This window comes from Ipomoea triloba, chromosome 7, assembly GCF_003576645.1.
Source record: "Ipomoea triloba cultivar NCNSP0323 chromosome 7, ASM357664v1".
Classification (NCBI taxonomy): Eukaryota; Viridiplantae; Streptophyta; class Magnoliopsida; order Solanales; family Convolvulaceae; genus Ipomoea; species Ipomoea triloba.
In genome coordinates, this window is record NC_044922.1 from 10,994,981 (window position 1) to 11,056,090 (window position 61,110).

General features: G+C 37.9%; 5 protein-coding genes across 5 annotated transcripts; 3 read left to right on the forward strand and 2 right to left on the reverse strand.

Annotated features, from left to right (window-relative positions):
- Positions 1-7,575: 7,575 nt before the first annotated feature.
- Positions 7,576-8,496, forward strand: LOC116024109. The gene is made up of 2 exons (XM_031265011.1): positions 7,576-7,858; positions 8,213-8,496. Exons 1-2 carry the CDS (start codon positions 7,576-7,578, stop codon positions 8,494-8,496), a joined length of 567 nt encoding a protein of 188 aa, XP_031120871.1.
- Positions 8,497-14,472: 5,976 nt separating this feature from the next.
- On the forward strand, positions 14,473-27,147 carry LOC116025302. The gene is made up of 10 exons (XM_031266498.1): positions 14,473-14,988; positions 16,900-17,020; positions 18,363-18,448; positions 19,190-19,607; positions 19,696-19,796; positions 24,859-24,925; positions 25,439-25,666; positions 25,875-26,333; positions 26,462-26,534; positions 26,712-27,147. The coding sequence occupies exons 1-10, from the start codon at positions 14,555-14,557 to the stop codon at positions 26,948-26,950; spliced, it is 2,226 nt and encodes a 741-aa protein (XP_031122358.1). The 5' UTR covers positions 14,473-14,554; the 3' UTR covers positions 26,951-27,147.
- LOC116025303 (uncharacterized protein At4g08330, chloroplastic-like) lies at positions 26,948-27,936 on the reverse strand. The gene is made up of 2 exons (XM_031266500.1): positions 27,803-27,936; positions 26,948-27,686 (listed from the first exon to the last, which is right to left on the reverse strand). The coding sequence occupies exons 1-2, from the start codon at positions 27,835-27,837 to the stop codon at positions 27,338-27,340; spliced, it is 384 nt and encodes a 127-aa protein (XP_031122360.1). The 5' UTR covers positions 27,838-27,936; the 3' UTR covers positions 26,948-27,337.
- Positions 27,937-30,029: 2,093 nt separating this feature from the next.
- Positions 30,030-34,071, forward strand: LOC116024110. The gene is made up of 5 exons (XM_031265012.1): positions 30,030-30,870; positions 30,985-31,826; positions 31,913-31,921; positions 32,015-32,404; positions 32,608-34,071. The coding sequence occupies exons 1-5, from the start codon at positions 30,030-30,032 to the stop codon at positions 34,069-34,071; spliced, it is 3,546 nt and encodes a 1,181-aa protein (XP_031120872.1).
- Positions 34,072-34,308: 237 nt separating this feature from the next.
- Positions 34,309-46,524, reverse strand: LOC116025150 (CBS domain-containing protein CBSCBSPB3). Its single transcript, XM_031266263.1, has 14 exons — positions 46,008-46,524; positions 45,606-45,774; positions 45,171-45,303; positions 42,090-42,263; positions 41,874-41,952; positions 41,656-41,769; positions 41,121-41,187; positions 39,275-39,380; positions 39,129-39,187; positions 38,560-38,666; positions 38,278-38,414; positions 37,650-37,732; positions 36,218-36,307; positions 34,309-34,844 (listed from the first exon to the last, which is right to left on the reverse strand). The coding sequence occupies exons 1-14, from the start codon at positions 46,166-46,168 to the stop codon at positions 34,668-34,670; spliced, it is 1,656 nt and encodes a 551-aa protein (XP_031122123.1). The 5' UTR covers positions 46,169-46,524; the 3' UTR covers positions 34,309-34,667.
- Positions 46,525-61,110: the final 14,586 nt, after the last annotated feature.

Consider the following 61,110-nt stretch of genomic DNA (forward strand, 5'->3'; position numbering starts at 1 on the left):
GGCAACAAGCTACTGCTCAACAGGTTATACAAGAGCCGGGGCCAAGGTCATTGCGACACTTGACACCTATTCAACTTGCAACAGTGGATAACTATAAAGGGAAGCAGCTTTCTGTTGGCCGTCACTTTGAGGATAATGTTTTAAGAGAATTTGGTTGTTTGGAAGAGGTAAATGGACTTCTTAGGCACCCACAGCTCCGCTATCTGTTTCAGTGGAGAGGACCCACCTATGCGCCTGTCACCTATGAGTTCTTGGCAACTTTGGAAATCAGAAGAAAAGTAAACGATGCAAGGCAGTCTATTTCATTCACTCTTTTCGGCAACCACTACAGTATGTTTGTCAACACTTTAGGTGTTACACTCGGTTTTCATGATGCAGCAAGCGTATCCATGCCATATTTCAGAGATTTCAAGGAAGATTTTGATACTGACGAAGTTGCTAGACAGTATTGGAGAAGAATCACCAACAATGCCCCGTATAACACTTCAAACTTGAAAGCAAAGCTCATCACCAGGAATGCTCTGAAGGCTATCAGATTAGCCTTTGCTATAAATCTCTCAGGAAGAACCACAAATCGCAACAAGGTATACAAGCAGGATCTATTCTACATGTGGGGCATGGAGAATGATGTTCGCATCAACATGGGCGTTCAAGCTAAAATGTGGCTCCAGACCCAGCAAAAGCCTAAGGTTCAGACTGTGTTCATTGGACCTTTCGTTACTAAACTGTGCATTGGGTTGGGCCTACTGAACCGGTTGATGGGAGAGAGATCCGATGGTTGTACAGTCTCTTTTACCGTGGGTGAGTTCTTTGCTACAGAACTAAGGTTTGGAGGTGATGATGCACCTGATCTAGAGGCTTCTGATGATGACAATGAGGACGAGGAAGAGAATGAGGAGGAGGATGCTGCACAGGAGCAAGGCCCTACTCCAATGGATTGGGCCGCGTCACAGAATTTTCATAGATAGCTCCATGAGGAAAAAATGAACTATTGGCGTGAGGAGCATACTTGGCAACAAGGCCACTTCACATCCATCTCTTTGAGACAGGATGTTCACACCGAGGACCTCAACCGCATGAGACAAGCGGTGGAGAATAATGATAGAAGAATTGCCGCTCTTGAAGCTAGATTCGACAGGCAATTCCATCCCTTCGGTGATGAGTGATACCTTCCTTCGATTTTTCTCGGTCCTGACTGATTGACACTAGATTCTGAGTTCTGTGACTATTGGTTACCATGGTTGCTAGCCCCATCTGAACATTAGGATCCCTATGCGCGGGGTTCCGACTTTTATTTTCTTATTATTTCTTTACTATGCTTTATTTATCTCTATCGCTTTATGTTATTTACCTTCCAAATGCTTTACTTTTTTCTACATTTCTATTCAGATAATTCTACTTATATTTTTTATGCTTTATTATCTAAGTTTTTGCTATTTTTATTGCTTTTATATTTCTATCAGTTTATAATAATTGAACAGTACTCCGAAAACCCTTTTTGTATGTTATGTCTCCATTTCTTATAGAGCATCTATAACGGGAGCAGGCCTATGCTGGAAGCTAAAGTGTGGAAAGAGGGATGCATACTTAGTTTATCCTCTTATCCCTTTTCTAATTTTAAGCCCCGTTTTGATCTTTAAAGTGTGGAAATATTTTCTTTATAGCTTTGTGTATGAGTATATTAGAGCTTACCATGATTAATAGGATCGTTTGATGCATACCCTTTATCCCAGAGCAATTTCCAAAGTGTGGAAAGGGATTTTTATTTGTCTATCCTTAGAATCCCTGTTTCGTTCTTTTACCCTGTACGTATGGAAACATCGAGGACGATGTTTACTTTAAAGTGTGGAAAGGACGCACTTCGTGCTTTACATGCTTACATGCTTAGTATTAGAAGTTGAAGCTCTTGGGAATGATAAGCGGGTGCATTTGCAGTTTTGAAAAGAGAGTTATTATTTGTGTTATCTAGGGAGAATTTTGACTAGATGCCCAAAAATTTTTACTCTCGAAATATCTTTGAGGAAGTTATTTTTCGCACCCATGAGAGTGTTTAGAGCCAAATATGTTTATATTCTTGCCTGCTTGCATGATGTTTACCTCTTATTTACGTAGGACCTTAGTCAAGGATCTCTCGAAGTGGGAGTGTGCAGTCTTTAATTTGAGAAAGATAAAACTAACGAGGCCCGGAATTGAACTAACCTTGGTAGGGCATGGGGCAAAAGGTGAGCCTAATGGTGAGCTTCATGAGAAAACAAAACCCTTGAATATTAAATAGAAAAAGGCATGAGGGGTTGACACGAGGTGTGACACCCCGGGTTGGTCAACCCTACAACCAGGAGCATCACCGCCACACCTAGGTCGAACCCGGCTAACCTTTAGCGGTTCCTCCCTAGGTGCATAGGCTAATTTTCCTGACTTACACATGCTTCCCATACACCTGTAACAACTCATAACTATCTGACTCGACAACAGAGGTATAAGTTAAACATTCCAAACATATACATACATATATATATATATATATATATATAGGTTCATAGGAGTGATAACGACATCCTTAGAACCCCAAAACATACTTTAGATACATATATATACAACCACAATGCCCAAGTTTGGCAATTCATCTACTAAGACTGCTGCAGAATATGTACACAAAAAGAGAGTTTTAGACTATCCCGACTTGACCTCCACCACCTATCAGATCATACGATACACTGGGATCTCAAACTCTCCCCAAACTAGATGCCATTCGCCCTCAAACCACTTAAGGTGATCCAAGGAGCGATCGGTGACAATGACCATAGACCATTCTCCCTCGGGAGGAGTGGGATCCCAGAGATATGGGTAATGTACAATGAACTCTAGGGGGTCGCTACCCGGTAAAACTTCTATTGGGTAGTAGCCCCACCAAGCCAGATGAGCATCTACCAGAGACACAAGAGAGCTGGATGGTGAGAAGGAATCGTCAGGAGCTAGTAGAGTGTGGCCGGGTACGTAGGGGTCCTCCCCTATCATATGCTGTACATAGACTCCATATCCAAAAACTGAGCCATTATAGTTCGGTGAAGTTACCGAACTATACGACTCATTGCTGGATGACATCTGTTAAAGGGTAACAATGAAGCACCCGTTAGCACGACAGCTAAGTAAGAACCCATAAGCTTCTCATTCATAGGTAAAGATGTTTTAACTTACCAATGGACTATAGCATAGAATGTCCTATTAAATGACATGCTTTCATTTTTGTAAATTACCAAAATGTAAACAAATAAGCATAAAGTTCATCATATTCACATTACACACGCGAATTCCCACAACCATACCTGACAACTTCACGATATACCATTTCTCAACGTCAAACGTCTAGTTTCTTGGAACTAGTATCGCACATCTCATCATAGCATTACACATCTCATCATAGACATCACACATCTCATCATAGACATTGATTCAACCATTATTTATGAAAACTCGACTTAGTTTCATTTCAAAGTATGAGGCCTTATAGGAAATGTTGAATATTCCTTGTCGGTTGACCGAATGAACCTGGAACTTGGGCTTGCGGTCATTACCCAAATTCTCTTCTCGGTCCCTTGGACGAAGGTTCATTAGAATGACCCCTAGTGTGGCCCCGCCTAGGTCCATTAAAATGACACCAACCCGGAGACGACAGAGTCAATACGCTTAAGTGTGCACACCCCCACAGTCTAGCCATACATGAGTGACGTAGAGACTCGGCGAATAGACTTCGCCAAAGTACGAATACAACCGTACATATATCAATGACGACCTTCGGTAATTATAGCCCGAGGTAAAAAGACAACAAGGTCCTCGTAACTTCTTGAAACTAAAGTTTTATTCATTTTAAACATTCACTATTCTTGTTCCGACAATACACTCAACTTTCCTACTTATACACTCATTAACATATGTATTCATCACGTGGTACATAATTCCACATATCACGACAACAACCAACATGGCATGATTACACTATCAAATTCTTTTCTATACTCACAACGCACTTATTACTTATTCATGTTCACAACACATAGTTCACATACACTACCTATACTCATATATATATATATATATCCTATACATACGGTACATAATATAATATATATCCATAGCATGTAATTGATAATATAATATATATCCATAGCATGTAATTGATAATATAATATATAATATAGATATATAATAGGTATAGGGTACATGATATAATGTATATGAATAATACCTATATTTTTCAACAATATATATATGTTACGGTATATATATATAGTATATATATAATATGTATTTTACTACTACCTATATACATATATTATATCACACACACATACGTAATATATTTATATACCCCACAACACACATAACATATATATATATATATATATATATATATATATATATATATATCACACCACACACCCACACTCACGTAATATATATATATATATATATATTCCCTACATACATAATATATATATATATCACGCTGCACACACATACAATATATATATTTATATATATTACTCCTAATTTTTATGTACAACATGTCCAATACGCAAAAAGTTCATAAATTACATACAACTTCATGGATTGGAAATTAATTCACCAATTACCTACTTTGAGTAGCTATAATTCCAACTTGAGGGGTAACTTACCTCAATCTCACTACAAACACAAGAAATTCGAAGATTGAAGCTCGGGATTCAACCTTTGCTCTTAAAATCCTAACATAAAACACAATAATACAATTATGGTTCAACAAAATTCTACCCAAAACTATGAACTAGGAGTAAAAACATAACTTTTAACCGATTAAATATAAATTTTATCGAACAAATCGCGATCAAAGCTTGAAATTTTGTTTCTCTCTCTCTCTCCCTCCCCCTCTCTCTCTCTCTCTGTCTCTCTCTCTCTCTCTCTCTCTCTTTCTCTCACGAAATGGAATTGCAGTGAAGGGGAATGAAGAAATGAACTTCATTTCTTCATCCTTATCATATATACATATATACGTAATATTACATACATAATAATAATAATAATAATAATAATAATAATAATAATAATAGTTATAAAATATGGATGATTATCCACAATTGTAAATATAATAATAATATATATGGATACTTATCCATCCAAATCTATATAATAATAATATTTCTAATAATAATAATAAAATATGGATGAATCTTATCTCATAAGCTTGGTACCAAAAATATTAATATTAATATTTTTGCACAAAATAATCCTTTGAGATAAAAATTTTACAATAGGTTAATTTCAAACAACATCTGGACCCCTTTTAAAACAATAACTTGATTCGAAATACGTTGGTCCAGAGTTCGCGAAACAACCTTTGTTTTGAAAGGTACATAATTATAACGAAATATTTTTTGAAAATGTTTGGATTTAATAATAAATCCGAGATAATCTTAATAAAAAGAAATTTTGGGTTTAAAATTTCGGGGTATTACACGAGGAGAAGTCGAAAAGGCAAAAGGCCAATCACCAAAGAGTTTAAAATTGAGGGAAGCCAATTCGTTGGGTTGTGTCCAAACCATAGTCTTCGGTAAGCAAAAAGCTTTATATAGAGTCGGTTGTTCACATAAAAAGATCCCAAGAATTGAGAAAATAGAGTTGAGGTGAGCCACTTTGCTAGGATTCGAGTACCCATTGCACTGACCTTCGAAAAAGCATGGATCTCCATGTGAAGTCGGGTGGCTCGATGACGTTATCCTAGGAAGTGAGAAGAAAGAGGGACCGCGCTAAGCCAAAAGCGGTGAGTGGTCCATGCCCCTACCCTCATTTACATTTACGTTGGGCTTTGGCGTATAAGGATGGAAAGTTGATTAGCTAGTGCACACCGTTCCCACTAGTGGGATCGGCTAGAGGCCCTATTTAAATAGAAGGTGAACCAAAACTTTGGAAATGCATGCTTGCGTATGGTGTGAGAAGTGTGATCCCTTGTTTTATTTGTTTATCTACGAAAGGTTTTTATTTCCCGAAAATATTTCTTGAGTTGCTGACATCTGACCAAAATCCTTTATAGATAACACAAATGATTTCCCCCGTTTCAACAGTCTTAGACACCCATTATTTTGACTTGCCAAAAGCTTTGTTTTGCATGATAGAGTATCTCGGAGACTTATATGCTTAGAGAGTAAAATGTCTTGCTTGAGGACAAGCAAGAAACAAAGTGTGGAAAATTTGATAAGACTCCGAGATACCCTTATTTCAGGCACATTTTAGGGTGTTTTATATCGTCTATAGCATCCTTATTTGGTAAATTATGTGCGTAAATGCTTGAAAATCACTAACTGATGCACAAAAGCCATTTTTAGCTTAAAAGAAGTAAAACAGGAGCCCCGGGAGCAAATAGGACCAAAAGATGAGCTTAAAGAGCAAACCAGGCAAGAGCGGAGCCCCGGAGGACCAATCTGGAAGGCCACACGCGTGTGAGCAAGCGTGAAAACTTTCCAGAAGCTTCCCACGCACTCTCACACGTGTGTGAGAGGCGTGGAGACGGTGATGCGCGAATTTCAGCTAGGGTTGTCATTTCGGAGACTATTTAAACCCCTTTGATGAAATTTCAGAGAGGATTCCAGAATTTTAGTTTTTCCTTTTCTTAGTTTTTCCTTTGGAGAACTTTCTCCATTTTTCTTAGTTTTTAGATTAGAACAATCTCCATTGTAGAAGACAACAAGCTTGGATTGAAGATCTTCTTCTTTCTAGGTGATCTCTATTTCATCTCTATAATTTTAGCTATCTTGTTCTTGGATTAAATTAGTTTTTGCTTGCATTTCATATCATGAGTAGCTAATTTAGTCTAGGGATTTGGATTGTGTGATTGAATATTGTTTGTGTGATGATTTTATCTCTATATCTTGGATCTATGAGTTTGTGTTGATGGATTATCTATTCTTGTCTTTTGATTGTTGTTTTGATGAGATCTTGTTTGGATTTGGCCAATCTAGATGAGAGATTGAGCTCTTGACTCTTTCATGTCTTTGATTAGAGTTAGGATTTGAAGCTTTACACAATCAAAGTTCCTATGGACTTCTTAAGAATAGTAGGATAGTGTGTAGCTTAAGTGTTTGATAAAATTCCTCTTAGAACTTTGGATGCTTGAAGGCATTCCTAAGTCAAAGAAGCCTTAGTACACAAGGTGGAAAAGGACTAAGATAACACACTCTTGAATAGACAATATCCTAGCAATCCTAATCCATAACCTTAGACACTCACTATGGAATATTCATGAACACTATCCAATCCCTACCCCTTTTACTTATTTACAAAATCACTTTTATTTTACTACTCTCTTGCACTCAAACCAACCAATGAACTACTCTCACTCACAAATCACCATTTACCACACTCGAGTCTTATGCATGATACAATCAAGTAAACTCCCGAATGTTTGACACACCTCCACGTCCCTCCTTCGAGACCGACACTCGGGGAGTCACAGACTTTCCGTTTTATCATACAAATATCTTTTGACATTTCACCCTATGCACGCAAGAGCTATCAGTACAGCAGATGATAGGTACCGACCCATATATGCCGGGTTATGCTCCGCTCGCTCCAGCTAGCTCTCCAGTTGCAGATAGTTTTCCTTTTGTCCAGGATGGCCCAGATGTTCAAGCCTCCTATAGTTTTTATCCCCTTGAGGTGTTGACCGGAAGTGATCCATTAGAGTTTATCGTGTATTACCCCTACCCTTGGAACCCTACTTCACCAGAGTATTGGGACGAATGGTCCATGGTTAACACCACCTCTCGCTTCCTAGACCATTTCACATGGTTTGAAGGAGAGTGGCATTTAGTTTGGGGCGAGTTCACAGGTCCGGTGTACCGCGGGATAGAGTAGGTATTATGTCTTGGGAGATGCTTTGGGGAAGATTCTTTTGTGTAAATGCCTTTTGTAGCTGATGGGCAAACTTATGTATATAAATGTAGATTTATATATATTATTTTATGATGGGTGGTTGTTGTTGTTAAGTAAAAGTTTCCGTTTAGCCTGTGCACCTAGAGTGGGGTCTATCAAAAAAAGATAGAATTCGTTCTAGGTGTGGCGGTAACTCCTCCGGATGTACAGTAAGCCTAGCCGGTCCGGGGTGTTAAAGGTATCTCCGTTTCTGTTATTTTTTATTTTTTGTTTTTGTTTTTTTGATTGTTTTTTATTATTTTTATGTTAGATGGTGGCCATGATGTTCTGTCATTCTTGCACACTACAACGACTGCTAAACCACATATGTGCTCCGAGGTAGAAGATAATGTAGGATCTAGTTGTGGTAACGACAGTAATGAAGTTTCAAGACTATCCGGGAGTAAGAGATCAAGGGAAGAGAAAAAACGCAAGACTATAAGCATTCTACAAATGGTCATTCCTGGCGTAAAGGGGAAAGATTCAATGCTCATAGATGAAAACATTCGATGCTTGAGATCCCTGAAAGCCGAAGCCCAGTCATTGCGGCTTTGATAATCTTTATTGTGCTATAGTTTTGGAGTATTAGCATGGGATGGCTTGCCAAATGTCAATGAATAAGGGGATTAAGTACAGTATAATTGGGGACCAGTATGACAAAGTGTGGTTGCTGCATCCTTTCACAGCTGCTCAGGGAAGTCAATTTGTGCCCTTTATCATGCCATTGGAATCAGTAGTAGCATTGGATTTTTGAAGTCTTAGCGTCCTTCGTGTCATGTTTTTGAAGAGCTGCTTGAAGTATTAGATTCTCATATTTAAACAAAATAATGTGTTTATTTTTTGCATTTTTAATAAAATATATGTTGGATATTTATTTTGTGGAATTATGTGTTTGCTAAAATATTAGTGTTCATGTTGTGTGCACGGTTGGATTTATTGTGTGCCCAATGTGTGAGAGTTGTGTGGCTTTGATGTTTGAATTATGTGTTGTTCTTTTTATGGTTTGTTACTGGTTTTCCCTTCGTTATTTGAATTGTTTATTGGTGATAGTCAAAATGGTTAGGGCTAGATCGTCGGTGGCGTGTTCGTCCTGATCCCCCATTGATGATAACGATTTTGTTGAAGATCGTGCTCCTTCCTTAGAAAAGATGTGACAATTTCCTCCGACGAATCCCGCGGATACTGTTTTGACCACCGATGAGCGGGAAAGGTTTCTTGGTCTTAGAGTTAGATTTCAATGTATCGAACAATGTTTGACAGTTTAAATGTTCGTTGCATGCTTTCGTATTTACATATGGGTTTACTATACTATTTTGTCTTTTTTATCAACAGGTGAACTTGCTTTGTTATCACCATTTTTTAACCACAAAATCTCATATTAACATCAAAATTAAAACAATGACATATGCATATTTAATCACCATTTACTAATTCAATTTTCAACTTGTTACTATCTACATTATGCAATCCACCATTTAATATTTTAATTTTGTTTTCTACACTTTAATATTAAAAACTTAGAAATAAAAATACCGTTTATATTCGCGACTTTTGACCGTCCTACCTTGGGGCACACAACATATGCGGCTCGGGCACACAACAACAACCTCAATGGCACACGAAAATATTAAAACAGTATATGAATGCAGGCTTCTACGATTTATAATCAATTAACCTATGACTATACGACTTGGCAATTCTGCGCTCCGGATGCTTCGGAATTTGCTCCCTGTACTTCTGGGCACATGATTTTTTTTATCGTGGCACACATTGTATCAGTACATGGCATACAAATTGCGTAGATTGCATTTCAAGCTTTGAACAACTAGTGTTTCAGGATTAATTTATAGTTTGTTCTAGGCGTCTTCATATTTTTCCATGTTCATACGCATAATTATTCCACCAAATACAGCCATATTCGTGCACTTCATTGTGCTTTCTTTTTTTATTTCCTTCTCTTCAAAAATAAGTTTACTTCATGCCCGTAACAACCGAAAACAAAAACCATATAATTAAACATTATTTCTTGCTCATTGTCGTCCAACCTAGTATTATCATCATAATCCACCCTTATTCACCTTCTCCTATTAATGCAACTATGTAAAATTCATATTCACGTTTTCATTGTTATGCAATTGATTAAATTATACAATAATCTACCCTCTTTTTATAATTTCAATCTGTTCGTTACGTATTTATACTCTAATATACGCCAGTCACACAACCCATAAATACTAGGCACACGATTTATATAGCTCAGGCACACCACGATATATATAACCTTCTCTAATCTTTCACCACTACCAATATCAATGCATTTGGTTCTACCACTAACCACTGGTTCCCCTACTTTCTTCATAGAATTATTCATTTTTCAAACGTATTATAACTACTGCAATTTTCAGAACTTACCGTACCATTGCGGAGTGTCGTGCTTTTGTGCTAATTCGCTACTGTTTTCTCATTTTCCGTAAAGTCTTTAACTATGCGGACAGTAGCGTGTGTTTCCTTATTTGTGTATGAATCCAACTTCTTTTGGGTTAATTCAAATCATACTTTAATTAAAATTCTTGTTCATTCTCTTATTTACCCTTAATCTAAATTTGGAGTCTGTATCCATCACTTAATCCTATCTAATCTCAGCCATTTAATCTAATGATTTGGATGGTTATGATGGGTCCTTATAATCCTCTATAATTATGGGTCCTCATGTGAATAAGGGCCTATATATATATATATATATATATACGCGCACACACACACACATACACACACACACACACACACACACACACACACACACATATATACAATAATTTTAAATTGGCATTAGGGGACGGGGTCGGGAATTGGGGATCGGGGTCGAGGTGGGGAATTCCCTCCCTGTCCTCGACCCTGTCCCCGATGGGGAATGGAAATTCCCCCCATCCCTCGGGGGCGGGTTGAATTGCCATCCCTAGTTTAGACATACTCACTGAGCGCTTGAAATTGAATATATAAATTAAGCTTTTAAAACACGCACCTGAATCACTAATAGCACGCACCTTAAGGTGTAATATGTGCATACTTTTCCACTTAAGGTGCATCACTTTGAATTACAACTGCCAAGTCATAGGTGTGTGAATTTAAAACTTAAAGTGCGTTAACTTACTACTTTTGGTGCGTGCTTATAACACTTAGCTTGTATATTGTGATGTCTTTCTTTGGCTTGAAGGTACAATATGATTTTTACATCATTCACAGGAGTTGATAACCATAAGAAATGTATCACATTTGCTGTTGACTGTTGCTGAAAGAAGACATAGAGTCATATGTTTGGCTATTTGAAAAATTTAAAAAAGTAATGGGTTTTGAACCAAGGGTAATTGTTACTGATCAGGATCGGGTAATGAAATTCGCAATTCTAAGAGTTTTTAAAGAAACTAAGCATTGGTATTGCATGTGGCACATTATGTGCAAAGTTGGAGAAAAGGTTGGTCCTACATTGAGCAAAAATGAGGTGTTTAGGAACAAACTAAATTCCATTTGTGGACTTCTTATTTGGAACTTGTTGATTTTGAGATGCAATGGAAGCAGCTCATGGAAGAGTTTGACTTAGTTAATCATAATTGGTTTATGCAATGTTTGAGGTAAGAAAGTGTTGGATCCTAGTCTATTTTAGAAATGTTTTTATAAGTGGTTTACTTAGGACTACATCGCGTTCAGAAAGTGAGAACTACTCATTTAGTTGTTTTACCAGCCCACAGTCTAGCCTAGTTGAATTTCTGATGAGCTTTGACCATGCTTTGGATTCACAACGTCACATTAATGCAAAAAACAACAGTGATAATGAAGGTTACATTCTAGAGTTGAAGTCACCCTTGGCATTGGAAAACATGCTTTAATTATCTATACACATACTGTTTTCTATCAAATTCAGACTTAGGTATGTGCCTATTTCACTTGTAGGGTGTTGAGTGTTAGAGAAGATGCTGGATTATTAAACTACGAGATTAAGGATGCAGAAAATAGAAGATTTAGTGTGGTGCACAATGTGAATGAAGAAGAGGCTACATGTAGTTGCAAAATGTTTGAGATGGTTAGACTATTGTGTAGGCACATTTTTGTGGTCTTTAAAGACTTAAACCTTGAAAAGATACCTTTCAGGTATGTGGTTAATCGATGTACTAAGGATGTATCTTTAAAATCTACATTTGAAATTGACATGGAAACAAGGATGAAAAAAATGTGTTGTTGAACAAATTTTCGGTTGATATGATATACACTGTTGTATTAGTCTTGCAGAATCAAACGTGGATCAATTGACTGCATTTTTACAAGTGATAATGAACAAAAACAGCTGCTAATGTCAGGAAAGAGAAGTTATCCCCTAAGCATAGCACGAAGGCTATTATAGAATTCTTTTGTGGGTCAACAAAGATCTCAGATATTAATATATTTCCACCAAAGCATGCAAAAAAAAAAAAAAAAGGGAAAATGGCAAACGTATCAAAGGAAGCAAGGAGTTAGCAATGGAAAAAGAAAAGAATTCTAGAAAGAAGTGCAATACTTGTGGACTTAGGTGGAATCATCATGGAAGCAGGAATTGCCCACTTAAAAAGGGTAAAACAAAAAGGAATAAAAGATTATTTTTAAACTGTTTTTTCAGTTCAGAATGAAAATACTTATAAAATATATCACTTTAACTCTTAGGTGCGTACTTTTAAACTTTAAGGTGCGTACTTTTCATGTTTAAGGTGCTTCATTTTAATGCTTAATATTCATTAATTTGTATATTCACTAACTTGGCTAAAAAGTAAACAATTTGCCTGAAGGTGCGTCGCTTAATTGTTTAAGGTGTGTGGTATTAAGTCTTAAGGTGCGTTAATTTGTGTACTCAATGACTTGTAACAAAAAGAAAAAAGTCGCAACTGCAAAGCCTTAAGGTGCATCGATTTACTCTTCACGGCGCGCAAAATAACACTACAAGGTGCGTGGTCTGGAAGCGTAAGGTGCATTAATACACATTTAAACAAATACTATAAAAGTTCAAGTGCCAAAGTCTTTGGGTGCGTTAATTAATACTTAAAAAAGTGCTTGATTTTATTCAATAAGGTGCGCAGTTTCAAGTCTTAAGGTGCATTATTTTGTATATTCAATGACTTGTAGCTAAAAAAAAAAAGTTGGAAGTGCCAAAGTCTTTAGGTGCGTGGACTAATACTTTAAGATGCGTCGTGTAATTGTTTAAGGTGGGTGGTATTAAATCTTAAGGTGCGTTAATTTGTGTATTCAATGACATGTAACAAAAAGAAAAAAGTTTCAACTGCAGAAGGGATTTTAACTGAAATGTGACAAACCATAAAGTAGGAGACGAAAATAGGAAAAAAAAAATTTGACAAAAATAGGAAAAACGGGTTTGGAAAATGCAAGTGGCATCAGAAACGCATTTCCAAAACTTGAATGACCTTTTATTTTTTTTTTCAAATACGCTGATCGTACGCATTTGAGAAATGCGTATGATGTATAAAATACATCACATCATACACATTTCTCAAATGTTTATGATAAAATAATTATAAAAAAAACGTGTCTGGTCGCTTCTCCAGTGAAGGAGAAGGTGACCAAAATGGTTGTCATCTCCTTCGCCGGAGAAGGCAACTATTAAAAAAATAAAATTGTGGCGTTGTTTTCTCCTTCGCCGGAGAATGCGACCAGACGCGTTTTTTATTATTATCATACTCATTTGAGAAATGTGTATGATGTATTTTATACATCATACATATTTCTCAAATGCATATGATCTGCGTATTTGAAAAAAAAAAAAGGTCATTCGAGTTTGGGAAATGCGTTTCTGACACTACTCGCATTTCCTAAACTCGTTTTTCTTATTTTTATCAATTCTTTTTTTCTATTTTTGCCTCCTACTTTACGATTTGTCACATTTCAGTCAAAAACCCTAAAAATGACTTCTCTCGCCTCTATCTCGGAAAATTATTGTGTGGACCATGGTCCACATAGATGTATGGATCATGAATATAAGGTACATTTTTATTATGCTAAAAGTACATTATTTGATAGTATATATAAAATAATGTACTTTCAGTACTTGAATAATGTACCTTAAAATAATGTACTTTATGTACAAAAATAATATACTTTTAGTATATTAAAATTGTACTTTTTATTTATAGTCCACACAGTTGTGTGAACCATGGTCCATGCAATAATGATTGATCCATCTCACCCTAGGCCCCACAAAAAAACCAACAAAAGTACACTAGTATGGTTCTACTAACATTTTGGTATTGCTCGATTCCCACAAGTGACGAGTCCTCCTAGGCCAGCTCCCGTGCCTCCTGGAGCGAATGCGGGTGGACCTGGACTGTAATCGGACGGAGAAAGACCCGAATTTAACCAAAAAAAAAAAAAAACATTTTGGTATTGCTAAAAGGGGCCCTATATTGTCTGTTATTCTAAACCTCTCGTTTATTTGTGGAATGAATCTGTGGACAGGAAATAACGGTCGAAGGGATACAAATGCTAAAAAAATCCACTTCGAGTCCACTGGCGGGACTCAGTGATCCACCCTTCTTGTCTGTCCCAGCTCTCAATTTCGACATTTTTCCGGAGAGCAATGCCTACGAAATTGCCCCTTAATTTCATATCCAAATCCACTATCCACCACAAGACACCCGCTATTTCACATTATTCTTCTCGCCGCAGTAGCAGCTGTAGAACTAGTAGAAGAAGATCAGCGGCGCCGTCGTGCAGCACAAGAAGCTCAGCCGAGTCCATCAGATGGAACGGCCGCGGCGCAGAGAATCATCATCACCACCACCACCGCGTTCCTAAACTGAACGGTGCCGGTGGTAGCATTAATTATGGCGGAGTGGATCAGGACGGCGATAATAAGATGCCGAGAGTGGTGCATTGCGAAGTGCAAGTGGTGTCTTGGCGGGAGCGGAGAATCAAAGCTGAGATTTCCGTCAACGCCGACGTCGATTCCGTCTGGGATGCTCTCACTGACTACGAATGCCTTGCGGATTTCGTTCCCAATCTGGTTAGCAGGTTGGTACTATATTCTTCGTGTATTTGTGGCCTTTTTGTTTTTCTTTTTTCTTTTTGAAACACTTGTGATTCTTGACAATGTATTATCTGTTCTAAGCAAATATTATGCACATTTTTAGCTTTACTCATGCCAATAATTCACGAGTAACTTTGAGTTGATTTTGGATTATGCACAATCTATAATCATAAATCATAGCCATATATATAAATAAGCTAAACACTCTAGCTCTATGTCTATATGCATCCATATAACATGTGTGCATGAATGTGCTATCCCAACACTAGTAATGCAGTTGATTCTCATTTCTGGAATATTATTGTCTTGTTCTGGTACATAACTATACCTATAATTATGAAGACATGATTATAATGGAAAAGCTCTCAACACAAACATGACATGTTTAATAATTGAGTCATACAATATGATCACATAAACATGTTTAACTGATTAACTAAAAGGGCCAGTAAGTATGTCATAATAAGATACAGAACACAAACTAATTTACATAAAACGGTTAATAATTATGCTGTCATACGACACAACATGCACAAAACAAATCCATTTAAATAAAATAGTTAGTAAATATGTCATGACATGAAAAGTATAAACCTATTTGAATAAAATGATCAGTGAATATGTCACACACAATATGATGTGCATAAATTTGTTTAAGAGAGCTTCTAAAATTGCCCAAAAAACTACATATACAGCTAGAGATTCATTGTGAGTGTCTGATGGACCAATGACAAGATAAAAGGTCCAACACGATTCAAAAGGCCATATATGGGTTTGTCAAAGCTATTAGACTCTGGTTATTTATTCTTTTACATTATTTTAATTAGTTAGTTAGTTAGTAGTTAGAACTGTTAGTTGGGTCCAAGTCTTGCAAACTGAAGATAAGGGTTTAATCATAGTATGGGTGATAGGGTCTTATTGGGGAATCCTACTATATATAAGGAGGGTATGAATGTTATACCTTTAAGATTTATGTTCTTTTATCCAAATCGTTGTATATTATGCTTCAATGATTGTACTTTTAACTACTTTGGACACATATACCTTACACCGCTAATACTTCAATTAAGTTTCTTTAATCCTTTATGTGTTTTTTTTAAATTGTTGTACTTATAGCTAATATAATACAAATTAAGGAATTTAAAAAAGCACATATATGTAAGTTCTAGATTTTGAGATAACATATCCTACTAATTTACTCTAAATATGATCCACTAATATAATTTCAACTTTATAATTATAAAAAATCATATGTTTCCTAGCTACTAATTTAAAAACTTAAGTAGATTGAAAAGTTTTTCTATCAAATCTTATTAATCAATACCTAGCTAGCTCTTTTAGTATATAAAAGTTATATTCTTTGAATTTTAAAAATTACCTTTAATCCATTTCTTATTATTTCCTATAATCTATTTCAATATAATATCATTTTAATGTTGGGAAAATAAATTAGGAATTCATTTTTGCCCAAGCATGCGCTGCTACTAGTACATATATAAACCTCCATAAAGACATTTTGCTCAAGAATATAGCTCTGCTATTTTCAAGAGTTCAAAGATTTTTCAAGTCTTGAATCTTGTTGTGATTCCTTTTTTGGTATTATGGGTTCACTATGTAGCCCCGTAGTGGATTTCATCAACATCAGACTCTAACAAAAAGTAAAATCCAATCCTAGAATATCACCAAAACAAGAATATTCAATTGAAGAAAGTAAAGATCATTTTCGTCTGGCTCTTACACACTTGAACCAAAAATCTATATTCTTATTTAATTACTAAATGATATGATAAACAAAATACCAAATAGGCAATTAACTAAATATTTTTCTAAATTTGATATTGTCCTTCTTGGTATCTCCTTTTTCCATGTCAAAAAAAATCATTGGGATAATTTAGCAAGAGAATTCCTTGTCCTCATCCTGGACGGATTTGGTTGGAGCAGAGGGGTCTGCAACGGGCATTATATTGGCACATTGAAGCTCATGTTGTATTGGATCTCCAAGAATTTATCAACTCAGTAAGTATCTTTAATTTTATCTCTACAGATTCTTTGACTCCCTCACAGTTTATACTTCAGAGTTTGTAATAACCAGATCAGTACTCCATTTGTCCCATTTTAGATGACCTATTCACTATTCGTTAATCAAACAAATCTTCTTTCTTCCCTTGTTTTCCTTAACAATTTTTTATAATTTTTAAGTTCAACTTTTTTGTGTTTAATAGAATTTTTAATATAGTTTTTAAATATAAAAATTTTATTAGCTAATACTAATTTAAATGTTCAAAAAATTGAATTGTAAATAACTTGAGTCTAGCCTTTACAAGTACATCATATAAAATTGGATGGAGGAAGTATAAGTTTTTCACTTTTGATCCCTGAACTAAATACTTTTCCATGTAAGATGTTTTAATAATAATTTTTTTAATAAAATCTAGTGCTCGCTATTGGAGATTGGCCAATTGTGGTCCTCCATTATTATTATTTTTTTTTTTTCAATTTCAGATGGAAAATGGCATGTGCCACAATGATGAGTGTATAATTGACTTTTCACAGCCTTCATCATCCCAATTTGTATTAAAAAGTTAAAAATAAAAAATAAAAAGAATAAAGCCATGGCTGGATTGGCTAAAAAGTATTTTTTTTATTCATTTATTTATGGCTATAGAAAGGTCGTGGCCAGTGCACAGACTTTTCTTTTACTTCTCTTTTAATTTTTTATTTTTGTAAACTAGGGAGAAAGAAGACCATGGCTAGACTGTTGCCTGGGGCCACTGTCCACTGTTTTAAAAAAATTAGAGAGGAAGAAGGCTGTGAAAACTCCGTTTACTCTTATTACTGTCCAAAATTGACCAAAATCCTCATCGAAGGACAAAAATTGATCGATTATAAAAAATGAAGCGTTGAATCTGGAAAAATTGATAGCCAAACACCTTAGACAGGAAAGTAGGTGTAGTCAAGGACCAAAAGTGGAATAATTTCCTATTCAATATTTACTCTAGCTTCTTCTATCCTTATCTAATAAGAACCAACTCTTTCAATATTTGAAGTACAAACTCCATATGGCTCTTTAGATTTTTATTATTTTTAAAAGGTTATGGATTAGTGTAGGGGTCCAGTTTTGATTTTTAAGGAAGTGGACACCATTGTTTGGAAGGGAAAGAGCAGGTGGATGCTATGGAAGTTAAACTTATGTTCAATCATTCATTCAACCGAAAATTAATTCAATTGACTAGCTTACATTGTCCTTTTCTTTTATCAAATGTTTCATAAAATAGTATTGCTATTATAATTCAGGAATTTCACATTGTTCATTTTGTCAAGCTTCTGTTTATAGCTGTTGTTTATTCTATATGTTCAGGAAAATATTCGTGAACTCCACTTTTCCATGGTTGATGGTGACTTCAAGAAGTTTGAAGGTAAATGGTCTCTCAAATCTGGAAAAAGGTAAAATGTATAAGTAATACTAATACTATTCTTTGTTCTTTTTCTTTTCTTGTTTTTTGGTCCATCTCCTTTTACTCCTAGGGCATAATATACTGGTGGTACCAACTTTGGACCATAAAAGCAAAAATGGCCAGTTTATAATCACAGAATCCTTGAAGAAATTTTGAATACAAGGACTTCAGGAGGGCATCAAGAATCTAAGCACTCAATTTTTTTTCTGTCAATATAGTCCCCACAAAGTAAAAATAGTGCAAAAGGAAAAAGTGGCCATTGAATCTTAATAATATTTTTAGTTTTGGGGGGAAGAAATAGCTGCTGAGCTAGTCAAAATATCCCTGGTTAAAATGCTCCATGAGGGTTAATAAAATGCCATTTTCATATTCTTATTGTTGCATTTCGAGTGCCAATTAGAACAAACCTCATAAGACATTCTGTTAGCTTCCAATAATATTTAAAGAGAAGCTACTAAAGTTTTCTCTCCTTTTTTATTCTGACTTGAAAATCCTGTATTTCAACTACTTCTATGTGTGGACTTGGTCTTTTTCAAAACTCATTTACTTCAATTCAAAAGATTCAATCATATTGCCACATAAATCACTATCCTATTGTTAGCAACCTTTTACTGTTTTTAATATATGGATATATTTCCCAGAGAGAATCATAGTAATTTGAAGAATCTTAATGCAGTTATTTTGTTTAATTATTATTTAAAAGAAAAACCTTCTTACTTTCTTTTTTCAGAGCTTCAACGACTATGTTGTGTTATGAAGTTAATGTTATTCCAAGGTTTAACTTCCCAGCAATATTCTTGGAGAGAATTATCAGATCAGACCTTCCTGTGAATCTTCAAGCATTAGCCTGCCAAGCCGAAAGCAAGTTTGAGGGTCATCAGAATACAGTTGCTATAAATGCAGGTGCCAGTGCAGACTCTCTTGCTTCCCTTGTTTCATCAAGCAAAAATGTTGATGTTTCCATACCTGAAAAGAATAAAATTTCTACTGGTGCACTCAAAGAGAAACTTGGAAAAGCTACTTTTGGCCCTGTGGCACCTGCTACTAGTGATCTGAACAGTAACTGGGGAATTTTTGGAAAAACTTGCAAAATTAACAAGACATGCACGGTGGATGAAGTTCATCTCCGCAGATTTGATGGCCTATTGGTAATTGACTCTACACTGCGCTTTCCTTTTTGTGAAAAGCCATTGTTTGACTCTAATAACCTGCTGATATATTGGTTTTCAACTTAAGGAAAATGGTGGTGTCCATCGCTGCGTCGTGGCTAGCATAACAGTCAGGGCTCCTGTTCGTGAAGTATGGAATGTTTTGACTTCTTATGAGAGTCTTCCTGAGTAAGTAATGTAGCGTTTCAGTTCCATGCTTTAAGTCTTTGCAAGAATAGCCTTTGGAACCTTAATGTGTGTATCAATGATTAACCGTCATCATATTGTAAATTTATTTGCAAAAAGTCCGTGCACTAAATTATGATATAATATGAGACAGCTCTATATAATTTGGCTTAAATCGAGTTTTTGTTGATCCTTTAATTTCTCACGTGTAAAGCTTTCTACCAGTTCCATTCATTTCCAACTCATAATACAAGTATTTAGTCTTTTTATCCTAAAGTGAAATACTTCTCTTCCTGAAGAAAATTTTGCATTTGGAAAGGAACTGATTTGTAAATTGTCAAAATGATTGAAGTAGTAAGTATAGGAGGCTTCGAAAAACATGTCAAATCATACTTAGCTTTATGACAATGGACCTATTACATTTTACCAGTTTTTTCAAACTGCTTTAGGATTTGATCATGTTGTCAAGTTATTCACATTCATTTTGATTTCTTTTTCAATAATATTTGTTTACTTTAGCTATGTACAACTTATCAAATCATAGTTTACTTTGGCCATGTGACAATAAACATGTTAAGAGTCTATATTGAAAAAAAAAAAAAAAAAAAAAAAAAAGAAAGAAAGAGAAACATATGGGTTTATAAGGTCATGGGTTAGACTAGCTAATTAATTTGTCTTAGTTTGACTCATGTGCAATATAACCCAGTTGAGGGACATTAGCCTAATATTAGATTATAACATGGTGACATTGGCCCAATCTTAAATTACAACATAGTATCAGAGCTTGTCTGGAGGGATTTGGCCCAATCTTATATTATAACATGATATTATAACATGGTATTAGAGCTTAAATTATAACATGGGTTATCATAGAGAAACATATGCCTTGCTTTAGGATTTACTCATATTTATTATGATTTCTTTTTTAATATTGTATGCTTAAAAAATTGCTAAATACCTTCAGAGCTTTTTCATTTTGTTTGGTTACTGTTGAGAAAAGGTTGATGTGCACATTTGTAGACAAAAACTAGAAAGTGTTGAAACCCTAAACCCTTTTAGGATTCGGCCCATTAGTCTAATAGTCTATTCCTGTATAAATAGGAGATATTTGTACAGTTTTTATCAGTGAATACAATGAATCCCTTTATTCTTCACATGGTATCAGAGCCTAAACCCTAGTACCCTAATCTCTTCTGCCGCCGCCGTCTCTTCCGCCGCCAGAGTCCAGCCTGCCGCGACTGATTTTCGCGTTCCGTCTTCTGCCTTGTGGTTCTTTCTCCAAATTTCTCCAAACCAACACCACAGGCCTCACCGGAACCCTGTCGCGAGCCTTCGGCTGAAAACCCGGTCGCCGTCCGCCGCCGCCACGCGCCACCACCGTCGCCGGGAAGTTCATCGGTTTTCCGGCCAGATCTCTCTCGTCCGATCTCCGATCAAGACGCCGCTGCCACCATTGGTTTCGTTTCGACGAGACGCTCCTGACTGTGTTCTCAGTTTCTCCATCGCCGCCAGTCAATTTGCCGGTCAACGGTCAACCTTTCCTTGAGGCAGTTTTTTGTTGTTCTTTTATGGCTTCCTCTCTCACCATTGGTACCTCCTCTCTGTTGTGTCTCTCTCAAGCTAGTACCACTAGTACTTGGATTCTAGACACCGGGGCCTCAGACCACATTTCTGGTAATCTATCTCTTATGACAAATGTCACAAAGTCTAAGACTTTGCCTATGGTTACCTTAGCTAATGGTCATCAAACACCAGCTGCCGCGGTTGGTCAGACTTCTCCTATGCCATCTTTCCCTTTAGAGTCAGTTTCCTAATAGTCTTTTTAACCTTATCTCTGTGAGTAAAATTACTCGTACCTTGAACTGCTCCATAACCTTTTGTGCGGATTCAGTTGTTGTGCAGGATCATAGTACGGGAAAGGTGATTGGCACCGGGATTGAGTCACAAGGCCTCTATTACCTTCGTGGTGGAGATCATGCTGCATATGCTTCCACAGACTCTCATATGCTTCTCCATAGTCGTTTGGGTCATCCTAGTCTCTCAAAACTTCGACAGATGGTTCCAGGTTTGTCTTTAGAGTCATTAAACTGTGAGTCATGTCACCTTGGAAAGCAATCACGTAAGTCTTTTCCACGGAGAGTCAATAATCGGGCTGCATCTCTCTTTGATTTAGTTCACACTGATGTCTGGGGTCCATGTTGTGTCAATTCTACTTTGGGGTTTTGTTATTTTGTCACTTTTACTGATGATCATTCTAGGTGTACTTGGGTTTTCCTTATGAAAGATCGTTCTGAGCTATTCCAGATTTTTCAAAATTTTTGTGCTGAAATACAAACCCAATTTGGTAAACTCATTCGTGTTTTGCGTAGTGACAATGCTAAGGAATATCTCTCTAATCCATTTCAGTCCTATATGACCTCTCGAGGTATGATACACCAACGGTCATGTGTTTACACACCTCAACAAAATGGGGTGGCTGAACGTAAAAATAGACATTTGGTTGAAATTGCTCGTACTATGTTAGTACACTCTCATGTTCCTCATCATTTTTGGGCTGATGTTATCCTTACTGCGTGTTACAATCAATCGCATGCCATCCTCAGTATTAAACAATGAAACCCCATATTCCATTGTGTATCCTTCGGTTGATCTTTTCCCTCTTCCACCTCGGGTGTTTGGGTGTGTTTGTTTCGTTCATGAGATGACTCCTGGGCGTTCAAAATTGGCCACTAAAGCTGTCAAGTGTGTTTTCTTGGGTTATTCTCGGCTCCAAAAGGGTTATCGATGTTTTTCTCCGGAGCTTAACCGCCGTTTTGTGTCTGCAGATGTCACCTTTATTGAACCTATCCCTTTTTTCCAGCCCTCATCAGGTGACCCGGTCTCTATTTCGGAGGTTCTCCCTCTTCCTTATCTTGGTCCACTTTATCTTGCCCAGGATCCTGATCGTCCAACTGTTCCTGACCGCCCTCTTCAAGTCTACCAACGCCGTCCTCGCCATGTGCCTATTGAGGTTCCTGTTGACTCACCCGTGCCACCCGATCCTCCGGCTGCGGTTCCACCACTTCAACAGCAATCTAACACTGATCTCACTGAGGCACCTATTGCTATCTGGAAAGGTACACGTACTACTCGTAACCCTCATCCTATATATACCTTTTTGAGTTATCATCGTGTATCTTCCCCTTACTTTGCCTTTCTTTCTCACCTTTCTTCTATGTCTATACCTAAATCCACTCATGAGGCCCTATCTGACCCGGGTTGGCGCCAAGCCATGCTAGCAGAAATGGAGGCCCTACAGTCTGGTAAAACTGTTGTTGGTTGTAGGTGGATTTATATTGTGAAGGTGGGCCCTAATGGCAAGATTGATCGACTTAAGTCTTGGCTAGTGGCAAAAGGCTACACTCAAATTTTTGGTTTGGATTACACTGATACTTTTTCTCCTATAGCTAAAATTGCATCAGTTCGGTTACTTCTATCTTTGGCAGCCATAAATCATTGGGCCTTACATTAGTTGGATATCAAGAATGCTTTTCTACATGGCGATCTTCAAGAGGAGGTTTATATGGAGCAACCACCTGGGTTTGTTGCTCAGGGTGAGTCTGGTATGGTATGTAAACTTCGTCGCTCCATATATGGCTTAAAACAATCTCCACGGGCTTGGTTTGAGAGATTTAGCTCTGTGGTGTGTGTGTTTGGTATGACTAGAAGTGAAGTTGATCATTTTGTTTTCTATCGTCATTCTAATGGGAAATGCATATACCTCGTAGTGTATGTGGATGACATTGTTATTACAGGGAGTGATCAAGAGGGCATATCTCAATTGAAAGAGTATCTCTTCAGTCGATTCCAGACCCAAGGATTTGGGCAAGCTAAAGTATTTTCTCGGAATTGAAGTGGCCCAGTCTAGCAGTGGTATAGTCATTTCTCAAAGAAAGTATGCCTTGGATATTTTAGAAGAAACTGGTATGTTGGATTGTAGACCTGTGGATAATCCAATGGAGCCAATTGTGAAACTTCTACCAGGACAGGGGAGCCATTGCCTAACCGACAACGATACAGGAGGTTAATTGGAAAATTGAATTATCTTACAATCACATGACCAGATATCTCTTTTGAAGTGAGTGTTTTGAGTCAGTTTCTTGAGAACCCTTGTGATACCCATTGGGATGCTGTTGTTCGGGTTCTAAGGTATATCAAGAAATCACCCGGGCAAGGTTTGTTATATGAAGATAGAGGACATGCTTAGGTTGTTGGATATTCTGATGCAGATTGGGATGGTTGTCCATTTGACAGACGTTCTACTTCAGGTTATTGTGTTCTCATTGGTGGTAATCTCATATCTTGGAAAAGTAAGAAGCAAGATGTTGTTGCCAGGTCCAGTGTTGAAGCTGAATACCGGGTCATGGCCCTTGCCACATGTGAGCTCATATAGCTAAAGCATTTACTATAAGAATTGCAATGTGGCAATGTGGCTCAAATGACACTAATATGTGACAACCATGCAGCTCTACACATCGCCTCAAATCCTGTTTTTCATGAGAGGACTAAACACATCGAGATTGATTGCCACTTCATTAGGGAGAAGATTGTGTCAGGGTGCATTAAAACTAGCTTTGTCAGTTCTGCAGATCAGTTAGCTGATGTCCTAACAAAATCTCTTAGAGCTCCTAGAGTTGAGTATATTTGTAACAAGCTTGGAGCATATGATTTATACTCTCCAGCTTGAGGGGGAGTGTTGAAACCCTAAACTCTTTTAGGATTGGGCCCATTAGTCTAATAGTCTATTCTTGTATAAATAGGAGATATTTGTACAGTTTTTATCAGTGAATACAATGAATCCCTTTATTCTTCACAGAAAGAAACAGAAATATAAAGAGGAAGTGAAGATAATGTAAAGATAAGATATAAATCAGAGACTGTGTACAAATATATTGGTATCCGAGCTAGTGCAGTTGTTTTCTCATCTAAAAACCTTAGAAACTCCCTTGTTATGTATTCAATATCCATGTTCAGTTGGGAGCTGAGGCATCCATATTGATTATTTCCTTTCTCTTAAAACTTGCAGGATAGTTCCTAATTTAGCTATCAGTAAGATCCTATCACGAGAAAATAACAAAGTTCGCATTCTTCAGGTATGACCAGAGTCAATTTCTTTTTTTTGTCCGTCAACGAAATTATAACAATATTCGTTGTTATATGAGTGGTTGGGGCTCAAGTCGCGCTCCTAACAGGAACAACTCAATCTCTTATAATTTTATTTATTTACGTTTTCTGAGGGAGTGTTGGTGCTGGTCTAAGAGGTAGCCCTCTTGGGTTCCAAAGGTTAGGAAACCTGCCAATTTCATAGGAGCAGACCAAGTGTACTTTGAGTGAAAAGGCCAGCCCAGCCCATTGAAGAGGGGTGGTTCGCTGCATCAAGGCCTCAACCACTTGCACAGTCTGGGTTTAATAACCATGCTCTTGGTTCTCAATGAAGTTACTACAAGTTCATGATGGGAATTAGTTGTTCTAATACTACAAGTTTATGATGGGAATTAGTTGTTGTTCTAATACTGTTTGTTTCCTTGTACGACTCAATGATTTATATCATGGAGCCATGGACATACCAAACATCATCATGCGGATAGTTGGTCTTCATTTTGCAGGAAGGATGCAAGGGTCTTCTATATATGGTACTTCATGCACGTGTTATCCTAGACTTGTGTGAAAAAATTGAAGAAGAAATTAGCTTTGAGCAGGTTGAGGGGGACTTTGATTCATTTCAAGGAAAATGGATCCTGGAGCAACTAGGAAGTCATCATACACTATTGAAGTATAGCGTGGAGTCCAAGATGCACAAGAACTCATTTCTTTCTGAAGCAATTATGGAAGAGGTCATTATTTCTAGCTGTTTCTCTTCACTTCCAGAATCAAAGTATCATGTAGTGCATTTATTTTTTTTATTTTTTTATTTTTTTATTTGTTGTTGTTGTTGTTGTTGAAAGATGCTGCTTGCATATAAAAGCATTCTACTAACTGCATCTTACAGTGGATATATATAGGTTAAAATTTTATTTATAGATAGTTCTCCTGACATTGTAGGTCATATATGAAGATCTCCCTTCGAACCTATGTGCAATTCGAGATTACATTGAGACATTAGAGGCAGAGAATGCTCAGAAGACACAGGAATATGTAACATATGGTGAGGCAGAGATCACTCCTGACAAGGACCTATCTGCTGACTCTATTAGCCCAGATGAGGAGAATTCAGATTCTGTTAATTCAGACTCACATAGACAGAGACCCAAAGTTCCAGGATTGCAGAGGGATATTGAAATTCTAAGAGCTGAGCTTCTGGCTTTTATCTCAGAGCATGGACAGGAAGGATTTATGCCCATGAGAAAGCAGTTACGTAAGCATGGAAGGGTGGATATTGAGAAAGCAATTACTCGAATGGGTGGATTCAGAAGAATTGCATTTTTGATGAATCTCTCCCTTGCTTACAAACACCGCAAACCAAAAGGTTACTGGGATAACCTAGAGAACTTGCAAGATGAGGTCTCTTTTCTGCCACCAAGCCCAACTTTCGGCAAAACTAAATGCCTAGATTTATGCATCATTCCATTTAATGGATTGTATTTATTTACATTCTTTTCTAGTTTAAAGACCAATCTTCAATGTTTCAGATTAGTCGCTTCCAGAGGAGCTGGGGAATGGATCCATCTTATATGCCCAGCAGAAAATCTTTTGAACGAGCAGGTAGGTGCCTTTGGAAATTTGTCTTATAAACAGTGCTTAAAAAAAAAAAAAATGCAGTAGTGTTACTGGTGATTTTGCAAGCCTGTTTATTCGAACTTTGATTAATAATGCTCTATTTCTCAGATGTTAGATGAATACTTGTTATATTAGTAGTTGAATAATTAATAATTGTTACAGGTCGATACGATATTGCTCGTGCATTGGAAAAATGGGGTGGGCTTCATGAAGTTTCACGTCTTTTGTCACTGAAGGTAAGGCATCCCAACAGACAACAAAGCTTTGGCAAGGAGAAGAAATTTGATGTGGCACCTAGCGATGTAAATGGTGAGGAGAAGACGCCTAGAGCCTATGTTTCACAAGATGCACACAAGTGGCTCACAAAACTAAAGGAATTGGATATAAACTGGGTTGAATGACACATCTAGAAGATACATTATTTATTGTTTTCCTTAAAAGCTTTGGTTTGGTAGCAACCAATGCCTCTGTTGTACATACATGATGATGATGATAGCATATAGTATAGCTAGCTAAGAAGTCTTATCAGCTTTTGAGTAACCATCATCAAAATTCAAAAGTCACAAAAATTGTTGAAATGAATTGTTTGTTTGTAGCTTTTGCCCTGTTTCCTCACCTCCCACACCCCACACCCCCCTTGAAAAAGAATTATTTTATTGAATTGCAGCAAAACAGTGTGCAGTATAAACAAATTGTTGAAATGAATTGTAGCTCGTGGTTGTTTTATTCACTTGCTGAGAATAAATCTTGGAAATTAAAGAGCTGCTGCTGCTTCTTGGGGAGGGGGACTATGATGGTGTCAATGAACAAATGTTGATGTCATAGGTTTGGCATGCAGAAAGGCCATCCCATTGTTGTGATTGTGGGTTGAGTGAAGAATATGATGCAGCAGCAGTACCAATGTAGGTTCCACACTCCCGGCAGAGCAGCTTGGTGTGGCGGCGAAAGAGACCCCACGAGTGTTTGGAGCTGAAATAAGGCAAGCAACGGAATTTAGTGATGTGGGTGAATCTGGTCTCATCAATACACAAGAATGAGATAACCCCTCTCTTCATGGCCTTGTCGTATCCCGACCCAATAACACAGGTATTGCGGTTGCAGGAGCTCAGGTTCAGTGCGTATCCGCAACACCCACACCTGCCATCAATAACAACACTTTCTTTTCTGTAACCCAACAACAAAACACTAGTCGTCTCGTCTACTAGAAATCAAACTACAATAGAAATGAAATTAAATGAAATGAAATTAAGAACCTGTAGGTGACATCTCTGTCGGTACTAGTATTCATCCTGATGGACTGACTCACTATTAATCTCTCTCTCTCTGCCTCTCTCTCTCTATATATATATACGTCAAGTGCTGCTCTGCTTGTCTGACAGATCGCACTGAAGGCTCCTAACGGTAACAAGCGATTCATCATTAGAATGTTTTTTTTTTTAATAAAATAAATTTTCTTTTACTCCGTATTTGTTTCTTGGGTACTTAAATAATTTAAAATATTCTTTACTAGAATTCTAAACATGAACCGTTGTGGAATGGAGACCAGGTTCGATTATTTTTTGGGTACTATAGTTGTCCGTTATTGAATTTAAATATAAAACTTATAAATTACTTATTCCGTCTCATTTTATGTTTAGTTTAATTAACGAGATTTTATTAAATTTGTTTTTAATTCAAATGTTTATAATGATAAATTTAGTATTAGTATATAAAATTTATATATTTAGAAACTACATTAAAAGTATTATTAGACACAAAAATTGAAATTAAAAAAAAAAGTAAATTATTTTTTTTAAAAAAATAAGACCAATGAATAATAAATATAACAAGTAAAATGGGATAGAAGTAGTAATATTTAAAAAAGTTATATTAAATTGAAAATACATCATTTATAGCATTAAGTTATACGGAGTAATATATAGAGCCAAGATTGAAAACAAGTTTGGTTTGTAGAATAAACTAAGAGTAGAATGACATTCTATTCTGTAAAATAGAATTTCACATCACGAGCTTTTGGTGCTACTTAATATAATTTGTAATAAGAATAATTAGTTACAAGGAGTCCTTTCATAATACCAAAATTGTTATTCTATCCTTTTGACCAAATTCATCATACAAGATTTTTAATACAAATTACCTGGTGCATATTTTCAAACAGTAACTGCGAATTTCTTTCGTCATCCAAGAAAAATTACTCCTGTGGGGTAATATTTTTTCCTTTAAAAAAATTATATGCTAATTAATAGCAAACTCAACAAGTCTTTGACTTTTTTCAAGCTAAATAATATAATTAAATAAAATTGTCACAAAAAACCTAAAAATTCTCTCTCTAGCTTTGTCTAGGGTTTTCGCTTCCTCCTAGGGTTTCTTAGGGTCTTCTCGACGCTTTCTTGGCTTTCTTCCGGTGACTTGCTGGTTTTTCTTCTTCTCTTTCTGTTTATCTGTGTTGCGCGGCGTCGTGCGCATGGCTGCGTCACCCTCCCAGAATGCAGTTACGTCAATTACGGAACGGTGGGCCGACATGGCAATAGAGGATGAAGACGAAGCATTCGAACCGGTCGGCTTGGATGCTACGAGTGATGGCGAAGGCGATCTCCAGCCCTGGCCAGTCGAAGGGCGATTTCTGACGGATAGAATGGTGAAGTTGGAGTACATGCGTCAGGTTCTTGCATCAGTTTGGAAGCCGGTTAAGGGAGTTCAGATTACGGAGCTGCGGCCGAATCTTTTTATGTTTGTTTTCTTCCATTTAACAGACATGCAGTACGTACTTGATGAGGGTCCCTGGTTGTTCGAAAACTGTACCCTAGTTTGCAGACAAGTGTCGGACGGGGTTCTCCCTGGTGACGTTCCTCTCAAGTCGGTGGACAAGTGGGTGCAATTGCATGGAGTACCAGTCGGCTACACATCGTCTGTGATACTGGAGCAAATTGGGAACTATCTTGGAGCATTCGTTAAGGGCGATGAATGGTTTGCGGGAGCTCCTTGGCTTGACTTCTACCGCGTGCGGGTCGCTTTGCTGGTGAGCAAGCCGATTAAGAGGAGGATGAAGCTGCTCAAAAGGGATAAAACTTGGTGTTGGATTACCTTTAAGTATGAAAGACTCCATTGTTTTTGTTTCTTTAAGTATGCAAGGGAGGCGGCCTTACTGATTGATCAATATCCATTTGGACTAGAGCTTCGTGCGGGGCAGAGACGGGGGCCGAGAGCAGTGGGTGATAGTTGGCTGGTGTCGGTCGGAGGACCGCCTCGGTCGGATAATGGTCTAGAGAAGCCTACGACCGACCTCCGTGGGGCTGCGGATGTTCTGGTTGAGCCGAGCAGAAAGGACTCTGATGTTGGTGTCGTCGCTGTTGCCAAGAGTAGAAGGGAAGGGTCGGGTAACAGTGGTCGCCGCCACGGTGGTAGCTCTAATGTTGTTATGACCGACAGTTCAAAAAACTTGCATGTGGCGGGTTCTGGTTCCCAGACCCGCCAGTCATCATGAGTACCCTCAGTTGGAACTGTCGTGGCTTGGGCAATCCACGAACAGTTCACGAAGTGTTGGACTTAGTGTCCCGCAAGAAGCCCGAGTTTGTCTTTTTAATGGAAACCAAGGTGGGACGGAGTCATGCAGAGCGTCTCCGTATCAAGCTTGGGTTTGAAGGATTGTTCTATGTTAACAGTGTTTGTCTGAGTGGTGGTCTGGCTCTGTTTTGGAGAAAAAATAATACTGCACGTTTGTTGAGTTTTTCTAAGAATCATGTGGATGTAGAGGTTAGTATGGCAGGTCTGGGTAGTTGGAGGATGACTGGATTTTATGGATTCCCTGAGCGGGCCCGGAGAAGTGCATCATGGGACCTCTTACGATCCCTAGTAGACAGGTCTACCCTACCTTGGGTGGTATTAGGGGATTTTAATGATTTACTTTTCCAGCATGAGAAGCGTGGTGGTAATCCGCATCCTGACAGCCTCCTACGCGGCTTTGGGGAGGCAGTCGATGAATGCAGACTGACTCAGTTACCTATGCAGGGTTATCAGTTTACCTGGGAAAGGGGAAATGGCACTCTTGATTGGATGGAGGAGAGATTGGATAAAGTTCTAGCTAGGGCGGATTGGTGCGAAGCATTGCCAGATGCAACCGTGACTAACCTGCTCACCCGTTCTTCTGATCACTCGGCTCTCTTTTTGGGAGTAAAGGAAGATAGGCAAGGCTGGGGAGGAAGTCGAAAAAACTTCAAGTTTGAGATGGCATGGATTCATGATGAGGGGTGCAGAAAACAGGTAGAGGAGGCATGGCTGGAAGGAGTTGGGGAGGGGTTGCTTGGTCGGCTGCAGCACTGTGGTGACAGGTAGCAACGTTGGGGTGGTGATCATTTCCATAAATTCGGTGAAAAAATTCGAAATTTACGGAAAGAACAGTTACACTTCAATGGGCGTTTGGATCACCATTCTCTAGGTGAGTACCAACGTATTGAGGCTGAGTTGTGCCGACTAGAGACTCAAGAAGAGGAGTTTTGGAGGCAAAGAGCAAAACAACACTGGCTGAGAGGTGCGGATGCCAACACCAAGTTCTTTCACAGGTATGATTCTTCACGTAAAAAGAAGAATACTATTTCTAGATTAAAAAATGAGTCTGATGTGTGGGTAGAGGGTGATGAGCTGCATACTGTTGTGCTCGACTATTTTCATGATATTTTTGCACCAAATGTTCCCTCCTCCTCCACTATAGACTCTTTTGTTGCATCTATAGCCCCTCGGGTCTCCCAACATCAGAATGAGGCTCTTTTAAGGTCGTTTGTGGTTGATGAAGTCAAAACAGCCTTATTCTCTATGTTCCCCGATAAAGCTCCAGGCCCTGATGGTATGAATCCAGGTTTTTATCAACATTACTGGGATGTGGTTGGTAGTGATGTTTCAACTTTTGTACTTAAGTGTTTGAATGAGTGCTTCTTTCCTACTGGTCTAAATGACACGAATGTAGTACTGATTCCTAAGAAAGCCTGCCCAGAGAGGGTGTCTGATCTCCGCCCTATAGCACTATGCAATGTGGTTTACTACAAGATTATGGCCAAGATGGTGGCTAATAGAATGAAACCTCTGTTAGGTGAGGTGATTTCTGACTCTCAAAGTGCTTTTATACCTAACAGACTAATCACATATAATATTCTGATTGCTGCGGAAGTGGGTCACTATCTTAACAGAAAACAGTGTGGCATGGTTGGTTGGGGTGCCCTAAAATTGGACATGGCAAAGGCATATGATCGAATGGAGTGGCCCTATCTACGTAAGATGTTACTGGCATTGGGTTTTTCTGCTCATGGGTAAACCTGGTTATGCTCTGTGTGACCACTGTTTCCTATAACTTCCTGGTAAATGGTAAACAGGCTGGACAGGTTACTCCGACTCGGGGTATTATGCAGGGAGACCCCCTATCCCCGTATTTATTCATAATCTGTGCTGAGGGCCTTTCTTTATTACTATAGCAGGCTGAATCCAGAAGGGCATTCTATGGCTGTAGAGTCGCTAGGGGGGCTCCCTCTATCTCACATTTGTTTTTTGCAGATGACAGCCTCCTTTTCTTTAAGGCAACAGTTCAGGAGGCGGGGGTTATCAAGCAGTGCCTAGTTGATTATGAGAATATGTCTGGACAGGCAGTAAACTTCCATAAATCAAGTGTGTGTTTTAGCAGAAATACATCTGAGGATGCAAGAGATGAGGTAGCATCTGTCTGGGAGTTGAGAAAGCACGAAATTTTGGTAAATACTTGGGCCTCCCATCCTTTATTGGAAGGGATAAAAGGGCAGTGTTCTCTTATGTTGAGGATAAAATCAAGCATAGAATTGGCTCATGGAACAAGAAGCTCCTTTCACAGGCAGGTAGGGAAATACTCCTCAAGAGTGTGGCCCAGTCTATGCCTACATTCTCCATGAGTGTCTTTTTGCTTCCGGAGTCGGTTTGTTTGTCAATTGAAAGAGCCATGAATCGGTATTGGTGGGGATCTGGGAATGAGAGAGGAATTCATTGGAAAGCTTGGGATCGCCTGTGTATTCCTAAGTAGTATGGTGGACTGGGGTTTAAGGATTTGAGGGCATTCAACCTTGCAATGTTAGGCAAACAAGCCTGGCGTTTCCTAACAAGGCCTCATTCACTAGTAGCAAGGATCTATAAGGCCAGGTACTACCCCAGAACCTCTTTTATTGATGCCACTGTGGGAAATTGCCCGAGTTTCTGCTGGAGGAGTATCATGGTTGCGCATGAATTAATTTGTAGTGGTGTGAGGAGAAGAGTTGGAGATGGAAAATCTACTTTGATCTGGGGGCACCCCTGGTTACCAGATGATCCTACTCCAATGGTCCAAACAGCTATGCCTCCTGAGCTTAATGGTTCCTTAGTCTCAGGACTTATTAACCCTTCATCCGGAACATGGGATGATCAAATTTTGCGAGACATTTTCAATCCTATTGATGTGGAACGCATTTTACAGATTCCGGTTAGTCCTCATTATGAGGATTCTTGGTTTTGGCTTGGTGATCCCAAAGGAAGTTATTCAGTAAAACATGGTTACAGGCGTATGATTGGAGATTTTGAAATTGCCCCAGGGAATTTTGACAAATGGTTACATCTTTGGAAGATTAAATGCCCTGCAAAGTGGAGAACCTTTGTTTGGAGAGCCCTCTCCAATACCCTTCCCACTACTATCAATTTAATTATAAAGAGGGTAGAGGTAGACCCATCATGCCCAATGTGTAGAATTTCTCATGAAAACACTATGCATTCTCTTGTTTTATGTGACTACTCAAAGCTTATTTGGCATGATTTTTGCTTGCACATCCCTAGTGTGAATGACAACGATTTTGGCGTGTGGTTTAGAAAGGCTCTTACCGTTTTATCTGAAGAGGATATTATCATTGCTATAGCAGTTATGTATCACATATGGCGTGCTCGGAATATGGCAGTTTGGAGTGGAGCATTGCCTCTTCTGCATGGAGTGTGGCGTTCGGCCATGGCTGCTGTTTCAGCATGGCGGCAGGTGCATGGTACACTTCACCATCAGCAGCTGCCGAAGGTGACGTCCACACGAGCAGAAGGAGCGCTGGTTCACTGCTACGTAGATGCAGGCTACAAAGCGCACACAAGAACCGCGACAGTTGGGGCGATCCTTCTAGCGCACGATGGAGGATTTCTAGCGGCATTCAACGGGATTTTACCTGCTTGTTTTTCACCTCTTATGGCAGAATCACTCGCATGCAAAGAAGCTCTATCTTGGCTCAAAGACCGTGGCTTGACATCCGCACATATCTACACCGACTGCTCAATGCTCAAGGACTTGTTAACTACGCCACAACCTACCCTTTTATCTTATGTTAGCTTTTCTATTGATGCCTCTAGGGCTATTATGTCTGTTTTCAATACTTGTTCAGTTAATTTGGTTCCTAGAGCTGCTAATCGAGCAGCCCATGCTCTCGTAGCATTAGCTTTCTCGCAGGAAAACTCGTTGTTTTGGGATTCTATTCCCCCTGACTCTATTTCTGGTTTAATTTAATCTACTCTTGAGTTTGGTTTTCAAAAAAAAATAAAATTGTCACAAACTCAGTCGGATGGTATCCTGAACCTACTTCATAGCGAGGCAACTGGGGCTCCGATGGAGTGAAGAATGCAAATTGAACACTAGCTCTTGGTCTTTGCATGGGATCGCTCCCTCCAACCTTTTTGGAAAAAAGAAAATCAAAATTTAAAATTTTGACAAGGAATGCAAGTGAGTTTTTTATATTTAATAATATTTTTATAAAAACACACGTACATTTTTATATTAATATCAACAATACAAACCATATTGTTTGAGCTTCAATTTGGTTAACAAAAATACTTCAGTTAACCAAATACAATAAACATTTGTAACCATGTACTCGTATAGTCGTATTTATGACCAAAAAAACAGCATATGCTGAGGAATATAAAATAAAAGAATTCCTTCATTTTCTACCATATTTCTTACCCTACTTTTCATTTGCATGTCTACATGCTTTGACCTTTATCCTTTGCCTAATAACAGTCAGTGTATTGGAGAACTGAAGAAATTTTACAAAATATCATGCTCTGACACCAAAACCTCTGAACCTGATGACTCCATCTTCTTAATCATGTCTTCGAGCGCTTTAAGTAGGTTAATACACCAATGCTTGTTAGTACAACTGCTCCAGCAAAAATCCCGGGAAGGAGAGAGACTCCTTTAGTCTTTTCCACAGTGGTGGTAGTTGGTGGTGGTTGTGTTCTCTTTTTGTGTGAATCAGGTAAGTCCAGATGCAATCTCAGGACCTGCACACGAAATGTAAGGTGGTAACAACTTTGAAAACTAAATATTAGGTCAATAATTCATCCAAAAGGCTAAAAGATGGTACAAGAGACACAAAGGCAAGCTCAAGTGCAGGCTCAAGGGTACAGTTGTGTATACTCATAATCTAAAAAGATTAGATCACTCACCGACTAAAAGATTAATATTTTACCCATTCCCCCTGCCTCCAAGGCAAAAAAAAGAAAAGACTAGAGTAAAGAGATGGAAACATAAATTGTCTCCCAGCATTGTTAATGTACACACTAATTACTTTAATTGATCAGAGATGAGGCAATTGCAAATGAATATTTGCATTACATGACATGATCATGAATGCACTTGCATGCACAGTCAATGGATTCATGCATATTAAGGAATTGGCATTTTCTTCTTTTTTCCCATTTCAAAATTTAAGGTTTATCCATAGTGAGAAAGGAGTTACTGTGAAGACAACAATATATTTTCTCAGAATTTTTTCCACTCCTACTCCTTGACTACATGGGGTATTTTCACTTTTGGTCCTTGACTTTGATTTGTTCCAATTTTAGTCCTCATTTCATTTTTAGTCTAAAACTCTAAGTTGCCCTTAAATACAATAAGGTGAAATTTGGTTAAAAAGTGAAGACACTTTGAACTAAAAGGGGAACAACAAAGTTGAGGATAGAAGTAGAATAAACTCTATGTTCCCATGTATTTGTACTTTCCCCAGGCAGTTTTTTCCTTTGGCCAGTAAGCCAGTTAGAGCATTTTGTTGTAAAGATAGAGAAGGAATGCTGTATATCAATACAGACAATGAAGAATGGAATTTCAACAGCAGTACTTAGAACAGATTTGAGGTGGCATGGATATTGAGGTCCATCTATGGGTTGGGAGAAGGCACTTAAGAGTTAAATAGCCTGTCACGAGTTGATTTGTGCATACATGTGAATATTCCCACTTTCCCTCTTCTCCTATTTATGTGTACTTATATGTTTGCATAGAAGCATTGATATGGTAATTACAAGTTTCAAATTCCAATTGTTTGACATTTCCCTTCCCCTTTCACTCTTCTCCTGCTTAACTTTCATTGGGAGGCTAGTGATGTCATTTTGTCCACCCAACAATGAGAATGATTTTATATTTCGATAGAGTGCAGTATGCTTTTCCCACAGCTTAACCAATTTAATCTGATGAGATCATCATAGAATTGTTTTTAACATAAAAGGTGAATGCATTAGCTAAATTAGCCGGGCAATGTGTCTTCAAAAAACTTAAAATGCATAAGATGAGATAGATTGATTATTTTATAGTGCACTTTTATATTTATGGAAGAATAATAGAATGCCGAATCCAATGCAAACATAGATCATAATCATACCTTCAATCCCACTGATCTGGCATGGCTAACAGCACCAATAAGATCAGTATCAGTTGTCAGCAGAACTTTGTCGCCTTCATCATCTTCATACTACACAAACAAGAAAACAAACAAACAAAAAAAAAAGGAATGTTATACCAGGAATAGGAAGAGGTTCGAGTGAGAAGAAAGCCTCAGGTGAGAAATGAGATGAATCTCAGCCCTAGATCAAAAAAAAATTCGTCACCTACGAACTTCAACAATATGCTCGGGAAGAAAGGGCAATGTGCACTGAAAGGCAAAAAATGAGAACTGGAGGCACAAAGATGTGAAACAATTATTGAAAAAATTAAATTTAATATTGGATCTTCAACACAAATCATAAACGACCATAAATAATAAACAAACAAACATTCAACTCAAATTAGTAATTAGTTATCAAGATTAATTGATCTTTTAAAAAAAAAGGTTCGTCATCTACAATTTAAAAAAAAAATGCGCTGGAAGGTACAACAATATGCTCTGGAAGAAGGGACAATGTGCACTGAAACTCTAGAAAGGCAAAAATATGCACTGTAAGTAAAAAAATATGAAACAACTATTGAAAAGACTAAGGGTGTGTTTGGTTCGCACATGGGAATCGGAATCGGAATCGGTATGGTATCAAATACTTGGTAAGGGTAATGGATTTTAGTGAAAGTATTTTGCATGTTTGGTAGTAGGGTGGAATGAGAATGATTATAAATAGTTGGGGAAGAAATGAAGAAGGGAAATGAAACTCTTATTTAAAAAGGGTATGGGTTTTTCAATTAATGGGATATTCCAAACCCATAGTAATATTATAAAAACCTATCAACCAAACAATAACAATCACTTTGATACCCATACCTTATACCAAAACCTGTCAACCAAACACACCCTAAATTTAATGCATGATTTTCAACACAAATCATAAAAGATCACAATATTCAACTAAAATTAGTAATTAATATATATATATATATATATATATATATATATATATATATATATATATATATATATATATATATATATAACACCTATGATCTAAAAACTGGAAGGCTAAACAATGTTCTCAGGAAGGCTCAACAATATGCCGTCTAAGGCAAACAATATTCACTACGAAGGCACAACATTGTGCTCTGGAAGGCATAACAATGTGCGTTGTATGGCATAACAATGTGCTCTGGAAGAAGGGACAATGTGCACTGAAAAGCAAAAAAAAATTAACTTACACAAAATTATAATAATGTCACCGCGTTTTTCTTTAAAAAATCTCCAATTTGGACCCTTGATTTGGTCTCAATCTATGGATATAATTACATCACATTTCTCACCTAAGGCAATTGTTTCACATGATCCTATATATATATATATATTAACATAGGGGAAAAAGGAAAGGAAGGTACATCTTTCATATTTTCAGGCTTACCAAAATTTGTAGGTGATCATGAAGATCAGTTATCCCGATCCTTTGAATAACAGTAGAAACAAGCTCAGCTAAGTTTTCTGTGCCTGAAAAACGTGAATGACAATAGAGATATTTTAGAAATAAAATGAACAAAGTATTTCCTCGGCGCATGTATATTGTTAATTAGAAAAATCAGATATTTATGCAATAAAAGAATTCAATATTTCTTATAAATTACCTCATCACACCAACAAATAAGAAAAATGTAGGTTCATACATAACTAGATAACTGGAAGTATTAAAAGTGTTGCACTAACGGTGACAAAAAACAAAAACAAGATACAAGTAAATGTCTTCCAAGGGACAACAAGAATATATAACTAAAATAAACCTGAGAGGAAATAAGTTACTCCATTCCAAAAAGATTGTCCCATTTACTTCAACACATTTTAAGGATATTGGAGAAAAGAGTATTTTCCTCTTGCCTACAATGAAAGTGTAACATTTTGAAACATACTAAAATAGAAATATAGACATCTTGTTCAGGACAGAGGGAATATTATATTAGAGAAATATTCTACTCCATGCCACCAAGATTTGGAAGTTTTAGGGTTCTGGAATAGGAATCACAAATCTAAATAAGACTCACCAAAATTAAATCTGTGCACTCGCCCTTTTAGGTCCTCAAATTTGAAGGTAAATGAATTTCCAAGACCCAGGGATGGATATGAAGACTTCCCTGGTTCTGTCCAATCAGATGTCATCACTGCAGACATAGACATCTCACTGCATAATAGGCCATTTGTGCAGGTTTAGTTTTAATCTAGGTCATGAGAGTAAAACACATTTTGGACACAAATATCATAATGGTCATAACATAAGGTGCATTGTGATATACATCTTTATTATCAGTAAAACATAAGAAAAATACCTTTGCGTGTCATAATCATCTGTTGGTTCCACATTAAGCGCAGAATCCCAGAACTTTTGCATTACTGTATTTGCAACATCATTAACAGCACCAGAGCTATTCTCAACCTGGAGAAAACATGCACATTAACTTAGATCCTTCAGATATTCCCTCCACCCTGCCCTCTATTGAGAGATTGACATTCATAAATCTTATAATAATAGAGATTTCATTTCTGTCTAATTTCATTATCCAAGGCCCAAGCTGGAGTGCCAATGAGAAAGGATTTCAGGGAAGGATCAGAAATTCCTCAACATCTATAATATATTTGGTTATCACCCAATCTGACCAGAAAACACTCACAAAAATAAGGATCAATAATTCATATAAAAGATCATAATGATTTGGTAGACCATGGAGGCAAAGAAAACACTTCAAGTAGTTCAATTGGCAGCCAGAGGTAATAACAAATCGGTTACAAAGTGTGGACATTATCATCATTAAGTATTACTGTGCTGACTTCAGATCACTCTGCAGATAAATAAAAAGATACCCATAAGACGTAAAAAGTTTATCATAGGTTCACTTACCATGGAAATTGCTGCATGAGTTATCTGCAACACATCTACAGAAGCAACAACACTTCCTTCTGCCAAAATAGTTAGCTCTTGAAAGTTAAGTCAGACGTTTCTCAGAATATAAATATACAAAACAGAGCAAAATGTACACATCTCACCTCTATCTAAAACAGGAAGGTGCAAAAATTTTCCATCATGCATTATATGCAGCGCTTCAAGTATTGGTGTCTCTAGTGTTGCACATTCAGGGTTTGGTGTCATTACCTTGAAAAAGAAAAGGCCAAATCAAATTTACATTAAAGCAGATATAAAATTCATCATGCCATCAAAATGAAAAACAGCACCAATCACAGAATATGGTGTTAACTGTTATTATTTGCTCTTTACATGCTACCAATTAAAGCAGAGCTTCATGATTGCATCAAGATGGGCAAGTAATAGGGTGAAAAGTATCTATGTGTACTTAATAATCTGTATAAGCATTGACCTGCTGCACCTGCAGGATTGCATCAAGAAACGAAGAAATAATAAACGGGAAATTCTGATGGAAGTGTCAGAATAGGAGCAGCCTACAACACTATGCTAGTAGAGAACTGGAGCTGACGCAAAATGTCTGACAAAGAAAGTAGCTGCCTCTGAAAGATCAAATGAGTCTTCAATAACATAGGCAATTATCAAGCAAAAATTTATGATTTCATATTCTACTTGTCCTATGCTCCTAGGGAAAGCAAACATATAACATAACAAGTTAAAAAGATAATAGTGGTGCAGTTGCAGATCCCATCGCAGTGTTTGTATAATCATGTGAATAGTTTGAGTGCATTCTTATTAATTATTACTAAAAGAATTTTCTTGACAAATCTTAACAGCGTGAAAAGTTTGTGTGCATTTAATCTGCATGCTCTTGATATGGTGCTACTAATTTTGTGCACATGTGAAAAGAGTGCATCTTTCTTCTAATTGTTTCTTAAACATATTTATCAATTAAAATATTGATTTAACTGTGCATTTTTGTTTGAAAGAAATTTACTAATATATGAATAATACTCCCTCCATCCCATTTTATGTGTCTGGTTCAGTTAACGAGACTTGACTGAAGTTATTTTTAATTCAATTTTTCATAATGTTAAGTTTAGTATTAGTACATAAATTCATATATTTAGAAACTACATTAAAAGTACTATTAAACACAAAAAAAAAAATCAAATTTAAAATAATTAAAAAATACTAAAGAAAATAAGCAAAGAATAAAGAGTTGGTTTGATCAATGGATAGTAAACAAGGAGTAAACAGGAAAGGTAAAATGGGACAGAGGAAGTAGTACATCATATTGACAACATACTGGAATTCCGCCATCTATAATATGAGTAGAAAATCAATGAATATTAACAATCTAGTGTTTACAATTTCAAGTGCACAAAATGCACTGCCTACAAATTTACAATGCACAGAATGGTGACAAAAAAGGCAAAGATGCTTTATAAAATTCATTTCATTAAGAAAAAACATTCTTTTGCTCACTCTAGGTTTCCTTTCACTTGTAACATTAAAATTACTGAATAACATGTTAATGGTACATACAATATATGGCATGATATTAGATCCTTTAATGCAACTTGCACTTTTGCACAACTTAAATTTACATCTGCAAGCGTACAGGGAATACTTTACTTTTCTCATTCCTACCAACGGCAATCACTTAAAAAAAGCAGAAAACTGGAAACTTTTTGAAATTTTCCTGATCCTTAAACCCTAAGTATACTTTAAACCTGCTGTACCACCTTGAACAACTAGATTCTTACAGGTTTGAGTAACTGCAGATAAGAAATCAGAGCAAAAGACAGATGAAGTAAAGATAAATACATAAATAATGGTTTGTATCAATAAAACAGATATTTTTAAAATAGGTGCCATAAGAAGAAAACACGTTATTTTTTTGTCAGCTAATGAAAAGGTAAGCCACAGGACATGATTGAAACAGCTCATTGGATGAGATTTTCAAACCTTTTCCACCAGTGTCAGCTCCGGGGAGAGGTTTTGAGCCACAACACGCATCAGGATGTCCTTAGAACTGCATATCATTCCCAACAGACTTGCATTAGAAATCCTTCAATTATAATACCATTGGTAGCATATGTACAGGTTGGGTGGGTCGAAAGGGGTTGAAAAAAAAAATTAGGTGGCTTTCAACTCACCCAAATTAAGTATGGGTCATTGGGGATATGACACATTTTTTACTCACTATAAAATTTTAGTGATGTATATTAAAACTTGATTATTCATGAAAGTTCATATTCAAATATTACAAGATAAATAATATGATGATATTTTGAATATGAAATAATGTTTTTGAGTTAATTTCATATCATTTCCTCTTAGCACATTTTAACCCCTCTAGAAGTAGGTCAAATTCAACCTGCCCAAATTGCCACCTCTATATGAAACACAAAAAAGGGATGACATCCCCTTGATATAAATTCAAGTCATGAGAACTGCAAAATGTAGTATATTAAGAAGTTTGAGGAAATAAAAAGATTACGTTAGTATCCCCTGAATCTTGTTCCCAGTTATAACTATGACTGAATTAACCCGCAACTCACGCATCTTCTTAGCAGCAACTTGCACGGGATCTGATGGGGATACCATTGCAACCCTGATATCATTAAAAGCTACAAACTTAATCATGCAACAACAATCAAAAGAAAATTTACATCCTGAAAATGAGAAGCGAAGCAGTGAGAAAGTTCAACTTTTTACTTGGCATTTTCAGAAATGATTGTTGACAAAGCGGGTTTGAACATGCGCTCCCTAAGTATTTCGATGAAAGCAGATGGAGCTGAATAAAAACAATGGCAAAGCAAAACAAAAGTTACACATGACCAACCATATACACAAAATATAAGAATAATAACAGATCTTAGAAATTTTTGTGAAATCATGAATGAATTTTGTATAGACAGCCACATAACTAACCACCAGAGAAATTGTTTCCCCATTGACGTTCCACTCCTTCAACAGCTGCTGCAATGGCACTTCCCTGCTCTGCAGCCTTCTCCATTCTTGATATAGCATCATAAAGGCATTTTGTGATATCCAACAAGGCTATCACTTCACCATTTTCAACAACAGGAAGGTGGCGGAATTTCCCTATAACAATGAGATGAAAAAGAGGGGTGAAGAGAAAACTCAGCCAGAAACATAAGAGATACAGATGAAAATTAAAACGGTTATCTGTATAAAAGTCAATTCAACTTAAAGCATCAGTAAATCATTGTATATCAAATAAGTGGTGGACGTTGGAATCTAGTACTAAAACCATGAAACTATCTGTTACAAAAAATTAAATCAACCCATCTCTTTCTGGCAGCCACCTAACATCTCACATGCCTCCAAGTGCCACCATAAGGTCCACAATAACAGCAGTTATCACATTAATACATTATGCATGAGAACTTCCCTGCCAACCTTTTCCAGCAAAACTTTCCAATTTGATTCTCCGGCCTTTTTCACACCCTTTCTAGTCCCTGATACATTTTGCTAGCAGTGTCAATGTTGTCAGTCAACAAAAAATTCCATGAAAATTGTTTCTGATGGATAGACCACCTCTACCAAGAACGGCAAGAAGTCACATGGATCACAAAACTTTCATTCTTGGTCATATGCAGTGAGTTCTGATTTATGAGTTAAGGAATCATTAAACACTAAAATCAAGAGCTCATTGAGATTTCAAACTACAAAAAGCCTGTATGGGGAATATTTTGATTGGCAGCTGTTGATCATTTAAATTAGGAGCTTGATAAATTTAAATCAGTAGACAGTAGCTGTTGAACATTTAAATAGTTCAGTGTTTCAATCATGATTTTACACTGTGATCATGCCTAGGAGTATTTTGCTAAAACCTTTTCTGCATTCTTATCTTTACACGGAACCCTTCATGAGTCTTCCTATCTGGATACTCCTCAACAAAATGGGGTTGCTACTTAGTTGAAATAGGTCATACCGTCATACAGGCATACCAAGCTTCTTCGGTAGAAGTCCCTCATCATTTCCGCCTTTCTCGAGTGATTCCATCCTTGACTAATGTTATCTTATAAACTGCATCCTTTCAACTGTTCTGCATCAAAAAATTCCTCATAACTTTGCTGTGTTCCCAAAAATCTGTATATAAGCTTCCATTATGCATCTTTGGATGTACTTGCTTTGTGAGGGATCTCTCAAGTTCAGGATTAGTTTTTAGCTAAATCTCTCAAGTACATTTAAGGGCCATTCTCAGCTTCAACAGGGGTATAGGTGATACTCTTCTAATTACAGAATTTCTACATGTCTGATGGTGTGCACTCTTTGAATCTACACCATTTTTTCCCACTAATTCTAGATACTACTATACTAGATAAGCCATACTACCAGAAATGATAAATTTCCCTTACCATCCTATGCTGAACCATCCTCCAACAACCAGTATACCATCCTCTTCAGACCCTCTTATATCTCCATTCCAATATTCATTCCAATGTCATTCCCTACCTCCAACCAACAACAATTCAGTGGAGGATAGTGCTCAACCGACTACCAAATCTCTTGTGTCATGTCCAACTCTAGTCCTTGATCTAGTTGCTAGTCCCCTATTGCTACTCAAATAGATAAAAAGTGTTACTCAAATTCCTTACCTTATATATGTATTGCCTTTCTCCATTGTATTATGATTCTATCTATTTTTTGTCTTTTTGCTTTCATTGCTAAGTTACTTTGGGAAGCAATGTCTCATTCTGGGCCACAGCAGGCTAGGGCTGATGAAATAGCCTCCCTTCATTCCTTCAATGCTTGAGAATTGGTTCCTTTACCTAGTTTTTGGCTTTCAAAGAGTATGTATAGTTAAAGTTGGTCTTGATGGTCTAGTGGACATGCTTTAGGATCATTCATAGCTAAGGGTCACACTTAGATCTTTGGTATCAATTATACTTGTACTTTCTTTCCTATGGCAAAGATAGCTTTTGTTCAACTCTTTTAAGGTTCCTAAACAAGTTATTTAACAACATTCCTTTCATGTTTGACTTTCTAAAAGTTTGGAATAGAGTTTGATTTTACCACACATTTTGAGATGTCCCATAAAGGAATTTCACACAAATTACTCTTGGAGAAAAATACAATAAAGTGTCCATGAATCATACTTTCCACCCCTTCCAATAAAAAAAAGGTGTTGAAGCCTTTATAAAAAAGAATATGCAAATGAAAAATAATGATACTAAGTGTTGGAAAACTAACAGCAGACTCATGCTGGAAATTCAAGTGTCATTCGGTTAGTCAAGTCCCTTAATTAACATGTTTTATAGTGATGAGACTCCCATTGCCTAGATATGCATATCTGCCTTGTAATCATTCGATCTATCGAAGTAATCAATCAACCAGTCTACTATCATATCTCATCTCTTCCTCTGTAGTAATTATATAGTAAATACTTTATTTTAATTGCTTAACATATATAGCTTCTACCTTACTGTCGCTTGATCACTATTTGCTATTATTGGACCTTCCAACTCGTTAATTCTTAACACAAAGCTCTAATATCTATCAACTTAATTTATTATCATATGAACATATGATCAACACATGGTATCTAAGAACGTAGAATTTTATCTCAAACATCCATCCACCAGGTGGAATGAAGTTAGAAGAAAAAAATAATAATAATAATAAGTAGTGATCGGTTGTAATACTGTAAATGACAAACATTTATACCAAAGTAAACAATTTTCATTTTGCATCTAATTATCAAATGCAATAAGTTATGAGCTAAAAGAAAATTTTAGCTAACTAAACATCTAAATCATTAAAATTACGTTAACAAGGTCAGTCCTCCCTGTAACTATAACTAATGAAGAAGTCTATGATGATGGTTCCTTGAAGACTGGCAACACAAAAAGTATTTGATAAATTCACTAACTGAAGAAGTGATAGGGCTAAGGTATTTCTTCTAGAAGCTAGATCAAATCAAAGAAAATAGTAACACCTACTAGAACAGCACTCTCTTGTAGAAGGGAAGGGTCAGAATGTAACCTTGGACCATCTTCTGAAGTGCCTCAATAGCCAATGAATCCGAAGTTACAAATATGGGGTTCCTTGTCATGACCTTTGAAACTATCGTCTGCTCAGGCCTCAGCTCCTCAGCTATAACCCTGGTTGCAATATCCTTTCATATAATAGAAAACACAGAATGCAATGTTAGTAATTGAATGAAGAGTCCTTTAAGTTATCAAATTAATGATTCAATCCAGAGGCCCTCCCTTGTTGGTAAGGGGCATATGAAGGTTTCTCTATTTCATTTTCATTTACTTATACTTCCCACAATATATATATATATATATATATATAAAGCTAAATCAAAATAAATTTAAAAAACACTTGATTCAGAGGGAATGGGAAGTGATGTCATGTTTTATAAATCTGTTTAGAATTTTTTTCCGAATCATGAAACCTTGCCAATAAGTAAACCTTGTCAGTGACAATGCCAGAGAGCAAAGCATTGGTGTCAGTGAGTAGGACAGCATCCACACGCCGTGCTGCCATACGGCGACAAGCATCCGATACGGTGGTACCCTCTGGAATTGTCAACGCCTTGGACAGTCTCAGCTTCTTGACCGTTCTCTCCCCACTGAAAGGCCTATAAGTAGAAAAGAGAGCAAATTTACATATAGAAAAACATTTGTACCAATCATCTCCTGCCTGAGTCAGAACAGAAATTAGAATGTGCCGGACAATGGTTACTTACAAACTAAACTCTGAGAATAAAAAATAAAAAATAAAATTACTACTTTGGTAAATTGTTTCTGTTTAAGAGGAGGGAAAACAGAGAAATAAACATCAATAACTAGAAATGCATAGATAAGTACTTACTGGTGAGCAGGAGAAGAGGGTTTGGCGTTGGTGCCATTAGAGGTGGCGGTTCCATTCTCAGAAGGAGTTGACGATTTCTTGCCAGTTGACGAATGGCGGTTCTTCTGCACCAAACTGTTCCGTCTTGGCGGTGGAGCCGCCGCTGCCAATTGACTGCTCATATTTCTTCGCGCTCAAAAGTCAAATCCCCCTTCCCTTTCACTTCTTTTGCACCACCTACTCCACTATTTACTCAGATATATACGTCCATGTGACAGAAGACGCGGGAATTTCTTCCTGGGTTGGATGAGCAGAATTTGGGTCTGCCCTAACCCTAAATTCCCTGAGATTTCTTCCCTTCCTTTCCCTTTTGTTGACTTGGAATTACACGGAGCTGAAGAGTTGATGGAGACGAATTTCCTCTGAACTTCCTTTTTTCGTTTTAAATCTCAGGTTCAGTATTTTTCAATTTTCGTCGACAGTAGGGAATGTTTGGAAGAGCTTTTCAGAAAAAAAAGACGATTTTGTTATTTCTGGACCAAAATCGGAGTTAAGCCTTTTTTTTTTTTGAAAACAAGGAGTTAAGCCTTTTGCCCTTTGATCTGTGGGCAAGTGGCTTTTACTTATTTTTGAAATTTTTCATAAGTTAATATCTGTGATTTTTTGGAAAATAAGATTTGGCGTGTATGCATAATAAGCGTAGTTGCAAAAACCTCACCTGGGCACTAGGCGGCGGTTGATTCCCTATTGTATCACCCTAAATGGTGGTCTAGGTAGCTGGCTGGCCAGCTCGGTGACCGCTTAGGCATTGACCGCTGATGGGTAAATACCCCAAGGGACTACTGTATGGGTAAATACCCCAAGGGACTACTGTAGAAATACAATGTATATAGTCCATGTATTATTGTACCCCTAAAAGGTCGGGTGTCCCTTAGGAATTGTTAAAGGGCAAGTGACCTTTGGGAAATATTATATTCCCGAAGGGTCAGGTCCTATTCATATATAAAGGACCTGACCCTCCACTGTAATGGCATCCTTTGATCCTGGCCTCTCGACCCTCTCTCTCTTGTTCACTATGGGGTTCTTGGTTCTTCTCCAGGGAGGAATCCATGGCTTTCCTTCTCAATCATACACACTCCATACACTACATCATACACAATCAAACACACGTGGTGTAAATCCGTACCCCGTTTACATTTACACCATCATTGGCGCCGTCTGTGGGGACCGCGACGAAATGCCGTGTTCCTCTAATCAACGGGATGGTGTTCACCACCATCCTCATCACCATTAACAATAACTTCATCGACTAGTTCCACCGGAGTTGCTGACAACTGCGTCGATTTCTACCCGGCCGGAGTCGTTGCTGTCACCACTAGAGAGCTCCACCATGCTGCCGCACCACCATCACCGGATCCAGCTCCATGATGCCGCCGCTCCATCACCACGACCCCCTCCACCGCAGCCACGATGTCTCTCTCTCCCTCCCTCGCTGGAGCAAAATGCCGAAGTCACCATAGCTTCCGCCGTCATCCTTCGAGCAGCTATCACCACCATAGCATCAGTAGAACTCCGGTAGCCGTTGCCGGATTTGGATTTCGTTGGCAAGCTCATTTCCTCCGGCCACCTTCGCCACCCTCTCGGCCATTGCTCCAAACCACCAGGATCTATAATCCTTTTTTATTGTTTTCCCTTGTAGTGGAACATGTAAAAAAAAAAGGGAGGAGAAAATTATGGGGGGTGTCGGTCAAAAAGAANTACCCCAAGGGACTACTGTAGAAATACAATGTATATAGTCCATGTATTATTGTACCCCTAAAAGGTCGGGTGTCCCTTAGGAATTGTTAAAGGGCAAGTGACCTTTGGGAAATATTATATTCCCGAAGGGTCAGGTCCTATTCATATATAAAGGACCTGACCCTCCACTGTAATGGCATCCTTTGATCCTGGCCTCTCGACCCTCTCTCTCTTGTTCACTATGGGGTTCTTGGTTCTTCTCCAGGGAGGAATCCATGGCTTTCCTTCTCAATCATACACACTCCATACACTACATCATACACAATCAAACACACGTGGTGTAAATCCGTACCCCGTTTACATTTACACCATCATTGGCGCCGTCTGTGGGGACCGCGACGAAATGCCGTGTTCCTCTAATCAACGGGATGGTGTTCACCACCATCCTCATCACCATTAACAATAACTTCATCGACTAGTTCCACCGGAGTTGCTGACAACTGCGTCGATTTCTACCCGGCCGGAGTCGTTGCTGTCACCACTAGAGAGCTCCACCATGCTGCCGCACCACCATCACCGGATCCAGCTCCATGATGCCGCCGCTCCATCACCACGACCCCCTCCACCGCAGCCACGATGTCTCTCTCTCCCTCCCTCGCTGGAGCAAAATGCCGAAGTCACCATAGCTTCCGCCGTCATCCTTCGAGCAGCTATCACCACCATAGCATCAGTAGAACTCCGGTAGCCGTTGCCGGATTTGGATTTCGTTGGCAAGCTCATTTCCTCCGGCCACCTTCGCCACCCTCTCGGCCATTGCTCCAAACCACCAGGATCTATAATCCTTTTTTATTGTTTTCCCTTGTAGTGGAACATGTAAAAAAAAAAGGGAGGAGAAAATTATGGGGGGTGTCGGTCAAAAAAAAAAAAGGGAGGAGAAAATTATGGGGGGTGTCGGTCAAAAAGAAGCAATAGAATGGGGGGAAATGTTGTTGTCAGAAGAAAAAGAAGCAATAGAATGGGGGGAAATGTTGTTGTCAGAAGTGGAAAAATAAAGAAATAAAAAGAAGACAAAATAGTTGGTGGCAAAAAGTCAAAAGCAAGGAGGAAATGGTGGAAGCATTTACTGGGGATAATTTAAAAAAAAAATGGTGGGGGGAAAGAGATAGGAAAAACAAAAGAAAGTGGAAAATTGTTGGTGACCAACTATAGCAATCTTGTACTTCTTCTACTTGGACCACCGAAGAACACCCATTTTTGTTTTGGTCATAGCCAACCTGCTTCCTTTATCTTCATTCCCCAAGAAAATAGTTTACTTATTTTCCTCCACCACCCACGTGAATACACTCCAAACCAAGTAGCCTAATAAATTATCTACTCACAAGGTTCAAGGTTTCATACTTTGTAATGTTTATATCTATACATTATGAAGAGGATCCATGGAAAGACAAAATAAAAGGGAGACAACACCAGTACGCCATCACGTTGCCACTCCATCCCTCTCTCTAGCCACCACCGCGACGTCACTGCCACCGCCTCCAACAACGACAATGAACGACGGCGATCTCAGACTCCTCCCATGACAATCGCCGTCCTAGGAGCTTTACCCACCGCCGACCGCTGCCTCGACCAGCGACCTTCAGCGACTAGTTCACGCTTCTTCCTCCGGTCACCACCACCCGCCGCGAATGTCGCCTCCAAGCTCAGAAAATACGTTGGCTCAAGGAACACCCGATCCAACAAACCGCCGGAAAGAGATGCGGTCGCCGGTGACGTCTCTTTCTCTCCGGCAAAGAAGACAGCAAAGAAGAAGATGATGAAGCTGGTTTCTTCTTTCTTCTTCTTAATCCATATAATATTATTATGTATTATTATTATAATGTTAAAAAAAAAATGTATGGGCCTATGGGGTAGCACGGCTACCCCATGTGATTTTCATAAAGTGGGGGACTTTGTCCCCCACATTGCATTTTTATATATATATATATAAAAAAAAAAAGGAAATAGGACAGCCACTTTCGGCTATCCTATTAAAAAAAAAAAGAATTATATTTTATGGGGTAGCACAACTCCTACCTCATGTGCAATTCTTGAAGTAGGGGACTTTGTCCCCCACGTCCTTTTCATAAAAAAAAATAATAAAAAAAAATAGAGAAAGAAGATGGATCAAGATGGAAGAAGGAAGANGAAGCAATAGAATGGGGGGAAATGTTGTTGTCAGAAGTGGAAAAATAAAGAAATAAAAAGAAGACAAAATAGTTGGTGGCAAAAAGTCAAAAGCAAGGAGGAAATGGTGGAAGCATTTACTGGGGATAATTTAAAAAAAAAATGGTGGGGGGAAAGAGATAGGAAAAACAAAAGAAAGTGGAAAATTGTTGGTGACCAACTATAGCAATCTTGTACTTCTTCTACTTGGACCACCGAAGAACACCCATTTTTGTTTTGGTCATAGCCAACCTGCTTCCTTTATCTTCATTCCCCAAGAAAATAGTTTACTTATTTTCCTCCACCACCCACGTGAATACACTCCAAACCAAGTAGCCTAATAAATTATCTACTCACAAGGTTCAAGGTTTCATACTTTGTAATGTTTATATCTATACATTATGAAGAGGATCCATGGAAAGACAAAATAAAAGGGAGACAACACCAGTACGCCATCACGTTGCCACTCCATCCCTCTCTCTAGCCACCACCGCGACGTCACTGCCACCGCCTCCAACAACGACAATGAACGACGGCGATCTCAGACTCCTCCCATGACAATCGCCGTCCTAGGAGCTTTACCCACCGCCGACCGCTGCCTCGACCAGCGACCTTCAGCGACTAGTTCACGCTTCTTCCTCCGGTCACCACCACCCGCCGCGAATGTCGCCTCCAAGCTCAGAAAATACGTTGGCTCAAGGAACACCCGATCCAACAAACCGCCGGAAAGAGATGCGGTCGCCGGTGACGTCTCTTTCTCTCCGGCAAAGAAGACAGCAAAGAAGAAGATGATGAAGCTGGTTTCTTCTTTCTTCTTCTTAATCCATATAATATTATTATGTATTATTATTATAATGTTAAAAAAAAAATGTATGGGCCTATGGGGTAGCACGGCTACCCCATGTGATTTTCATAAAGTGGGGGACTTTGTCCCCCACATTGCATTTTTATATATATATATATAAAAAAAAAAAGGAAATAGGACAGCCACTTTCGGCTATCCTATTAAAAAAAAAAAGAATTATATTTTATGGGGTAGCACAACTCCTACCTCATGTGCAATTCTTGAAGTAGGGGACTTTGTCCCCCACGTCCTTTTCATAAAAAAAAATAATAAAAAAAAATAGAGAAAGAAGATGGATCAAGATGGAAGAAGGANAAAACTCTCCGACCCTTCCGTTTGGGGTTTGGCCGACCTGCACGGATTTGTTCGGTTGAGTGTGCCCATGCCTCGTCATGGCACTTGGAAAAATCTCCGGCTCTTCCGTTTGGGGTTTGATCAACCTGCACGGATTTACCCGGTTGATTGTGCACATGCCTCGTCATGGCACTTGAAAAAGGACCATTGTGGTCGCAAAAGGGCCATTGTGGTCGCAAAAAAATAAATAAAATCCCGCGCTCCCGCGATGAGACCAAAATGGTCGCCCAAATACCGGCTTGGTGAAAAAGATGCCGTTGGCACAAAGAAAAGGACCATTGTGGTCGCAAAAAAAAAAATATAATTATAAAAATCCCGCTCCTCAGCGATGAGACCCCTGTGGTCGTCAAAGCACCAGCTCGGTAAAAAAGATGCCTTTGGCACAAAAAATCTTGCGCAATATAGTGGCTTTGGGTGCCCGCACAGCCCCAAAGTGGTGCATTAAGGTATCCCTCGGAGTGAGGGTTCATTTTTAGTTATAGAAGTGGAGTTAGGAACTAACTTAGAATTTGCATATTAGGATAGGCATGCATTACATGCATATTTGCATTTTTTATCTTATTTTTTGCAGGATTTCTAAAAAGCTCACGGGATATGAAGAATCACTAGGGGACATGAAGAATCACTCGAGATTCAACCTAGAAAAGCTGATCAAGCTGCATAAAACCAAGACAGCCCCCTTTATAGTCTTTAAATGATTACGCCTTTTTGGTTGTACTCTTTTTTCCTTAGCTAGGTTTTTTCCCATAGGGTTTTTCTTAGTCTAAGGTTTTTAACGAGGCAACCAGCGTAAATCACGCCCCTCATGCTCAACTCAGACTTGAGGGGTTCATCACAGACTATTAAGGCATTCAGACCGAGGAGACTTTGCTTGTAACAAGTTGGCCGCCCGGAGCACATTTTACTTCTCGAACCTGACGACTCTCGCAGATTCAAGAAGTGGGGGACTTGTGATGGGTAAATACCCCAAGGGACTACTGTAGAAATACAATGTATATAGTCCATGTATTATTGTACCCCTAAAAGGTCGGGTGTCCCTTAGGAATTGTTAAAGGGCAAGTGACCTTTGGGAAATATTATATTCCCGAAGGGTCAGGTCCTATTCCTATACAAAGGACCTGACCCTCCACTGTAATGGCATCCTTTGATCCTGGCCTCTCGACCCTCTCTCTCTTGTTCACTATGGGGTTCTTGGTTCTTCTCCAGGGAGGAATCCATGGCTTTCCTTCTCAATCATACACACTCCATACACTACATCATACACCATCAAACACACGTGGTGTAAATCCGTACCCCCGTTTACATTTACACCATCAACCGCCTAGTCTCCTGGACGTCGACTAGACCTCATAGGCACCGACTAGTCGGCCGATTAACTATTGTTCTTTTTTTAATGGGTTATTTCACTCAAAACAACATCGTTTTGTGCGAAATAACCCTAAATTGTACAAATTCTAAATATTTTTTAGGTTAATATTTAATATTTTAGTATTAATTGTTAAAGTATTATATACGTTATATTATTACTCTTTAAAAATTTATGAATACTTAAACAATTTTTAAAAAATAAAAAATAAAATAAAAAAATACACGGGCGCCTAGGCGCCGATTAATCCCCGCCTAGGCATCCTCGACGCTAGGCACTCCCCGAGCGCCTAGCCATTTTTTCAACCATGATAATAAAGTTAATGCGTACCAAAAGTTTACTCTCCGTGATGAGTTTCTAGTGCACTTTATAGTATTGTTAAGGGGAAATCGCACTTTTGGTCCCCCAATTAGTACCACTTCTGCAATGTTGTCCTTATCTTTCAATTTGAACACTTTTGATCCCTCAATTATTGACCCGTTAGTCAATTTAGTCCTTCCGTGACTTAACCTCTCTAAACTCCGTTTAGACCATGGACAAAAGTGGAATTTCACATAGCCTTGATTATATTTACCCAATTTCTTCCCCTTCCTCTGCCCGTCAGCCATTTCCACCATTGCTTCTTCAACCGAACTACTCCATCTACAGAAGGCTTGCCCCTGCTAGTATCAACAGCACGTTGTTGGGCAGAAACCTCTCCCTATCGCTCTCCAAACTCGGCCCAACTTAAAAAAACATCATATCGGTCGAATTGAATCTCAAGTACATCAAATATGATTTGCCAGAGGATCAATCATAATTAAAATTATACCCAATAAGCAACCGTGAAGAAAGAGCCTATTCAGTGACTATTTCTGATGATCCTTTAATGGATTCTCTCTTCCTTTCACCTCGGCTATATCTTTGACAGAAGGGGAAGCTTTTCCACAAATGCAACCCATTCCAAACTCAATAAGAATCGAATCAAAACCCTCAAATCAAGACAACCCCACAATACTATGCTTCTCAATTACTCCTATTTTTAGAAGCTCTATTAAAACAAAACATCAAACAATCTCAATTCATGTCAGAACACCAAAATCTCAATTAAAGAACACAGCAATTCAGTATTTTCAGATCATAAAACTCCAAATGAAAAACACAAAAACAGTCAAAATTCTCAATGAACAGTAAATACGTAAAAGCTCAATTCACAAGCTATGGTCCAAGCAAGAACCAAAACAAAAAAAGATTCCACCTTTCCACAAAATTCAACCCAAATAAACAATTTCATACCTTAGTCTCATAAACCCAAAACCTCAATATATCTCCTCGAATCTCCCAAACTATTTCTTCTGCTCCTGCGAAACTCCAGCTGTTTTCTGGGATCCAGGCTTGTTTGATGAGGAACTTTTGGCCTAAAGCGGGAGCGCCCTTAGCCCAGATAGGCAAAAGCTTATTGCCGAAGGCCATGCCATAAGAGAGAAGAACCCAATAGATGAGAACAACGGCAAAGGCGTAGAGAGCCATGAAAATCGAGTTCACTGCCCATTTCTTCTTCACTATGCTCTCGTAAAGCGGAAATGCCGCCAATCTCACAGCTTCTTTAGCAGTCCTTCCCATTAGGGTTGAAGAAGCGGTGGTGGAAATGGTAGACGTGCAGAGGAAGGGGAGGAAATTGGGTAAATATAATCAAGGCTATGTGAAATTCCACTTTTGTCCATGGTCTAAACGGAGTTTAGAGAGGTTAAGTCACGGAAGGACTAAATTGACTAACAGGTCAATAATTGAGGGATCAAAAGTGTTCAAATTGAAAGATAAGGACAACATTGCAGAAGTGGTACTAATTGGAGGACTAAAAGTGCGATTTCTCCTATTGTTAATGGTTTGATTTACTTTACAGTTTTATTCAATTCATTTTAGAGAACATTTCGGAGTTTTGAAAGTTGAATTTTTTAATTTAAAAGGTGGAAACTTATTCTCATGTTTAGTAGCATTTTTTACTTACGAAAGTTCAGGTCAACTATGAATTAGATTTCTTAAAATCAAGAAAAATAAATTTAACCTATTTTTTTTCTAATGTCACGAGGAAAGTATAAGACTTTATTATATTAGCATTTTGTACACGTAATGCGTGAAAATTCATACCCAATATTAAAATATGGAAAAAGGTACAAATAGACTATCGAGAAAGCGATCAGGTCGCCTTCCTTCTTGGCTTCAATGGCGACCAATGTCATTTCGCCAGTCACCAATCGTTTTATCGTCGAAAATAGCACCGAAGTGTTGCCGGAGGTTGCCAGAACCCTAGCAACCTACCACTAACCAATTTTTGGGCTTTATTGCACCAAAATACAACATTGATTGGTTTAATTGCTACTTTAAAAAATTTAGGGGACTAATTGAATTTTTAGGTAAAGTTCGAGGGTCTATTTGACCTGTTCCTAAAAAATCTGGAATAACGTTGAAGGTGACGGTAAGTATTGTTACCAAAGTGTATTTGCGTATTAGTAAGTACAAGAGTTCAGTACAGTAGTTCGCAGGTGTACAAGAATGTCCCCTCTCTCTACAACAGGATTCTTCTTTTATATCCACGAGTGCAACGACTCTCTGTGAATATGTAACGTACATTTAATCCTACACTAAGTGCGGGTAATAACACAAGGAGTAACTTCTCTTCAATGTGTCATCCTTGTGTAACGGGTGGCCGTTTGTCTGCCTTCGGGTCAGTGCTTGTGGTTCGGGTCGGGTGTTGCCTGCCCAATTGCTCTGATCTGTCACCAGTCCCCCACTCCCTAGCCAGCGAGAGTGGTTGAGGTAGCTTGGTAGTAATAATTTTGTATTTGGAATAAATCCTAATATTATAAGGAAATATCAAGATTTTCAAAATATTTCTTAATCCTCAAATATTTTCTCTTTCTTTTTATACGTCTCTATTTTTGTATAAAACTCTTCCCCTCACTTCTTTGTTTTTACCGTCTCCTTCAATCTTGTCTCCACACTTTGTCTGGTATGCTTCTTCTTCATGCTCTTTTTTTTTTTGTGCTTCTTCCTCATGTTTTTTTAGAAGAGCACCTCGCCCTCGGCTTTAGGAACTGAGGTTTAAAGAGCGCCTCGACCTCAGCTTTAGGAGCCGAGGTAAGGAGCGCCACGGGCTCGGCTCCAGAAGCTGAAGTGGGCGCAAATCGATTTTTTTAATTTTATTTCGAGTGCTTATGGATCCAAAGAAGGCTGATTTTTTTCAGGACTTATGGATCCAAAGAAAGCAAGCTAGGAGACGAAGAGACATTGCTCAAGGCGCCTGGTGAAGCACGCCCGACTTAAAATGCTAAAGAATAGGAAGATTTTGCTAGGTGGCCACGAAGTTGGGGATACCCCTGAAGATCCTCTGGCAATTCTGTCTAACGGGGAGGAGGGGATCATTGTTCCTTATGAACCAAAATAGGAAGTTGTTTCCGACAGAGAGGAGGGGGCCTGTAACACCCCAATTTTCACATCTTGGATTTATTTCAAAATCCTTAATAATACATTGCGGAAGCATCTAACCAGCAGAAAACTGGGTGTTACCACCACGCTTAGGTATCTCTCCTATACCCAAACGTTAAGGCTAAACTTACAACATCAAACAACCACATCAACATCCAACTTAATACAACTGGGTATTCCTCAAAATAATAAATCTTTCAGGGTGTCTATTCTTCCATCCTATTCATGTTCACCTGCAAAATCATTTTAACACAAAAACAAAGGGGTGTATATCCCAAAATTAGCATAAGCTAAGTAAGTTCTATTTCACCCCGTAAAATATAGGCTTGGGTTTTATGATTTTCAACAATCATATTCTTTCCAAAATCGTATATATATATATATATCATTTCTCTCATAATCTTCATAAAATATTTTCCCAAAATACATGTGGAGATATCATTTTCCAAAATAACATATTTGTCAAGGAGGATTAGATACTAATAAAAAAAACCAATACTCCACCAATAGGACCACAACCCTAGATTCTCATCTCAATAGCAAATAGAACCGCAGCTCTAGTGCTCATAATAATCTGGACCGCAGCCAAAGATTCTCATATATTTTCCAAAAAAGGTTTGTGAGATTTCCGGCTCACCCCGGCAGCAAGTATTCTTATCCTCCAAGACTAAATATGTACATATAATTTCCAAAATATATCATTTCCTCATGATAAATATCTTCTTCAAAAATATATAATTTCTCAAAACACATTTTTCTCCACAATAATTCACTCTATAAGAATACATCATTCTTCATAGGAATGTACATATACTAAAATTCCAAGCCAAGCATTTACTCAACACACGGGTTTGACCCGTAAAAATCCATTCTCGATAATTCGGGAATCCACACACATATTATGCAATGAACTTGTGATCACATAAACATTCTTATGCACATAATTTTGTAAAACACGTAGTTTGTTATCATAGCATACCATATATGAATATACATATATATGGGGTAAATAATAATTTTAGTGAACATGAAATCTTACCCTTGAAGATCAAAACTCTCATCAACACTTAATTCTTTCACCAAAATCCCTAGGCAAAATATACCACCATAACAATAATTTAGGAATTCTTAACTTCTAGTTAGGTTCTAGGGAAGAAAACAAAGCTTTTGAACCGATTAAAATTGAAATTTACCGAATAGGTGATGATCTTGATGAAGAAATTGGCTATGGAAGCTCTTTGAACTCAAGGAAGAATGAAGATGAAAATGAGATCTATTTTCTCTCTCTTTCCCTCACTATTTCGGTCACAAGAGAGGAAGAAATGAGGGAAAATAAAATGCAAACTTATATATTATCCCTTATAAGACTTGGAGACTAAGCTTATCCCTTGCAAGACTTATCCAACTCATCTTAATTAATATATATCCACATGGTCATTAATGTGACACTTGTCACAATCTTGTGGTGGGTAAGGGAAAATATCTTCTTTTGGACTGTTCGGGATTAAAACAGATGAATTCTCGGTTGAAACTAATTTAATTCAAATAATTTTCGAAACCAAAAATTTACTCCAGACTGAAACTTAAAATTGGGCTAGGTTCAGTACACCGCGAAATTTCGCGATGTACGATCAAAAACAAATTTTTGCTGCTATGGGCTAATTTAATTAAATAGGAAATTCAAGAATAATAGTATGGTGTCTAATAATTCATTTCCTAGGATAATCGGGTCCGAATACCAGCTCCTAAAATTCTTACGGTTCGTGACCGGTACGTAGATCGCAGCTTAATAACAACTATACTCACTTATAAAAATTCTTTTGAAATATCTGAAGATCATAACTTATGAATGTCAACGCCTTAGGATAAAATAATAATGTTAGGAAAATACGGGGTATTACAGGGCCACTGTGCCCTGTGAATCCAGACAGAAAGATATAGGTGCCTCTCTCCCTCTAGCATATGAAGGTCCTACTCCAATTTCTTCTTTGGCCAAGTCCAAATCCGCTACGAGTACTCCTCATTATTTAAGATAAAAGGGATGACATGCTATATGAAACCAACTATATGCCTTACAGCTAATTTTACATGGGAATAAAATATTTCTTCTGTTTTTTTTTATATAAAAAAAAGAATTTGATCAGGACGAACCATACCACTATTTACATTTCTGTTTGAACAAATCTTCTAGCGAATAACATGTTTTTTACGTTGCGCGGGCTCATCCTCTAAATCATTGTCTCTTTCTTTCATGCCCCTGCCGTACCTTCTCTTCTTGGTGTTGGAGGCGGACGGCTCATGGTCCTCTTCCTTTCGCCATACATTTCCGGGTTAGCCTTATTGTTGATACTGTTGTTGCCCTGGATACTTAACAAATTGAGCAAAATATCTGTTCTACACTAGTTCCTCTATTTGCCCTTTTAAAACATGACACTCGTAAGTATCATGGCCAACCTGTCGGTGGAACTGACAATATTTGGTTTGGTCCACGTTCGGAGAAACTATCATGCATTATGAGGGAAACTGCACGATTCACATTTCCTCAGCGTGACTTAAAATCACGCTAACCGGATGAGTAAGCGGTGTCAAGTGTCGTGGTGGGACGAGACGAGGCCGCTCGTGATCTCTCCCCTTCATTGTTGATGACTAGTTTGGGCGTGGTGCTTGGTTGGTCGGACCAACTTTATCAGGTCACCCACCCCTCCTGCCTTCTTCCTCATCCTTCTTCTTTCTATCAATCTCCTTTGCCTCACCATAGCGGTTGGCTGTCCGCATTAGTTCCTTATAGGAGCGTGGATGGTGGGTGTTCAACTGCTTGCGAAAATCCCTCGACCTTAATACCTGGATAAACATGAGGATCACCGCCTTAGGGTCAAAATCGCACATGTTGTTGACTTCCTTCTTCCACTTGTTCAGAAAATCTTTTAAGCTCTCCCCCTTATCCTGCCTTATTGCGTAGAAGTGAGAGAAAGACTTCTTACGTTGTATTTTGTCAGAAAAGTAACTCAAAAAACTTTTTGATAGTTCTCCAAAATTTTTGATTGAGCCATCTATGTAACACCCCGTATTTTCGTTCAAGCCTTGTGTAACCCCTCACCTATTCCAGTAAAATTAAGGTTCGAAAAATATTTCTTTAGGCTATAACATTCTTGAAATGATCTCCCGATGTCTCAAAAAAAATTATTATAAGTAAGGACAGTTAGTAATAAGCTGCGATCGTACGTCCCAGTCACGAACCGTAAAAAAAAAAAATTTAAGAACTAGTATTCGGACCCGTTTGTCCTAGGAAATGGATTTTTAGGCACCATACTATTATTCTGGATTTTCCTATTTAATTAGATTAGCCCATAGCAGCTAAAATTTATTTGTGATCGTACATCGCGAAATTTCGCGGTTTACCGAACCTAGCCCAATTTTGAGTTCTAGACTGGAATAAATTTTTAGTTTCGGAAATTCTTCTATCTGGATTATTTTCCACCGAAACTCCATCTGTTTGGACCCCAACTGATAAGTTGGAAGATATTTTATTATTATTATATATATAATTGTGGATAAGTATTCCACATACATTATTTTATTATCATCATTAATATTATTATTATATATATAAGTGTGGATAATCATCCACATATTTAATTATTATTAATATTATTATTATTATCATTATTATTATTATTATTATATATATATATATATGATATTACGTAATATATATGTATATGATAGGGATAAGAATCCCATTTCTTCAACTCTTCATTCCCTTTCCCATTTCGTATTCCTCATTCCCATTTCCGTGAGGGAGAGAGNCCTGTCGGTGGAACTGACAATATTTGGTTTGGTCCACGTTCGGAGAAACTATCATGCATTATGAGGGAAACTGCACGATTCACATTTCCTCAGCGTGACTTAAAATCACGCTAACCGGATGAGTAAGCGGTGTCAAGTGTCGTGGTGGGACGAGACGAGGCCGCTCGTGATCTCTCCCCTTCATTGTTGATGACTAGTTTGGGCGTGGTGCTTGGTTGGTCGGACCAACTTTATCAGGTCACCCACCCCTCCTGCCTTCTTCCTCATCCTTCTTCTTTCTATCAATCTCCTTTGCCTCACCATAGCGGTTGGCTGTCCGCATTAGTTCCTTATAGGAGCGTGGATGGTGGGTGTTCAACTGCTTGCGAAAATCCCTCGACCTTAATACCTGGATAAACATGAGGATCACCGCCTTAGGGTCAAAATCGCACATGTTGTTGACTTCCTTCTTCCACTTGTTCAGAAAATCTTTTAAGCTCTCCCCCTTATCCTGCCTTATTGCGTAGAAGTGAGAGAAAGACTTCTTACGTTGTATTTTGTCAGAAAAGTAACTCAAAAAACTTTTTGATAGTTCTCCAAAATTTTTGATTGAGCCATCTATGTAACACCCCGTATTTTCGTTCAAGCCTTGTGTAACCCCTCACCTATTCCAGTAAAATTAAGGTTCGAAAAATATTTCTTTAGGCTATAACATTCTTGAAATGATCTCCCGATGTCTCAAAAAAAATTATTATAAGTAAGGACAGTTAGTAATAAGCTGCGATCGTACGTCCCAGTCACGAACCGTAAAAAAAAAAAATTTAAGAACTAGTATTCGGACCCGTTTGTCCTAGGAAATGGATTTTTAGGCACCATACTATTATTCTGGATTTTCCTATTTAATTAGATTAGCCCATAGCAGCTAAAATTTATTTGTGATCGTACATCGCGAAATTTCGCGGTTTACCGAACCTAGCCCAATTTTGAGTTCTAGACTGGAATAAATTTTTAGTTTCGGAAATTCTTCTATCTGGATTATTTTCCACCGAAACTCCATCTGTTTGGACCCCAACTGATAAGTTGGAAGATATTTTATTATTATTATATATATAATTGTGGATAAGTATTCCACATACATTATTTTATTATCATCATTAATATTATTATTATATATATAAGTGTGGATAATCATCCACATATTTAATTATTATTAATATTATTATTATTATCATTATTATTATTATTATTATATATATATATATATGATATTACGTAATATATATGTATATGATAGGGATAAGAATCCCATTTCTTCAACTCTTCATTCCCTTTCCCATTTCGTATTCCTCATTCCCATTTCCGTGAGGGAG

What these genes read in the sequence shown, in the direction of transcription:
- LOC116024109 (XM_031265011.1), top strand. Translation starts at nt 7,576, where the DNA reads ATGCCGGGTTATGCTCCGCTCGCTCCAGCTAGCTCTCCAGTTGCAGAT. An exon ending in AGTTTGGGGCGAGTTCACAG is followed by an intron (nt 7,859 to 8,212) that starts GTCCGGTGTACC and finishes TTTTTATGTTAG; the next exon opens with ATGGTGGCCATGATGTTCTG.
- LOC116025302 (XM_031266498.1), top strand. Translation starts at nt 14,555, where the DNA reads ATGCCTACGAAATTGCCCCTTAATTTCATATCCAAATCCACTATCCAC. An exon ending in TCTTATGAGAGTCTTCCTGA is followed by an intron (nt 19,797 to 24,858) that starts GTAAGTAATGTA and finishes TAAAACTTGCAG; the next exon opens with GATAGTTCCTAATTTAGCTA. An exon ending in AAAATCTTTTGAACGAGCAG is followed by an intron (nt 26,535 to 26,711) that starts GTAGGTGCCTTT and finishes TAATTGTTACAG; the next exon opens with GTCGATACGATATTGCTCGT.
- LOC116025303 (XM_031266500.1), bottom strand. Translation starts at nt 27,837, where the DNA reads ATGAATACTAGTACCGACAGAGATGTCACCTACAG. An exon ending in GACAGAGATGTCACCTACAG is followed by an intron (nt 27,687 to 27,802) that starts GTTCTTAATTTC and finishes TATTGATGGCAG; the next exon opens with GTGTGGGTGTTGCGGATACG.
- LOC116024110 (XM_031265012.1), top strand. Translation starts at nt 30,030, where the DNA reads ATGAGTACCCTCAGTTGGAACTGTCGTGGCTTGGGCAATCCACGAACA. An exon ending in TGGTCGGCTGCAGCACTGTG is followed by an intron (nt 30,871 to 30,984) that starts GTGACAGGTAGC and finishes ACCATTCTCTAG; the next exon opens with GTGAGTACCAACGTATTGAG. An exon ending in GAAGCTCCTTTCACAGGCAG is followed by an intron (nt 32,405 to 32,607) that starts GTAGGGAAATAC and finishes CTGGGGTTTAAG; the next exon opens with GATTTGAGGGCATTCAACCT.
- LOC116025150 (XM_031266263.1), bottom strand. Translation starts at nt 46,168, where the DNA reads ATGAGCAGTCAATTGGCAGCGGCGGCTCCACCGCCAAGACGGAACAGT. An exon ending in CTGGCATTGTCACTGACAAG is followed by an intron (nt 45,304 to 45,605) that starts GTTTACTTATTG and finishes ATTATATGAAAG; the next exon opens with GATATTGCAACCAGGGTTAT. An exon ending in GGGAAACAATTTCTCTGGTG is followed by an intron (nt 41,953 to 42,089) that starts GTTAGTTATGTG and finishes GTTTTTATTCAG; the next exon opens with CTCCATCTGCTTTCATCGAA.